At 37.6% G+C, this 54,315-nt stretch overlaps 1 protein-coding gene across 3 annotated transcripts; it reads right to left on the reverse strand.

The window, feature by feature from the left end:
* Positions 1-278: 278 nt before the first annotated feature.
* On the reverse strand, positions 279-31,790 carry BZW2 (basic leucine zipper and W2 domains 2). Of its 3 annotated transcripts, none has more exons than XM_026077110.1 (10): positions 31,718-31,788; positions 25,290-25,340; positions 23,896-23,999; positions 22,664-22,729; positions 15,997-16,132; positions 12,101-12,210; positions 9,932-10,102; positions 9,310-9,456; positions 4,746-4,884; positions 279-930 (listed from the first exon to the last, which is right to left on the reverse strand). In XM_026077110.1, exons 1-10 carry the CDS (start codon positions 31,773-31,775, stop codon positions 911-913), a joined length of 1,002 nt encoding a protein of 333 aa, XP_025932895.1. In that variant the 5' UTR covers positions 31,776-31,788; the 3' UTR covers positions 279-910. The 3 variants fall into 3 exon arrangements, with proteins under 3 accessions (XP_025932895.1, XP_025932893.1, XP_025932894.1); XM_026077108.1 differs by having other exon boundaries at positions 281-930; positions 25,164-25,340; positions 31,718-31,790; XM_026077109.1 differs by lacking the exon at positions 279-930 and adding an exon at positions 937-4,134 and having other exon boundaries at positions 25,164-25,340; positions 31,718-31,790.
* Positions 31,791-54,315: the final 22,525 nt, after the last annotated feature.

Raw genomic sequence — 54,315 nt, forward strand, 5'->3', positions numbered from 1 at the left:
GGTCGAGAGGATGGGACCAGACTCTTTTCAGTGGTGCCCAGCGACAGGACGCGAGGCAATGGGCACAAACTGAAACACAGACAGTTCCATCTGAACATGAGGAAAAACTTCTTCACTGTGAGGGTGACAGAGCACTGGACCAGGTTGCCCAGAGAGGTTGTGGAGTCTCCTTCTCTGGAGATATTCAAAACCTGCCTGGACAAAATTCCTGGAAACGTGCTCTAGGTGACCCTGCTTGAGCAGGGGGGTTGGACTAGATGATCTCCTGAGGTCCCTTCCAACCTCAGCGATTCTGTGATTCTGTTGCTTTTAACTCGAACTGCATAGCTATCAGTGGTAAAGGGCAAAGCATACCCTAGTTGCTAGTGCAATCAATCAATCAGCATGATTCAGCTCAACTCTACTGCATCTAACTCTGCTGGGAGGACACAGCCTTAGGCAAGGGCTCTCTCAATACAAGGAATGCTACCCACAGTATAGTTATGGCAGAATGAGTCTTTATGGTACACAATTTTCTGCTGGGAAAAGTTTGCATCCTGTATCAAAAGAAGGTAACTGAATAATGAAAGTTTAGAGAAAGTTGTGTTCCATCAAAAAAACAAAACCTGTTTGTCAAGTGGAGCTTGAAGACTTGCTTCTTGTAAGTGCAGGATTCATAGCACATTTCTTTGAGAAGATAGTTTGCATCTTCTGGTTACGAGAAGACTGCAGATTAGTTTCTCTGAGGCCTAATTATGCTGCAGCAAATTTGGGTGCTTCTGATTCTTTCAGTATTTCATAAATGTTGACTTGAATTCTAATGCAATGGTACAGACGATATTGTGCCTGTTAAGGGTGTTTTCAGTCCAAAGGGTGAAAAATTCTGATCTTCATGAAAGAAATGGCTATTAACTTCAATAGCGCCAAGATTTCACACTTGAAACCTCTGTGCTGGACACAAACAAAAAGAAAGGAGGCTTTGCAAGTGAATATGGTATACAGCACGTAATCCAATAATAACCATGCTTATTTTACACACATTGCACATTGTGTGCAATTAAGAGATGCAGGGCAACGTGAATGCACTGAAAACCAACATATCTTACAGCTCATGTACAGCCAGCAAAGAAGCTGGCAACTCAGCAGATGTCACTCAGGAAAATGCTGTAATTTTCTTATTCTACAGTTATTGTTAAGAGTGTATGGTCAACATGAAATTGGCAGGTTTTTTTTAAATGATGAAATATAGTTCTAGCAGTTTGTAAGACAATATCAAGGACTAGTGCTCTTCTACATAGTTACAAATATATTGAATAAAAATAGAATATTTTAGGCAAAAAAGAAAATAGAAAGCTTCCACTGATTTTAGTTTGGTATTGGGTCAGGCTTTGTAGATCCAGTATAGTCTATTTCTTCTCATTAGACATTAAAGTTCTAGGTCTTTTATTATTGGTACTTTTGTTTAAAACATCTAAGAGCTAGATGCAAGTAAAAGCCCCACCACCACCTCATCCAATAAAATTACGACCAAACAGTAAGTTCTAGACACTTAGAAAAAGCTAGGTAGCTTTGACAATCAACTCAAACAGAATCTACATACAGGTTCTCATGAAAAGTTAAAAAAAAGACAGAGAACATATTGCACAGATCATGGGTTATTTTGTAGAAGTGATCTACAACTTGTTGCCATACATTTCTGATCCTGTTGCTGTGCTCTAAGACTGGCTTAAATGTTGATTACAATTTTACTGGCTTTTAGTGGTAACCAGAGAGCAATGACATACCCACGGCTCAGTGTAGAACTGGCCAGCTTTTTCCTCTACTGTAGCAGGAGCACAAAGATATAATAAAGCCAACAAGCTTTAAACAGCTATAGAACTACTTTTGCAGATTATACCTATATGTGTAAAAAGCTGCTACCATGTATGAAAAAAAGGGCTTGGGTTTTGGCTGGAGGAAGAAGGGATATTCCTGCTTGTTTACAGACGGGACAGATTTCAGAAGAAAAACCCAGACTTTCAGGCCTTTCAGATGCTAATGAGCTCAACCATTTCTGCTGATACGTTCAGGTATTTCCAGGTAATTTTCAGGAAAGTAATCCAAGGGCTATTTTATGATGGAAATAGGGAGCATTTAAATGCAAGATGCTGGATACATCCATGAGAGAGTAGTCATACAACTAAATTTATCAAAGCACAGGTGGCACTTGGTGCCCATCACTGATGACTATCTTCATGCCGAGGAAATACTCCTTCATAATGAGTAATAAGCAATAAAGTGTCCACATGCCTGCTGGTGGAAAGCTACATTAATGATTTGGTCATCCACAGATACTCCAATTTGTCACTAGAAAAAGTTCATCGGGTACTCTGAAACCTTTCCAAATCCTATGGAGCTTACAGTTGAAACATAACAAAAAAGGGGAAGAGGGGCTTCTGTTCCCTCACCACCAACCATACCATAGCCAGTAATAGGGTTGTTGTCCTTGACTGTTAGGAAACAGAAGATAGGCTCTCATAAGCAATGAAACTGTAATAAAGCATAAGAGCCCAAAAGGACCTGGTGGCTCATTTCTAGTGGTAGGTGTGAACTGGAAAGAAGGGTAGGGAAGATCCATGAGCATTGAAATGAAGCAGATGCAGGCCCAGGCAGTGCTCAGGCCCCAGTTCAGGCTCGTATCCTTCTCACAACTCTGGACAAGCCAAAGCCATAAGCAGTTAAAGCATGATAATATTATGTAGGAGAAATAGGAGGACTAATGCTCCCAAAGCCTTTCCTGGTTAATCCAGTAGTATGTCCTTGGCCAACGGACGCTGTCAGACTCCAAAGCTGCTTTAAACAAATGGAGTTGATGACTTCCTGAGTCCAGCACTCAGAAGGGCCCTATGCCTGGTGGCTGTAAAGCCAGGCTAGCAATTGCTAGCAGGCAGCAGTATATCTGCTAAACAGGACAGATGCAGCTTCAGTCTAAATGGACTAACGAATGGGTGGCAGCTGTGCTGCTGCACGACTGCATCATATGCTAGAGAAGCAGATGCTTCAGCATGCCTATTTCTGCCCAAGATATCCTAGACAGAAATATAGGCACATGCACTGTGAATATTTTACATTCTGGACACACTGAACTCACTGTAGAACAATTCCAGGATGTACCATACAGTTGATCCAAACACTCTTCTAGACACTATGGGAATCCTAAATAATGTCATGGCACCTGTAGTGCTAAGGCTAAAATCTTCTCATCCTTCCTAACAAGTCTTCCCGCAAGTATATCTTCAGAGTCATAACAAGGGCATGTAGGGTGAGTGGAGTAGGTGGGAACTGGGTTTTTGGAGCAGCTGATTAATTTTAATGTACACCTTAGTGATTTTTTTTTTTTTTAAATACTTCAGAATGTCAAGGTTGCTCTTGCAGACTAATGCAGTAATGACTTCACAAAAACTTTGAAAGGAATCCTATACAAAACTATTCCTGTTTTAACCATAGTTTATGGTTTGAATGCACAGCCGTTACAGTGCTCATTCAGCATGCCCAAAGTGAATTTTCTTTTCTAAAGAAAATTGAATAAAGTGCTTGCTGCAGGTTGCAGTTTCAAGTTTTTCCTTAGTCATTAACAGTCTTTACAAATTTTAGAATTTGAGGGCAGATGGACAAAAAGGTTTATTGTTTTTTCATTTAATCATTGAGGCCCCATATTGACCCAGTGAGGATGGAAATAAATTCATCTGATTCATCTAGTTTTACCTTCTGAAGCCATGCAACTGTTCTAACAATCTGAACCCGTTTGCTTTGAAAGCGTACCTGGACACAACTGTGTGAAACAAGGATCAATACTGGCTTTCTACTCCTGCTGCTTTTTCTCCTTCAACTATTTATAGCAAGAACGTCAGAACAAACCGGTTGGCACCCACACATCACAAACAGAACAAACTATTCGTTTCTATGACAACCCGATCTGAATAAACTTGCTAAGAAGTCAGCTTCACAATAAAAATGAAATCCCTCAAATTATGGCATCTGCAGGAAACTGACAGGAAAAAGAAAAGCGGAAGTGAAAAACTGGCCTGGTCTTTCTTCCATCAAGGGCAAAGCAAAAAGTACCATCCACTTTAACAGAGAAAGAACAGCATCTTTTGAGAAGGAAAAAGCTTCATTCTGCCAGGGGAGAATAACAAGAAAACCATGAACAATCTCCCCCACAAGAAGGTTTCCACTTTTAATGTTCATTAAAATCAAGTTCTTCTCCCTCTGCCCCATCAGGACATCAGGAATTTATAGAAAAATTTTGCTAGTCCTGGTTTTATACTGGGGCTAAACTGTACTTGAACAGACAGTGGATGTTGCTGCGATTCTGCTCACGCTTCTTGACTACAAGATAAATGTGACAAAAAGAAGGGCTTGTTTTGACTTTTCCTGGTGGCACATGGAACATGAAGTACCTTTGTAAGGCACTTCAGAGTTCAGTTTCACCATAGCCTTTCCCATATGCAACACCCAGAGAACTTCTGTTTCCTATTATAGCAGAGGTAGGTGGTTGGCACAGAGAGTAACTATGCCACTGGAGAATCATGTGTATTCAAAACAGTTCTTCCTACAAGGGGGCCATTCAAGGAATCTCTTGCTAGTTAACCATTCTAGCAGATCAAGAGTTTAGCCCTGTCTGCAATATAGGCTAATACATGCTTAATAACTTAGTAAAACATGTGCAAGTTAATGCTAGGTACAATGTTCATGTACAGCATACAACACTGGATATAGAGTCTTACCTTTATAAAAGAGTACCACTATCTTCTGAAAGGCTTTCATGAAGTGGATGTTGTCATAACAGTACTCCTGAACCTTCTGGAGAAGGATTAACTCCGACTGGCCTTGAGTGCTGAAGACAGCAAGCAGGGGGGCATATTGCTGAAAGAGGGACAGGGTAAAAAGCAAAATGCATGTCAATATACTGGAAATAAAATAATAATAAAAACTTTTCTAATGTATGGTAGCATGAATTTCATCCCTGAAAAACAGTTTCACTGAAACCTAGAATTTACTTGCCAGCAGCATTTACCTAAATACATGCAATGCACATGCATAAAGATCCATGAGATTTTGTAAGATGTGCAGCACGCTGTGAATTAAATTTCAGCGCTATGTTTAGATAGAGCATTTTGTAAAATGAACTTATAAAGCTTATATGTTGAAGTACTGCTGCTTGTACATTTTACAAGATAGCATGCTACTGACTCAGGAATAATGTTTTTTCCATGTTCACAATGTAAGAAATTCAAGGATGAAGCTCCTGAAAATACAAATCTCCAGTCTCACAAGGATTTCAGAAGTCTTAAAGTAACAGAATAAAATTCAATTATTCCAGGTTAACTGTGATCAAATGTCATTAGTTTTTCTCATTATCACTGTGAGACTTTCACGATGACCTTTCCTTCGACAGAGAACCGTATTTTCAAAGCATGGTATTAAATGCTAATGATACTCTGAGAAGACAGTAGCAGTACACTTCATTGTCTTTTCCAGGATGTTAGCATAAGTTTTAATTTTAAGAGTTTTCAATATGAGAAAAAATGCTTAACAAAAAGAAGCTTTTATTTATTTATTTATTTTTAGGAGCAGCTACCTTTTTATCTTTTATTATATTATTAAAGTCCCTCAAAAGAAAATGAGAGACCTTAATTCATGCACTCTTTTCTGAAAAGCTACCATGTTTTATTCATCTTTCCTATTTCCTTTGCTCTTATTAGTAGCTTTAGCCTGTAATGAGTCCAGCTAAGACTGCAATCTTAAAATTAAGCTAATATTAAAGGTTTTTTTCAGAGTCGAAGAGAAGACAAATTACCATTGGTCTTCAGAGCCACTGGATAGATATACTTTAATGTTACTATTTACATTGTTCTTGCATTGATCAGTTCAACCTTCTTCATAATATTCAGTGACATTGTCAGTTTGGTGTTTTTCAGCTGCATTTGTAGTGCCTTTATATAACGGAGTTCCAGTCTGTGACTAGGGCTCCTAACTGATGCAATCATAATGAAATACTAACCAGCAGCATTGATGCACCCATTCTTAAAATGTTAGGACTTTTTTTTATGAGGAACTAATTCCTGAAGTTTTTACTTAACATGTCCACTGGAAAAACTATTAATATGGATGAAAATAAAATAAAACTTGAAAGGTTCCTCCAGAATATCTTTTGCAAAATAATTATCAGCTACTAATTTACAGAAAGGGAGAGCAAGAAATCACATAGTAACTGTCCTAACAGCCAGCTAGGAAGGCAGAATACATCATTAGTTTTGGAAGAAACTCTTTTGCATAATTAACTATGAAAAATGACTAGAAAGTAGCTAACATTAGCAATTAGTTTTTCATTTCCCTCATGTATTGACAGGCGCCACACAGGCAGGCGTGGGACTCCAGATGGTGCAGCCCATAGAAGAGGGGTTTGCTCTGGGAGCTCCCCAAGAGTTAACATACCCCAGGTGCACCACGGCTGGCACCACCACACTGTGGGGTTGCTGTAGCCTGGGGGCACACCCTCCACCGACTCCATCATTGACAAGACTAGATAAAGGAGAAGTGACACCACAGACCCACACCGTAAACATCTAGGTGCTGTGGAGCCATTCCCCACCCAGAATGACCAGTTCATGGGCTCATTATTACCAACTGAGCAGTGCCATGGGCTGAGCACTGGGTCACCTGCTGATGTGCACGCTGGTATTGGTATAGCTGTGGGCTGGCATTGCTCTAACCGGGCATAAAAGAGAGTCAACCACATATGCTTATGGGGACTCGGACCCACGGTCAGCTGGCCTGTGGACCCAAGGACCCACCCATCAGTGGGGATGCCCCCGATGTCAACAGCATGGTGAGGAGAAACCAGGGAAAACTATACCAGAGGGGTGGCCCATAAGGGGCGAGAGCAGTCACTATACTGTGCGCCCGTTGCTTGAGAATCTGGGGAAAACTATACCAGAGGGGTGGCCCTCGAGGAAAGGGCAAGAGCAGTCACTGTACCTGCACCTGTGATTGAACTGTAGAGCTCTGATATGTATCTATATTTTCAGTATTGTTATATTTCTAGCTCTGCTACACTGTTAGCTTTGTTATAACCTCTTAGCTCTAATAAATTCTCACACTTGACAAATGATGATCTCTCAAGTTCAGTGCAACTAACCCCAGAATCCGAAAGAATCCCCTAGGCCCCTCTAGTGGTGTGTCACAAGGTATAAACACATCTTTAGAAACAATGTTATTTTTTTGACACAGCACTGCAACACTTAGACTATCAAGATTCTCTCTTACCTTCAGCCCTTTAAACTAATATTTCGTGCCTTGGTACTTCTTTTCTTTTCACCGAGTTCCTAACAATGCAAGTTATTAAAAGGAGTCTAATGACTTCAAGAGACTGGCGCCTAGATGTCACAGTGCTGAAAATTATGCTTTGTCAAAGTTATCTGTTAGATCCAGTCATACAAGAATAAATCACATCACCTGTCATGTTCCACTTTAAGTATGTGATTATATGCATACTGACTTGCATCATCAAGGCAAAAAAACTCCAGATTGTTTCAGGACATGTCCACACACAGGAGGACACAGGGACTAGGCTTTGTGCCATGCTAATACAGTTACATGACTTCTGGAATCAGGTCACACACCTGGTCAGCTTGGAGTCCAGAGGAAGCCAAGATCTGTCTATACCTATCCATAGAGATAGGATATGAATTGGAAAGACTGTTCATTTTTGAACACTGAAATGTAAAGAAGAGGCTGGAGAATTCTACATTTCTATTTCTGTTGCTTCTGTTAAAATCTTACCTGTAAGTGCAAATACTAAATACCCCATACAAATTTGTCATCTGTTTTTAAGCAGTGGACGTAAATATAAAGACGTGTATCTTATTTAGGCAAGATGACTTGCTTGATTCAGTGGGGTTACACACATGGCTATGGACTATTCAGTAAGTGAGATCTGTAGGACAAGGCATCAAGTCAACAGTACTAGACAATAAACCTAAAGGGATACAACACAAGTGATATGATCAATTACCATATTGAAAGAACAAGAAAACAATGTTCCTTTTCGTTTTGTAAACTATCCCATCTTTCTACTGCTATTTGGGTCCCTACAGCTGGAGAAGATTTCAAGGTCTGCATTCCCTTTTATCATTAAGGACTATACAAGATCCCAAACAACTATGTTTTTAGTGTGACACATGTCTCTCTTGGGAAACCAAATTCAGATGAAAGGATCAGCAACAGTAGGAGCTAAACCAACATGGGAACTTCAAGTATGGAGAGGCATCCAATATGAAGAGGAAAGGAATTCTGACCATGCTCAAAATCCATTCATCATAAAGAATAAGGTACAGAATGTCTTTGGGCAATCTTTGCAGTGCAAGCTGTGAGGAAGAATTCTCTTGCTCACGGTTTACCAGAGGACTAATTTGTAGAGTCTCTCTGCCTCTGTTCTCAGTTCAAATGTCTTACACTGTACAATTCTTCCAAACTTTGCTGATGAATACCAACCATAACAATGACTTCTGATGTCTCAGCATCATTCCTTTTCCAAGGTTATGAGAGCTTTTGTACCACTATTAACTGTGATCCAGCAATTTGTCATCACTTAGCAAACTACGACCTGAACTTCTACGCATTCAGTTCTCTTATCGACGAATATCCACCAGGAGAGTATTCTGGACTGGAGAATAACCATGCTTACAGCGCACAAGCTCTCAGCCAGCTCTATGCAGAACCAGCTCTTGACTCGTTAGTTGAGAAGTACCTGCCCAGCTCTCACAGTCAGCTTAGGCAGGAAACATTTTCACACAGATTGAGCTAAGCAGCCATGCAAGATCTATGCAAAGCCAGCACAGGTGCCGCCTCACCATGCCCTCAAAACTTCTTTGCCTCTGGCAAAGACATTGCAAAAACAGTTCCAGCAGGGTTACTAGTCAGGTATGAGCAGAGCTGGTTCTCAACATTTGCTTAGCATTGTGGCCAAGGCAGGAAGCCTCTCAGAGTCCACAGTACTGGAAAGCATAATGCAGAGATGCTTAAGCTATGACCACCTCACTTTGACCTAGTTCTCTGCATTGCATGCCTCAGGGGATCCTATAGTACTCAATAATCTGAACTTTTCACTTTTGCATTACCTTGTCTAAAGGGGAACAGTCTATACACAATATATTCCAATACTTTGGTATCAGTGTTAGCCCTCAAGACCCTATATCTTCTGGATTTAAAGGTGTAAAAACTTGACAGCTATAGAATGTATTCTGTTAAATTGACAGCAGCCCTTCCCCTCTTCACCCACGCACACACCTTCAGATGTTTAAGAGCTTGCTCTGCAACCAGCTCTTCCTTCTTGTTCCACTCCACAGCATTCATTACACAGGTCCAGAGGAGACCAATCACTGCTGGCTCTGGCAGCTCATTTCTTTTCATTTCTTCTTTTACATAAAGCACTACCTGGAGCAGGAAATAAACTGCTGTCTTACACAATATTTCCAGTCAACTCTGACTTATCAAATATTTGCAGTCATTTACAAGTACAAGTACCACCACAATATAGAGATAATAAGAAACAAAATTAGAATAATAATAATAAAAAGGAAGCATTTAGCATGTTTTTATTCAGCAACACTACTGTTACTTGGCTACAAGTTTTATCCCTCCCATCCACCCTAGCAGTTAACAGTTAACTAAAATGCATTCTCATCGAGGACACCGGGACACAAAAATAATCAACTGCACTTGAAAATCCAGAGGGCGTTTTGTTGTTTTAGTCTTTTGAAAGCAGAGTGAACTGATGAATAAATTAAGATAACTTAAAGAAAATCGGAAGAAACCTATAAGGCACCTACATCTGATCCTCTCTACCTACTGTTTATTTAAGTCTTTGACTATGATTATATAAACAAACATTTTTAAAAACAGTCTTTACCTCTTTAATTGGGCATTCCTGAGAGAGACGTTCTTGTAGTTCTTTCTGAAGTTCTTTACGAGTCCCCAGTGACTGCTGAACTCTAAGGAAATCCGAGAGCTCTTTTAGACCTGCATCAGTAAAATACTTGGCAAAATGATCCACATTCTGCCGGTTGGCTGGAAATAGTTCCTAAAAGACAGAAATGCTCTCTGTTAAATAAACAGCTAATTATTCTTTCTTGATAGAGCAGAACGTATATTTTTTAAGAATGAACTCCATTAGCCACCTGTTATTGCACTTTAAAAAAAAAAAAAAAAAAAGCTCAGTGATTGTATTAACACTGGAAAAGTCAACACTTCATTCACGTTGCTGTGTTTCATTGAAGGAGGGGGGGAAAATGAATATTCAGTTATGCAAAAAACTTAACACCCTCTCTACATTAAGTGCATATACTCATTAATAGTTGTGAATTTAAGATGTCACTCAAAACAACAACTCTTAGAGGCATTATACCTTTTCCAAATTCCAAGAATATTCTAGAAGATGGTAAAGCCATTACATGTTCACCACATTCACTATGCCCTCCAAGTGTTTCTACATTTACCTTTCAAAATATTAGCAATATATAACTGGTTCAGGCACCCCAGCCTAATATCACTACTCTGTTAAATCTGGTCTAATGAACCATTTCAAAATTTTTGTGATAAAAGATCAAAATTTGTTATGTAAACTGTTAGCATTACCTCATCTAGGCATGTGAGACTGCTTATGACTTCTAATTCAAAGACACTGTAAATCTATGACTTATGAAAAATCTAGCTACTGAGAAAAGTTAAAATGATTCTTAAAAATTGCTACAACTAATACCCCAGCTTGGCAAGGATTCAATGGTATTTGCTTACAAGCCAAGTCTTGGTGTCTAAAAGAATGATTTGTGGTCTGGATAGTCATATATATATATACACACACACACACATATATGTGTATACATATATGTATGTGTATATATATACACATATATGTACACACACATATATATAAAAAACAAAGAAACTGCAGTCCTTCAATCTGTTTACTTTCTGAAAAGCAGATTAAGAAGAAACTTTCATCAAGGCATCTGTGCTAGGCAACATCATCTGATACTTGATGGCTTTTTAATATAGCAGCATAATGAGAGTAAAACAGCTGAAGGCTTTAGTCAGTAAAGTTTGAAACAGAAATAAGATACAGTTAGCTTTATTTTTCCTCTCTAATAAACAGTTTAATTAGCCAGTTTCCCAGCTATGTGGCAAATTCTTTATCATTTGGATTCTTAAAATCATACGAATTGAAGAGATGAAGGGGTGCAGAAGGATGTTTTGTTTTTGAAAGATTCTTCTCTAAATATAAATTGAGGCAGAAACAGGAAATACCGGTGAAACTCTCTGGGTGGTGCTACACAGGATGTAGCATGTTGCATTGGATTACCACAGCAATCTTTTTAAGAATTAAAAAAAAAGATATATTGATCTTCAGACCTTCAGAAAGACAGTAGGAGTGAAAGGCACCCAACATATTGCTGCATATTCAAATATACTCTAAACACCTCAGGCCATTGCTATAAACACAGGACACAAGCTTGAGTAAAAAGGCTGAAAGCTTTCCTGCATTGCTCCTAGTAGCTCTGCTGTCATCACCATAAGACCATTTAACTTACTCAAGTGGCCATACTGTGGGAAAATTAGCTTATTGCACTATCTCTATACTATTTAAACACTTGCATCAGAAAGCTACATTCTGATCATTTGTGATAACACACACCCTTTATATTGAATTATATACAAAGGTAAAATATATTTCAAAAAAATAAAAGCCTTCACACACAGTTGCTGGTGATGTGTGGTTTATTAGCACCTGTTAGAGAAAAAACATTTAATTAATTTCTGAGCCCCTTATATATAAATGCCTTTCAGAAGGCATTTAACTACAGAAAAACAGAGACAGAATGGAAAAACATGTGATATTTAATTCTCCTGAACCTGTATCAGTGCCACAGCCATAACAATATTGCCATGATTCAAAATATTTAAAAAATGCTAAAGGAGTCTAAGAGGGAGTTAACATGCCTACAGGAAACTATCATTTGAATTTTATTTTCTTCCTTTCCTCAATGACAAACAAGAATATCTGAAAATATATAGTACTTACTAGCAATCTTTTATCTAGGTTGGCTTTTCTTAAAGCAGAGGTAACAGAATTGGCATCTTTCTCTGCCATCCATGCTTTAAAAAGCTTTACAGCAAAAGAAGCTGCAATCCCTGTTTGAGAAAAACAGAAAACATGCTTCAGCAATTTTCAACATGGTTACAAGAATTTAATATGGAACAAGAATACATTTTATGACCACAGGAACAAACACGTAGAGCTGAAGTGTACATTTTTTTCCTTAATGCAGTATTAACTTTTTCAAGTACGTTACATTGTTTGAAAATCTTCTCATTCTGTTTTACCCCTCTACATTCAACTTTTCAAAGACCTTCCTTTCTGCTTTTCCTTCAATTGTTTTTTCCTTCCTCTGTAATTTACAGTCCAGGCCAAATGCAAAACAAAAAATTCTGAATTAAATCAGTTAGGAAATGAAGGCAGGAAATAGAGACTAGTCAGGAATAAGAACTGAAAGACTTACTAAAAACCCCTTTGAATTAGGTAAGTCCTGGACTTACTAAACTTTAAGGTTACTGATTGTACCACATCCTTCTAGGAGGTATTTAGTAGCTGGTAGGACCATGCAAATACTATTTAAAGGGGAAGAAGCTCCTTCCGAGACACAACATAGTGTTCTGCATTGTTAGAGCTCTACTTCAGTTAGTCATAGCTTTACCAACGGAGGTATAAGCCCTGAGCTCCATATCTCTTTCCCTCCAACACGCTTCCCTAGAGTGGCGCCACCGCATCTCTTCTGCTACTCAGCCACAAGTGGCAAGTGCAGGGCCCGGGAAGGAAGCTGCAGAGCTGTTCTGCAGCTGGACACACATCTCTTCCTGGCTGAAAAGTTCTTCTATAGGCCAGTTAATGCTTCTCCATACTACATTAACATCAATATTTACAGTAATATTGAGGATGGTGATAATGACAATGGCATCCTATGCTACAGCCAATTGCCACAGTTTTCTGTTTCACCTCCAAACAGTCCTAAAGCTCTAAGAGCTTGGTGGGACTGACCGGTAGGAACTAGCTAAGTCATTCTTAGCTACTTTACAGGGATCCATTCTTTCTATTTCTAGGATACATTGATTAAGTGAGTCACTAAACAAAGAAGGGAAGAGATCATTCCCCAAGCAGTATAAACTTTAATAATGTTCATTACAAATCCTGACTATTATGAGAGTTTTGCCAACCTTATTTCAAGAACTTAGCTGTAAGACATGATTCTTAGAGAAGTACTATATGAAACTATGAATGCACAACGCCATAAAAGAGAGGCTGAAAAATACTACTTTGGGCTTGTTTTACGTATTGTACATCAGGTTCCAAATAAAATCAGCATGATGCCGAGATCGTAAATAAACATGAGCTGACTACTCAATAGTGACAAACATTTTTCAGCTAACAGGGGACCTAATAATAATGTACACCTACAATTCTGAATATGAAAACGCAGTTCAGCATATGAAAGATGTTCATATGCATTCCAGAGCTTTGGCTGAACTTGTATAAAGATGTCAGAGACATTTATAGCTAGCTATCCACAGTCCACATGTTCTATATAATAACTGAGAATAGCTGTGACAATATTAAACCATTCATATGGGAGGGCAGGGGAAATGCAAACAAAATCTTTCCACTGTGTCACCATCATAACCCCTCTTTCAGCAGTGTCTGCTAGCACATATATCAGAGTTTGGCTTGAAACACATCTTTTATTAGACAACAGTAAAATCCACACAGCAGCTTGTTAGGCCACATGCTACTTCTTTATGAAAGCAAACATAAAATAGCAAAAAGGCTGACCAGCTGCAAAAAAGCACACCAGCAACAAAAAATACTTTCTTTCAGATCACTGGAATAGCTACCAAAATTAAATGGAACTGTCTGTCACCAAGCACTGTCCGAACAATCCTGTCCCTAAATCTTTTCTCAAGTTTTATCTTTAAATGAGATAGACTATGTGCCACTACAATTATTAGAGAAAGGTTGTTCCAGGGCTTCACCACTCTTCACCATATGTTTTCAAACTTCCTTATAATTTACAGTTCAAATACATGATTGGCCAGTTCCTATATTCTATTTGGGTATTGCCACTGTCCTTTCCTGTAAATAGCTTTTCTTTTCTTCTGGTTTTCCCTTTCAGCCCTATTTGCAGAAAGCAATTTCAACCACTCATTTTATTGATTATCCTCGTTAGCTGTTCTTTGCTTTTGCTCTAGTTTTTGAACATGGGTGACAATAAGGGTATACTTAACCCCGAAGAGGTCTCAACAGTGCCTTGACACTTCTCTGTCTCTGCTAGAAATATATTAGACATCCCCCAAAGGCATTTTTTTCCCATACACACTTGACACTAAAAGTAAGGACAACAGTGAAAAAAGGCAACCCTAAAATGAGTTCAGTTATTGGTAACATCCCTCAAACTTGACAGATCTCGCGTCAGCACAATCTACCCTAACCTCCCTTTCAGCCAATTCTTTGCCAACATTACAATTCTCATTCTGATCAACAACTCCCTCAGCTCACCTAATTGTTTCTCCCTGTGTTTTACATTTAACCTCACCTGCTCACACTTTTTTTTTTTTAAATAAATCAAAGGAATGCATCACATTTATTCTTGTACAATTTAGTTTTTTTAAGCCTTGATCTTTTCTCTATTTTTCATTTATCATCATGTCTTTAATTACTTTCCCCTTAAAAAGTCTATTCAAAACCATTCATTGAACAACCTTTTTCTCAAATGCTGACACAAGTACATTTTTGGTAAATATAAACCGACAACCAAAGGTGTAAGTGAGCTTCTGACAAACATTTAGAGCTCCTAGAAACACAAGTTCATAACACAAATGGCATTTTTTCAAGGATTTTAACCTAACAATTGTATTCTTAAAATGTTTAATTTAAAATATAACAAGTTACTTCAGTTTTAAAAAACAGTTTTCAGATGCTTCTTGTGCTCCCATAACTAAAAACAGGCTTTCATTTAAAAACATTACAGGCCATTATCCTAAGACACGGATTAGTGCTTTTGTTTGGATTTTCTCCTAGTTTAATTCTGATTGTGAAAGCTGTGGGTGATGACAGAACAAGGCTGCAGCTGTGGCTTTTCTTTCTGCAGCATTTAGAAAACAAATGTAATAGCATGCTGCAAATGAGAATGTTCTGTTTCTGAAAGTAGAAGAATTTATGAAAGAGAAATGTTTCATAAAAACTCTACAGTATTGGCAGTGAATTCACAATTATTCCAGGTAATCAGTAACTGGCAGAGAAAAGACACTGTCAAGCAAGCATTTGGAAAATCAAGACTCCCAGGTGGATGATTATAAATCAAAAACAAAACCTCATCGCAAAAAGGCACCGTGCCCTAAGATTGGAAGACCGATGGTAGATGCGAGTCCATGGCATCAGTGATTAACAGTGATCATTACTGGTATGAAGGCAAAACAGAGGGTTTGGGGTTTTTTTGTTTTTCTTTTGAAATATCCACTTGGGCTGTATGTGCTCTCTGTCCCACTTCACACTCACAGGCACAAAACGCTGGCAGCTCTTGAAAAATGGTAGCAAGTATATCTCAGCAATAGATGTTATACTTCTCACCTTTATAACATCATAATAATTCAGACAGATACTAAGTTATATGTAAGTGTGTTTACACAAACGTATAACTTCTACAAAACCTACACCCTTTTTTTGTGTGCTTTTTTGTTGCTATTTTCTGACTTTTGACTGCCTTCTTGTCAGATTTTGTCAAGTATGTTGGTTTTTGCTGTCAGTATATACTTTAAAATACTGCTTTATGTTGAACAGTTACAGTCTTCCAACATTTAAAAGATGTTGTATAAAATACACCTCCTATTAAAGCTAAAATAAGGAAGAAAGACCATATGGAAAATTACCTTCTTTGACTATATTGTCAGTGAAGAGGCTTGTTAAAATTGTAGCAGGAAGAGTCCCATTGGCTAACAGGATCCCACTAAGCATTGCCAACTTTGTCTGTTCTGTTTCAGAAAAGGCTTTAAGAAACAGCAGAAGCTGTGGGTCAGAGAAGAGAAGAAGAAGAAAAAAAACCCAAACAGATATAATTGAACCACAGACAATAATAACAGGTAGAGAAGAATATTAATGAACAGTTTATACCCCCCCCAAAGTCCCACTGTAATTAACAGTAATGTCAAAATCTGTCCTGAAGCATGCAGTGCTATTTCACTTGTTACTTATGACTTCGCTTTCCAAAACGATACAAACCTGTGGAGTACTGCCTTACTCTTACTGCCTTACAGACAAGGTCTGTCTTATCCAAATATAGACACATACACAAACAAACAAAGGTGCTTGTTAAAGGCCTAAGAGTGTGGAAATTAAGGGGAGTTACTGAGGAACACAGACTTCCTGATTTCAGCAGGCTCATAGGAGCCTGCCCACTCACGTCTTCAGGATTTGGATCAAGCACTACAGCCGCAGTTCATTTTCTAACTTACAAAATCCATTATTCATGCAAACAACCCATTATTCATGCAAACAATAATGATGCATTATCGGATTGGATTAAAGATGAAAAAGTTTCCTGTTTTCCTTTTGAGAAAGGGAACACAGAGATTTTCTATTGGCCAAAATCAGAAATAATTTTCAAATTCAGACATTCTTCAGAAAGCTGACAGGAAAGGAAAGACAGGAATACCTCATCATTCCCATTACTAATTACAACAGAAAATGATTAGCTTGTGGAAAAGTGATGTGCTAGAAGATCTGGACTAAGCATTTACCTTGTAAAGTCTAAAAATAACAACTAAATATATAGAGGATTCATTCATTTTATTTTAATGTATGAAATGAAAATATTTAAAGTCAATGACTTTCAAAAGTGCACTGATGCAGTACAGTAAATCTCCTTTCCTTTATACCAGGAACAAAAYTGTACAAAATAAGATTTTGTCAATAGCATTTCTGTTAACAAAAACGTGTTCTTAACATGTTAACAATCGGAATGTGGGTGCTGGGAAAAAGGATGCTAGATGGCAAAGGGCAGCTTCATTCATTGCAAAAAGTCACTGAATCTACCACAAGCTAATGCACAAATTAACCAACAAGAAAAAAAAAAGAACACACACACAAGAACGTAGGAATATATTTCTGAACCACTGTGAATTCACTGTGAACACAGTGACATTTTACAAATCCAAGTAACGAATAAAGTATGTTATTAAAACATACAAAATGTTTTATGAATACCTCTCTATCTGTGAACATAAAAAGAGGGGAAAAAATCTTTTCATTCATACTGCAGTGCTTATATAACTTCAACTTTAAGTTACAGTTTACAAAAACCTCAGTGATTCAACCACAAAAATCATTTGGCTTTTATTGGGCTTCTGCCAAATACTTGCAAAACATAGTTTTAGCTTAAAAGAATAAATATGAAAGTATAAAATATCAAGGTGTAATTTTATTTCAACAAACTGACACACAACCAGAAAATGTAAGAAAATTTGGGATGCAAATGAATGGAATTAATATTTCTAAATACATGGATGAGAAACAACTGATATGCTGTATTTCAAATGCAGCAATTAATTGGCACATAATGGTGCAGGATAAAGAAACTGAAGGGCCTCCTTTAATGGAAAGACTGAAATTATTTTTTTACAGAATTTCAATATAAATCTAGTGTAAAATATTTGACTGAAGGCCTGGGTATTTCAAGTTTTCTTTATGCAAGCTTTATCAAGAATATTCTACCAAAATGCAATCTGCGGGAGAAAACAGCTAAATTATAACTTCTGCTCTTTAGTGCAAGTACTGAGGCTGAAACTGTTAGCAAAGACGAAACAGCTTTAGTTTCACAGCATAAATTTGCGTGTAGCCTACTTAACACCTATTTTTCTGCTCTTATATAAGCAAGAAATAAAGATTTTGATTAGAAGGTGGTCACACTGACTATTTCAACACATTAGACCAGCTTTTCAATTAATTTCTGAGGTGTAACCCACACTGGCTTTTGTCAGCAATGTCTAGACCATGAACAGTGTTGGATCCATCCATGTCATACTGGAGTCATGAAAGCAACAATACCAGTAATTCCAGCTGTAACATGAGTTATGCAGTCCAAGGTGGAAAAGAATTCAAAGAGAAAAAAATATCTTTACCTATCAAAGGACAACAGCAGTAACATGTTACTATTATTCAGAAATGCTCTGTGTGCACATGAAGATGATGCAAGAAAAACTTTCTTTCTACACAATATTAAATCTAACAGGGAAAAAAAAAAAAAAGATTGCACAACTTTAATACAATAGGAGAGAGGGGGAAGAACACCCAAACATTTATCAGTTCAGTTGAGAAATTTGTATTTGTTCAAATGTTTTGGAAGGCCTGAAATCACATATCTGTGAAGTTCACAGCCTCATCCTCTTCCCTTTTCTTTGCAACATGCTTCTTGCAAGTCTTTCAGAATGAATTCTAATTACGATGTTCTTGAACTGTACTCCACTGCAGCATCTTTGGAGCAGGGGCCTGCTCTTCTACATGTCTCCCACTGCCTACAGTACTGTGGGTGCTACTAGCATAATTTGTTTTATTAATATTTTGAAAAGTAGCTCTAACAACCTTCTATATTATGTGTCAATTTCTTCTGTTCAAAGATATTATTCTATACTTTCACGCAATTGCAAAACATGGCCTAATTTAGGGGGAGACTGGGTGATGGGAGGAATCAAAACCTTTAATTAACCCACTTAGGAACCATCAAAAAGAACAAGATGTTCAGTTCAAAGCTTTTCTTTTAGATTTTTATTGCCGATTTCTTTAAGAGCTCTTCTTTTGCCATCACTTATTACAAACCTCTACAGGAAGTCACGGAGTGTCCAAATTATTTCAGAATAGCACCAAACCAGCCACAAAGTTCTAACCTGATTCTCACCTGCTGTTAGACAAGCACTGGCCTTACTGCATTTGTTATGAATATAGACTGTTTCCGAGCATAAAGTGCGCAATTCTGGCTCACAGTGTTATATTTCTAGCATATCTAAAAACTCCCACCTATTTCAGTGGGAGTTTAGAATGCCTAATAAGCACAAAATCAGACCTAATGTGCTGTTACATGCTATTTTTGCCCTTAAAGACATTTTTTTTCTTTTAAAAAGTCACACAAGTTCTGAGCATAAAGGATATACATGACTATAAAAAAGGTGTATATATAACATTTAAAAGCATACAAAAATACCAGTATGTCTGTTCTCTTGCAATCTGGAAAACTTAACAGTGAAAACTAAGAAATTTTAACCACACAGTATGGTATCTTTTAATATCTTTATTATCTGAAGTGGTCTGTTGCTTTAGTATTTGACAGTTTGTCACATCTGTAGACAGTGCTGAATTGTCAACAATGGAGAAGGCAGCTAACGTAACAGATACCTGATGACTGATTCTTACCTTTTATTTAGCCAATTTAGAGCATCTCTGTTTCCTCCATGTTTGATTTCAGAATGTTAGTACCCTCACACCTCAGAATTCCCAGCCTGATTTAGGGTTCTTTCATTAGGGAAACAGGAACACGACCAAAGGACATCTCCCAGTACTTCAGATACTCTCATATAACTCAGTAATTTATATAAATTTAAGACCAAAAATATAATTATCTGTATTTTATCACAATTAAGATGATAACAAACTATACAGAATGCTTTACTAGTTAAACAAGTCAGCTGGAACAGTGAGCACATAAAGTCTCTTACATAGACTACTAAAAAACACCTACTTAAACATGCAAATACACTACATAGCTCATTTTGCATGCTTCATCCACTGATCTGAACAGAAAAAACATACGTAAGAAAGATGAACACAAATTTGGAACCAAGAACTTCACTTAAATCATTGCAAAAACTGAACACAGGTCTATGCAGTTACACTGGGCAGCACTGATATAAACTTGAACTGACTATATCAAAAACTAGCAGGTGAGAAAAACACTTAAACACTTTCTATTGAAATCCCTTGCACAAAATTAAAAATTCAGATGTAAAAATTTAGATGTACAGTTTGCTTACATCATTAGAGGAAAAAAAACTTTGCAATTTTGGGAAGCGAGAGTTAAGATAAAAAAAAATCTGAAAGCCAGAAGCAGGTACAAAAGGAAAAGGTGCCCAGAAATAATAATGTCCTTAAAGACAAAATTTTGAACTGGAAGACATAAAGCAAATACTTGCATGAACACTGCCATCTGAGACAATCTCTTCTTAAAGAGAAGTCCCACTAACACCATCTGTTTCCTAAGATTGAAACTGCTGGTCTTGCTTTGCTTTTTAGCATGACTCTTTCTGTGAGAAGAGCTAATTTCCCCCCAGTGCTCTAAACTGCCTAATGAATCTGCTAGAAAAATCTCTTCCATTGCTGGGATAGCAACCAATGAAATACCACGCCAGAGTCACTTTCTTGCTTTTCTAACTGCAGTCTAGGTTTGCTGCCATTTGAACTACTAAACCTTGCAGGAACACATACTAGAAATGCTAATGTACCTGTCCTGTACCAGCAGCTACTCTCACACACATTACTGCACATATTGATAAAAGCATTAAATAGTCAAAACCCAGTAGCCTTACTGGTCAGAAGACAGCCACTTGAAGTGTAGATTCACAAAAAAAGAGGGAGGAGAAAGGGAAGGAGAACGCCAACTAAAAGCAGTCTAAGAGTTTTAAGGTAATCACAGTGCTGCTGCAACACACAGGCCCGAATCTTCACAGCCACCTTCTTGGTTTCTAAATCTCTGACATGGGGTAGTGAAGGACTCTCCTCACTCCCCTCTCAGCACTGGCAGACAACTACACTAATTAAAGAAGAGAATGTGCACAGGGTCCATGCCCAAAGGCCAGGTCTTCAGGAGCCACACCAAGATTCTCACAGGAGCACAGAGCTACAGTGGTGATGGACGGGCAAAAGTAAAAATTAACTCCCACTCTAGGACCAATATGCAGGCGTAATCGTGTGATCTCTCCCGCAAGCTGTGATCTGACTCAGAAGAACACTAGTTCTTCATAGGGCCTCAAAAAAAAAAAAAAAAAAAAATTTTTTAAAAAGACCAAAAAAAAAAAAAAAAAAAAAAAAAAAAAAAAAAATCATAGCTAGAAAAAAAAATCATAGCACTGCTGAATACTATATAAAAATTATCTACATAAAGTTGAATCTTGCAGTCTCTGCAAGGTGAACAAACCCACTCTGAGCTCCATGCTGCCATGGCTAGGATGCTTTCAAAAGCTTTAAGTAAGATTTCAGATATCATGACTCCAGTCTCCAGTTAAACTGTACTTCAGATTTATGCTTTGTCTGAAGCTAATGTATGGTTAATCTTCAAATCAGAGGCATTTGTTCCTCAGCTCAAGAGTCAAATTATTCTGTATTGACCACGGTCTCATCTTGTTACTAGTGTGCAAAGTGAATTCTTATAAACTTAAAGGATTCAAAACCAGGCAAGTTACAGAAGAGAGGAGGCAGTTTGAATTGACAAGGCATTTGCTTAATATGCTGAATGCTCTCTGCAACTTGACTGCTATGAGTCAGCACTTCTCATGTCACTGATTATAGTAATTAACAGCAAGAACATTAGATCTGTGTGGGGACAGAGGTAAATTTAGGTCTTTAGAGTGATGTATTGCACAATCAGCCTCAGTTAATAGGCATTCTGGTCACAAGTGCAAAAATAATTTTCTATATGAGCAAGAATGTATAAATAAGAGCCAAATTCATTCAGCTACAGAAGAAGGTGGTGAGCCATCACTCCAGACTTCCCCTCACTTGACCCGTGTACTCATCTTTCTAACGTTTAAATAATATGTAAATATACTTTTAACTTATGGCACAGCACCATGTTATTACTTATTTAGGCTGTTAAAAACAAGAAAGAAAAAGATGATGTTCACAGCTGTTACTAGGAATTTAAAAGAGTTGAAATAAATAAATATTTGCTCTTCTCAAAAATTTCTACTCAGATTTCTCCTGTTTCCTTTGAATTCAGTCTCACAAGACAAAAAAAAAAAAAAAAAAATCTACAAATATCCACAACAGTTTAACAGACAAATCCTCTGAAAACTCTGCTAGCGTGATAATGACTCTCTTCTTGCATCTATCTATGGCCTTAAATTCAAAACTTGTCATTGGAAATCATTCCATATCATAAAAGCGGTTTAGTACTCATGCATCGAGTGCCATTTTGCAAGGCAGATCTGCATTTATTGCATGGAAGAAAACCACAGAAACCTGCTTTATTGGCAGGATAGTAACACCTCATCACAGTATGAGCCATACCCCCAAGCACATGGAAGTCCTGCACAGAAAAGTGCAGAGAAGGTGAGTTTGGTCAAAGTAACCAAAGGAAGCATTATTTCAGAATTACTCTAGATAAAGTGCTACTAGAAGTATTCTCATGGAGCTAAAGTTTCAGATTAAAGCTGCCACCTCTGCAAACTGTAGATTCTACCCTCTTTTCCGGCAGAGCTAAATAAGAACATCACATTACATTAGATACAGGGTAAAAAATATTAACCTGCAAGAGGAGATTGCTACCAACATTACCTTTTTGATTTCCTCTTCAAATGCCTTCTCCAAATACTTGTATCTCCTGATAAGTTTATTGAAGACCTAAACACAGATTAATGTTAAATATGTAAACATCGTAGCCACTCTCTTTTACAAAATAGGCAAAGGGAAACAAGACTGCCACTAGAAAATCTTTTAAAGAATGTCTTTGGCTAATCCATGATGACATTTTTTTTTTTTTTTAAACTATCGCCACAACTCCACAATAGGAAAGAAAAAAAATAGGTAGCATTGGTGCCTTCTCCTGATTTCATATTTTGCTTTACAGTTGTCTTTTAGACATTAATAAAGACATTGTTTTCAGGAAATAAGCAGTCAGCAGTGTAATATTTGTGCAATCATCTGTTGCATTGTCTGGTGAGTTACCACGAAACACCCTCCTCTGTTAGGCTGTTCAAAAAAAAATTAGAAAACAAGCTTTGCAATTCTTGCTTTATATCAGCAATGTCTGAATCAAAGAGCATTTACTACTGTGTGAGAATTTTCTTGTCCCAATTCTCAAAATTTTGTTCTACTCTCCTTTTTAGCCTACCCATGGATTCAACGGTGGTGCAGGAGGGGGAGAAGGGGTAGGAGGAGGTTAACAAATATAGGAAATTTCCCCTCTGCACCCCTCCTCTGATAATGTAGCTTTCTGGGGAAGCTGTCAGGTGTGATTGAATACAGTGAGGCAGTCAGGCAGCATTGTTGAGTATCTTCACTCAATACAGAATCTTTATCAAATACACTAACACAAATGCTTGCAAAACATGCTACAGCCATGGAAAGAGGAAGAACGTTTTACAGAGCTACTTTTACAAAAAGTATGCTCCTGAAAACGCTTATTGTTTTTTTTACTTTTTTTTTTTTTACCCCATCATGTGACCAAAAGATCATGAAAGCAGGAGAAGCATAGGTGCAGGGTGCACTCAGATGGGAGGAGAGATAAGAAAGCAAATAAACAAATCACTATCCTCACAGCAGACTGAAATAAGTAAGACAGCTTTCTGTAATAGAAATGGTTGCCAACCATGACAAGATCCTAGACATCCTTTTTTTCTTACTAAAAATTATAGGTTAGATGGAAACAGGGCAGATTACTGCTTAACTGAATTTTCAATTACCCTATAACTAGTTATTGCAGGCTAGTCAGTCTGTCCCACTATAATCCCTTTTCATACATAAACAGAAAACAGTAATCAACCACAGGGCCCCTTAACAATCCTGACCTGAGCATAGTTTCGGATGGCATCATGATCTTCATCTGCAAAAAATACACAGTGGTTGGTCATCTTGGTCTTGTCATTGTCATCTATGCGTGTGCCTCCAGGAGCTAAAAGAAAGAAAGAAAAAAAAAAACCAAAACCACAAAAACACAGGAAAAAATTCTCTATTTAGAGAACATTCCAGAATTATAAGATTTAACAATTCTTATATTAGTATCACTGGAGTGAGAACTGGCAGGGAAGAGAAAAGAGTAGAGGGCAAAAAGACAAAGCCAGAGCTTAATTAAAACGTAGTGGCACCTGACAAAGATCAGCTGGCCAATATGCTACATATTAGATCACACAGACCTCTAAGAACAGAAAAATTTAGGTCACACTAAGAAATCTTAGCAGCTTTTGAGAGTACTGGGTGTGATCAAATAAGAATTGGTTGGAGCATAACTGATACCCTTGCACTTATTTTAACTACTATTTTAAACACTACAATAATGTAAATCTTTTCCAAAGGGAAAAGTAGTAGCGCTCTGTTACTAATTTGAGGGTGCGGAATGTCCTCCTGACCTCTCTAATTCTTAATGGCCCCATGTAAACACTCAAAAAAACTGCTACAAAAACATTTCTGAATTATTCTGTTGAGAACTTTTTTTTTTTTTTTTAAAGATACTTCCACTGGCTCTCCTTCTCCCTTTCTGCATTCCATCAAATCTTAGGAAATAAAAATCTTTACTTCTTAAATATCAAATAACAGGAAGTAGGAATCAAACTGACATGATCAGTAAAAAATGCCAACTTATTCTAAATATAGAAGAAGGCAAAAGGTGTGTTTTCTCCCATGCTGCCACTGTTACCTGGAATTCCCAATAAGCATCCACAAAGCCTCCTCATTATCCTTCAGTTCTCTTCTTAACTTGCCTTTGTTGTAATGTGTACAAAGAAATCTCTGCAATAGCTAGTAACCTGGAGTGCTTTCTAATGCTAATAAATTCTCTCATTTCCTCTCCTCAGTCTCTCTCTCATCTTCTTTTCTGTTGCATTTATATGCTGTTTCAGCTTAGACTGAAGGGTTGCACAGCAGTATCCACTTTCTATTTGCAGAATGTGTCGCACAACCGAGTCCCTAGGTATTACTGCACTACAAACAATAACTCTATGACATTTCTAAATAAGTGAATTGTAATACAGTTTATAATTTCCACTTTGTACAGAAAAATAGTATCTTAAGCAAAGCAAGGCTGATCCTCAAAATTCTGCACTGATACACCGCATTTTACCTAGCATGCTGCCAGCTACCAAAATATCAAACAGCGTATCAGCATAGCGGCGATAATCAAGCCGTGAGCCTGCTGCATCCAGAAACTTGGCTATAGCCTCCAGGTCACTCCCAGCTTCATTGAGACCTTGGACAATGGTATCCCTGAAGACTGTGGGTTCAAATTTCTCCTTTTCATCTGAAACAGAGATTAAGGAGAAGAAAAAGGAGAGGCAGTCACTTTTTTAAGTTTTCTGTTAAACTTCCATACGACTAGCAATTGAAATGACTGTGGCACACAAACATAATTCTTCCCATTCTGGTCAACATACCATGTAGAAGTTTGTTCAGTTGGCTTTTATCAGCTCTGGAAATTTTGCAGTGTTTCGGCCTTGCTTCCCTCTCCTCCTTACCCTCAAAAAAATACCCAAACACATATAATCGAACAGGGATAAATAAAAGGGGGGATGGAGGAATGCAGCTATTGGAATTATTTTTGAATTTCATACTCTTACTGCTCTTGTTGAAGATTTTATTCTATGTGCATACTTTTATACATTGTTAAATTTGATAGCAGAATAAAAGATATATTAATTTTGTCTAAATAATCTCACTGTAGGAACACCCCATTTTTCATTTCTTGATATTTTTCTTTAAATAACTACAGTTGCATAGCTAAAAGGTTTTCAAAAAGAAAAGTCTTCAAGAAGAGAGGAGATCAAAGCATTCATCAAAACAGTATTTCTGTAAATGCTTAGGACACTGTAACATGGTATAACCAAGAATTTATTTTTCATATTCATAGACATGAGCAGAACTAGGAATACAGAAAGGCACCGCTATTTCTACAGCTGTCCCTGGTTGAACTCAATTAATGTAAAGTGACCAGACAACAACATCCCTAAGTCAAAGCCATTAGTCACAACAGACATAACTGCAAACTCCTGATAAAGCTAGGTAGATTTATGCATACCTCCTGCTGCTTTTTCCTGCAGACTGTTAATAGCTTACCATATACATTTGAAGCTTCTTAGCAAAGCAAGTTCTGACCTTAGACATATGCACATACAGAATGTTTGTTACCATCGAAATAACTTTGGATTTCAATCACATAACTGCAAGGTGTTTTGTGACATTCTAAATAATTTTAGATTGTTATCACTTGCTAACAGAAGTGTTGATACAAGTTTCTAAGAAACCTAAATATATTACACCCTGAACATAAATCCAGAGGTTTTAGTCACTGAGATGAATGAGAATTGGATACAAAAAAAAAACAACAAAAAAACAAAAAATGTCTAAACATGTGCTAATGCAGTCTGAAACTTGACAGATGTAACTCAACATTTTCTTTATTGGAGAATAAATTCTAGACATCACACATCCTCTGGCTGCAGGTTTCCTTTCTCTGCAACTCATGGTGCAGCTTTTTTATCCCAAGTATTAACTCAAACCAACCCACAAAATACCTTGACTTCTGATAGTCCTTCTTCCCCCTATATCCTTCCTACTACCACCACAGCCTTCAGGCAATTAAATAACTTACAATGCCTACTTTTACCAGCTTTAATATTTTTAACATAGAAACATTCATCTGTTTTTGTTTCTCTGTATCTGCTTGCAGTGCAAACACTCCTTCCACCATCTTGAGTGCATCACTTGCACATTCTCTCCCTCTTTCAATGCCTCCTTTCTCCCCTGTAATACTCATATTTGGAAAGCACAAAGCAGTGCTTTCCCCACTTAGTCACAGACCATTTGGAAGCTCAGGGAAATAATCAACGTATCATTCCAAGGAACCTGGCAGTATATTGCCAACAGCAGCTCCAGCGCTGTCTGTCAAGTGCTCATAAGCATTTCCTGCACTGAAAAAACAACACATCACCTTATTCTCCAGAAATTTACAGCTATGCCTAGCTTTAAGTGACTTGTTGCTTTCATCACCTCTCCCCATGAGGTTTTGTCCTGTATTCCCCTGACGCAATAGTCAGGATTACTCTGCTCCATGGAGAGCTGTATACATGCTCATGAAACCACCTGTTCCCAGAGCCAGTTCTTCCTAAAGGGATACACACAATCACAGTGCCAACATCAGCTTCTCTTCTACCATCCAATAAATCACTCAATAAGTCCCTTTTCTGGACTACCAGTGACTTCTTCCCAGGCTTTTACTTCACCCCCGACCTTGGAGATAGTCAGGCTCTCAGTCTTGCTTTTTTGACCCTCAGCCTTGATCAAGATCTAGAGTCTGTCATTTGAGTAACCATCTTAGAGATCTGTAGGGCATGCGCACGGTGGACAAGCCCCAGAGGGCTGGGTGGGAAGCTGAAGAACGTGTCTTTGCTCTGGGAAAATGCCTACAGAAAAACACACTACTGAAATACCATAGGAGCCATCAGACTGCTCAGTTACCAACTACTCAAGTCCATCTCTCTTCTAACTTGACCTATTAAAACAACCCAAAACAAGCAACAAACCAATCAACCCACAAACAAACAAGGCTTTTACTTGAAGTATAAGTACTTCAGTATGTGTACTCCCTGCAGTTTTATTTGCACACAAGAAACACAGCTCCACCCATAAACAAGTATCTGAGTATAATTATTCTCTTTTGGGTTACCACATAAGTATGTATTATTTACATGGTAAAAAAAGCATGCTTGATGATTCATTAACCAGCAGAAAGACAGTCTTCTGTCTTAAGAGATGAGAGGAAAAAAAAACCAAACTATTTTACTTTTTCAATTTTATTTTTTGTCAGAAAGTTTAAGATGTTCTGGTGTTTAAGCTGAAAGATACTACTATACTCTTGGTACCATGGCTACATGGACCTCAGTACAAACACAAACACCATGACTAGTATTTGCTTAGCTATTCTTCTTCTGCCTCAGAAGTCTTCCTCTCATCTTAAGTACCCTATTATTTTATTTTCTATTATAACCTAAAAGCTTACACAGGAAAAGCAGGTGTATTCTTCTTACTGCATGAAGAGTGATTTATAACATTACCAAAACTTTTTCCTACCAAACTAATATACTGAAGAGCAATGTGCTGATCTAGTACAACAGGCTGAGGAAGAAGCCATCATCAAGAAGTGGAGATGGTATGTTGAGCTGTCAAGTACATAATTACTAAACAAGCACAGTTTCAATCATGGGCTAGCAGAGGCAGGTGTAGCTTGCAGATGCCATGCAATAACCAAAGCAGCAGTCTTATACAAGCTTTTCATTTTCATCATATTCCCAGATCCGTCTTTCCTTTTCTAAGGAAATCACAAAATACATTATATTTCTCTCCTTAATCTTAACTCTTCAAGAAAAGATCCACAGATTTCTGTGGAAGAAAGAAATGAGATGCCCTTTTTGATCCCCCTTCTGACCTCCTCTTACTGTAAAAGTGTTAATATTGGCTTTTTACTAGATAATTTTCTTCCTGAAAGAAAGTAATCAGCATTGTTTTACTCAGGTTCTTTTTACACTGCAATTTACCTTTCTCCACCCTCTTCTTAGTCAGTATTAACTCTATGTGATCTATATTACGGGAACAAATTTAGGTCTCAGTTGGTACCTCAGTCAGCTCATTTTAAACAATATGCGCTGCTGGCTCCTGTTAACACTTCAGCAGACTTTTTGTCCTGTAGGTATCTGTCAGCTTTCTGGATATGTAATAATTCCTTATTACCTACTGGTACTTTTGCTATTCGTATTTCCTCCAGACTAAAAGAAAGAAATTTGCATGTGTGTAAGTACATGGAGTGCTCCAATACAATTCATATCTCATGCATCTGTGCCATAAACACAAATCCTGGTCAGATGCCAGCTACTACCAAAAATGCAGTATTCAAGAGATACAGAAATTATACTAAGAATTAACCAAACAATTCTTTATCCAGATTGATAAAAATTTAATATGGAACTGTGACATGTCTCCTTGCCTCAGAAGGTTCTTCCACTTAAAATACCAGTTTTCTTCCCTCACGTCTTTTAAAGTGATTTTAATGCCTGCCACTACATATGCCAGAGAGGCAAGGTTGATACCTGTTATTAGGTCAACTGACAGAGCTGGAAAGAATGGGATATACAAGTTCCTCCTTCAGGTCATAGTCCTCTTTTAAAGATATTTTAGTCACTAAGAACACTTTCAAACTCAAAAAAAAAAAAAAAAAAATCACTACCTTCCTTTCTGCTGGCTGAAAGCTCAGAAATTGTTCACATTCGGAGATCAGCTGCAGCTAGCAGATCAGCAATGGAGCCTGCAGGGCCAATTCTTTTTATTAGATGCCCAACTGCAGTGTCACACCTCATCATGCTCTGAGTCAAGTATATAGCTCATTTGGGGGATAAGAAAAGCATTCACCTCATACTGGTACTGCCTTTGGGAGCAGCAGAGGTGCAAAAGTATCCTGAGACACAAATAAACTGCTAAGAACAAGCAGTCACCTCTCACTCAACCAACTCCCTCCAGCATTTGTGCATTTCAGACCCTCCTAACTGCCTGCAACACACAGCAGATGAGTCTGAGGACTGAAATGCTATAGCCAAACCAGTCACTGAGCTCAGTCACATCTGGGTAAAAATTAATGACCCCGAAAACACTGGAAGTTAGAATAAAAACAAAATAAAACTAATATTATCTTCCATTATAAGTCTTAATCTGTGAATTAATCCTACAGGGCTAGTATTATCTGTGCCACTGCTATGATATTTAAAAAAAAAAAAAAAAGTATGTATACACACCCTGAAGGGCTAGGAAGGCATTTCTCTTCCTCAAGCCCTCTGCCCCTAGAAAAATGAAACAGGCATCCACAATTTTTATAAGCAGGATGCTCAAACATTAGGGCAACCAGCATACCACCATTTTTGAAGAAGAGATATTTATCCTCTAAACACATAAAGAAGTGTTTGCATGTTAAGATTTCTATATTAAAGCTATTTAATATCCCAGATCCCATTTTAAATAACTTGGTATAAAGGGGGGRAAAAAAAAAAGAAAAGAAAACTTCAGCCCTCCCCCAACGAAGTCTTTTCCTTCTTCCACATAGTCATCCAGTATCCAGTGCCACTTCTAATCACTTTAACAAAAATTTAGCAGATAGACATAGAATTACATACACAACTTTATATGATATATGCATCAAAGCATGGGCATTTGTAGTATAAGAAATTCCACCTGTATGAACCCTGCAAGTCAAAATAATAGAGGAAATGATGTGTGTAAAGGAGGAAAGATGAGACAAAGTTGAAATCACATTTTAATAGGACTGCAGTTAAACTATTTCACAACTCTCACCCAAGCTTCATAACCTTCCTAGATCTTAAGACATTCACTCAGCTCCTCAGATTCACAATAGATTTAGTAATTTTTTGACAAAGGCTACAAACTCTTTTTGTTTCTCTCATTTACACTGAGAAAATACTTTTATTTACATCATCCATCATGAGAAGCTAAGGCCAGGTATCAGCTTTTAATCAGAAACAGGAAAGCCAAGATGGGAAAAGTCTGTTATATGACAGACAGAAATTCCAACTGTGCGTGCTAAAATAATCTGCCACTGCAACAGAAAACTCTAGGCTATCTTTTCACAAACAAGGCATTTTCCTGAAAATATTTAATTTCTTAAATACATATTTGCTCTCTGCTTCAAAGTGTTGGGCATTCATTTATTATTTCAGACGCTTAAACCATGACAAATGGCTTCTTAGCTAGGTATGCTCTACCATGCTCACAAGCATGGTAGAATGAGACAGACCATAAGAATACTTTGATAAACAGTATAATTAGCACTACGTAGCTTTCTTTAAAAAATTGTGAAATACTGTATATAAAAAAAGGAAAGATCATGTTTATAAAAACTCAATATTAAAATTATTAAAACATGGCCTTATCTAATTGTAATTAGGTATGTGAATAATAAGAAACAAGCTACGCTCACATATGGAGCAGAAATAAATATTGGGTTTTTTTTAATTATTATTTATTTATTCATTTATTTTAAGTTTTCTAACCTCTGTTGTCGAAGAAAGCTGGCCCAATGAGATCATCTGACCATCTCATGGGAGAGGGAAGTGTAGGAAGGTAAGCAAATTCCTTTTTGATAGAAGCAAAAGCTTCATTTACAAAGATGCCATTAGTTTGACTCAAAGAAATAAAAACAAAAATCAACTACAAAAAATCCAGATCCAATCCTCCAAAAAAAGGGTACATTTTGTTTCCTTAATTAAAAGCAACATTTCAAGAAACAGCTGAAACAAGCATTTAATAAGCATTTTTCCCCAATATGTAAATATGCTAGAAACCCAATTAAAATTCAATTCCTTATCCAAAACTTCACACTAATAGCATTTAAACTCAAGCTTGAAGTTTTTATAGAAAGTCCTAAAATACATAGAGAAAAGAAATAAAAAATCTCATAACTTTGTTAAAAATAATTGTATTCTTAATACAGCTGAAGGAGAAAAAAACCTTAATCCTATTAAACTATCAGATAAGTCACCTGGATTGTTTTTAGTCATTTTCACATAGAGGAAAATAAAACAAAACAAACAAGCAAACAAATATATATATAACTTAACCTACCCCTCTTCCTAGTTTTGAACCGCTGGCCTGTTAGCACTGGCTTCTGATTCTTATTCATAAAATTTCTGGAGGGGGGGGGGAGGGAAAGAAAAAAGAAAAAGGTATTTTTATTATAAAGTTTACAAACAACAGTATAACCTAAAAGCAAAACAAACACCCAGTGTAGTAAAATCCTGCCATGTAAAAGGGAAAGAAAGTTCCTGATGTACATTCAAGGAATAATCGCACCATTTTAAAGATGAAGAGTACTACAACAGAAGTATAACTTCAATGAGATGTGCTTCTCTCAAAGCCTGGCTCTCAAAACTTGGCTCTTAGTATTTCTATTGAGGAAGAAAACAACAACAAAGCAGCTTTGTGTTCTTTGTGGAGACACTCTCACTTTGCACACCTGGGCAAATGTACAATGTAGAAAGCTGGAAAGTAAGCGAGAGTGGAACTACTGCTGCTGTCCCTCCGTCACCTCGGCATCCCTTTGCTCATCGTCCATAAATACAAGAAATAGACCGAAAAGCCAGTTCTCCCCACACAACCCGAGTTCAAGTTCAAAACCGAGCAGGAACGTAAAGGAGCCTCTGCTCCCCCTTACAGCCAGGGAAGGGGCACAACAGTGTAGCCCATACAGCAAATGCAGAACCTACAGTATGCACAGAAAATGCTACAAAACATGTTTGAGAATTAACTCTGTGGGGCTCAACACGGCACAAGCCTCGCTCTCCGTGATGCTCCTCACAGGGAGCCTTTCTGCTGTCAACAGCCTTGGGCAGACAGACTCTCAGGGCTACACACGGTTCCTGCTGATCTAACCACATAGACAATTTTTTAAGCATCGAAACCCTCTCAAATACTTTTTTCCAAACACCAATACATTTCAGAAACTTTTAGCTCCTAACACCCTGTATATGTTCCAAACATAATAAAAGATAGCAAACTTTTCCTCCCTCATCAATTTTGTGTACAAATGCATAGTTAAGGATGTATATGGCACAACATACAACAACAACAATTAGGCTTATATTACTACAGATCTTACCTGCAAGTCTTGGCAGGCAATTTAAAAAAAAACTGAAAGTGTATATATTAATGCCTTTTTAATCTAAGGATATAGTTAGTTAAATCACATGAGATGCAGCTTGTGCAACAAGTAGCTAAACTGACAGATGAATACCAACAACCTTGAATACAATCAAGTCTTGTTGCACCTAGTAGTTGTTGCAGTCTCCCAGCCTTTCAGTCCTCCTCTTGCCCTGCCAACAGTGCTAGTGCTAAGACTAACAGCCTATTTCACATCCTGCCGATCATTCAGTCAGTGTTATATATGATTTCCTCACCCAGAATTAAGCCTTAGCATGCAAGAGACTTTGTCCTTCGGGTATGTTCTAAGAAGTTTGATTTTACGTAAATTTATATTATTTGTATTTCTTCATCATGGACTCATTAAATTAAAAATTTAATATGAGACTAATGCTACTGCAGGCTTAATTTAAAAGCACATACCTTTGCCAGCACTTCTTCCTACCATGCATAAAGAGAAACTCGAGCACTATGGCTAGAAGACTCTGTATCAATCACACACTACTATACAAGTAATGGTCTCTCTACCCCTAAGAATTCATTTAATGACTCTGTTAAGATTGCTCTAACTATATAATATTCTCCCATTCACCAGACTATCTTTCCATTCACCATGTCACTAGCTGGCCACTTCAGCAGTGTTTCAAATGTGTAACTCAACAAATCAGTGCTTTCTAGCCTAAGTTTATGATTTATCTAGGGTCAGAATATGCCAGCATGCATGGGAAAGAGCCAGTAAATTTCAAATTCAAGGTTAGCTTTGCTTCCTGCAAGTCTTAAAAAAAAATAAAAAAGGTGCAACTAGAAGTTAAACTGAGGGGTTCACATTCATAACTGAGATTGTTATTATATATTTTTTTTTCAACGGAGTGAAAAGAGCTACAGTTTTAACAGACTAAGTTAATTTCAAAAAAGCTGCAACACTAAATAGCCTTCTGGAAATGATTTTGCCCATCTGCAAAGAGAGTTGAAAATGTCAAACCACGATATCATGGGAGCTCTCAAAGTGCTGTAGGATCCAAGCTTCTCCTCACAACAGAGGTCAAAAGTTTCTTTTCCTCTGTGATCAGGAGCCTCACAAGATAAAGAGAAAGCCAACCTATCCCTCCACTTACCTGTCTCAGTGACAGAGAAACAGGAGTTGCTTTTTGAGTTAATTAGGCAGATAATCTACTAGTCAACAGTGATAAGCAAGGACACAGCTTCTAACTAGTGACCAGCTAGATCTGGCAAATTTATCTGCTTTGTCTCTGTGATCATCAATTACTTGTAAAAGACTGATCTGTAAAGTAAAATATTCTCCCAGATATTTTTGATTGTTCATATGCTTTGCTAGTGCCCACAACACCTTTTCCCTTGTTCTGAGAATAAAAATGTTAGTTTCAGTCGATTACAGGAGGTGCCCATGATGTTTGGAAAGGAAGCAGCAAGCAAGCCACACAACACACATGAATTAATTCTACTGTCACTGCTCTTTCAGAGCATAAACATGCCATCAGACTATTATCAACACTGCTTAATGTCTTAATGAAAAAACAGAAGCCTTGGGGGCAATAAAATGAATAAAGACATCTGACCTCCAAACCAGTGATATCAGTATGGTTTTCCAGTTGCTATAAAGATAGAAACATGTATGTTAAGCTTCTAGCACTGGACTTTTTTTTCCTTTGGTGCAATGTCTTTTTCCACTGCTAGAAGGGCTGCATACACCTGCAGCTCAACTATGGATTTTAAAACTGTTTTCTGTAGGTATAAAATATGCCTTTTAAGACAGCTGGGAACAGCAACAACAACAAAGTAAAACTCACCACTTGTGGCAGATTTAACGACTAGAGGTTCAGTGCAACAGAAGTCTCTTGAACAGTTAATTACTAGGCAGACAGGATCTGCCTTCATCTATATTTAGCTTTAAAAGCATTGTGCTATAATCTGCTCCAGCAAGTGACAGGCTTTATAAGTCACTCCCTAAAGCACTGGCCCAGGAAGAGAAAAGGCACTTTCATCAAGAAACTGCAGAAGACTGAGCCTGAGCAAAACTGAACCAGCAGTCTGTAAGACAAGCCTAGCACATATCTGTACCACAAATGATGCTAAATACTGCAAACAAGATTTTATAGCTGTTGACACCCTATCAGGTGCCTGAATGAGTGTTAAAAATTATGAAAGTGAATCCAATGCAAAAACTATTTATTTTATTTTAAATAAAGAATATGCACCCTCCAGCAATCACTTCTGTCCTGCTCTAAATTCAGCATGGCGGCATTCAAACTTGCATGGAACATTTGATTGCACTGTAATGCAGCCTGTCTATCAAGTGACATGAAGCCCAATAAACCATAAAAACCTTGAACACACATTCTCCATTCTGAAAGTTCCAAGGTCTGGGTAGCTCAAAGCCAAAGAGAAATGTGAAATGACAGCTAGATAAGTACTAATGGTTTCAGAGGCCTAAAAGAATAAGCGGTGGGTAAAGGCAGACATGAAATACCTTCTAAGACTTGCCAGCAGAAAACAGGGCAAAAGATGTGGAAATAATAGCTTCTTAGCACACCTTTTTCACAAACACCACTGCTCTACCAAAGATGCGAGAAGTTCAGCAATAGCTGCTTTGCTCTTCATTCTCTCATTAGGAGCTAGAAAACTCGTGATTTCAAATCCCATACCCAGATATCTGGTATTTCACAAGTAGGCATCTCGCAAGCAAAGCTGGGCTGACTCAAGTGGGAGATGTCCAACAGCATTACAGAAGAACATATCACCCACTGCAGAATGGATTCATATGAACCTCACAATGTCTAAGCCTGCTGGTAACTAACCTGCAGCTACAAAATTCATCAGATAATCAAAAACTATGACTTCAACAGTTTCCCAAATTCCACTTCCACTCTTGTTAAGAGGCTTCTACAAACTAGATTCATATTTAAGAATTATACAAGTTGTTGAGTTGCTACTCCTGAAACTGCTTGAGGTTAACAAGTTCAGCTTTTTCTGCAGTTGTTTCTCATTTATATAACAGAGCCTGAACAGTTAAAATAAGACTGAGGAACATCTACAATTACAGCTATTTAGCAGTTTCTATAATTGACCAACCCTCTTCACACAAGTCTTGAATTAATAAAAACAGCAAAAGATTAAAAAAAAAGTTACTTCAGAGCTTCACCAAACTGGAACCAAAAATGCAGCCTTTTTTCCATACCACAGGGAAATTCTTATGATGATTAACTCCTGAATTATTTAAATCCTTGACAAGGCTGATGTTTCTGCCAAGCTGAAATACTGAAGGTGTTTGTTCTTGGAAATATATAGCTCAAATTGAAATAAATAAATACTGAAAACCTATATCCAAAACAATTCTTTTTTTTGTATCACTTTACCTTACTTATTTTAACAAAAATCTCAGAATCATCTGAGATTTTCCAAATTTTAACATACTAACAATGAATTCAGAAACAGTTGTTCCACAGCAGCAAAACTTTGCTGCCCTAGTTGCAAAAAGAGGGAAATCAATGCCAGACATCAAAAAAGAACAACTATTTAATAAAACTTGCCACTGAGCTTTTATGTCTCTATGTATATTGGGCATTTTAGCAACAAAAAAAACCCTACAGCAGCAGGCTGTAACCCAAAGCATAGCTAGTCTTCAGGCTGCAGCTGTAGTGCTCTGCGCTATACTGCAGTGACTTGTGCTGACCATGTTTGATTGACACAGTGCTGAAAAGAGCCCTTAGAGCACCACCAACACAGCACCATGAGTTCTCAAAAGCACAGATGCTGGCAAAAATTATTTCCATCTCCTTCCCTTGCTCAGACATCATACAAGACATTAGCGCACATTACCGAAGACAGAAGCCAAATAAAATAGAAATATAGATGGTGAGAGTTTCTATTGAAAACATGTATCAAGGTCAATCTTCTTTCCCCAGAACTGGAATATCAAGGACATTAAGAAGTTTTACTGGGTCTTTTTCATTCACCGTTGCTATTAGGTGTTTTCATCCTCTCACCATTTCAGGCTCAGACTTAGGTTTGTTTTTTTTTCTTGTTTTTGTTTGTTTAGTGACAAGCCAAGGGGTTATGTTAAAAGCAGTCTGCAGAACACCAGTGACACAGAGGAAGAGCTGCCCTTACAATCTTACTAGAGAGGAAATATGTCAGCACACAGGGAGCAGCTGCCTGAAAGGCAGCAGACATTTAGATTATGAGCTAACAAAATCTGTAGGTGGAAAACTCGTAAATCATTTTCAGTACAGAAGAAGAAAGCATTTTAAGGGGATGACAGGATAGAGCGGATATGATGTAGCCACAGGTTCTTGCCAAATTCTTGTCAAGCTTCCCACTTTCCACTATGATATTTAGCCAGTGCTGGGATTCTCTTTTCCTCTTTTTCCGCAGACATTTCACAATGAATTAGTACAATGACAGCAGAGCAAAAGCAACGAACATCTGTTATGCAACCTGCACAGTTGTTAGAGAGTTCACCTCATAGCAATGATGATAGTTACAGATGTAAAACATTTTCTGTTAAAACACAGTTTTCACACACTCACAACGCTGAGAAATTCACCTTGGGTGATGACATTTCCCAGATTCGGCCTCTGTGAAGGAAAAGTTCTTTATTTACACTTTTGAGCCAGTATGTCTGCTAGCCTGTATTACAAAGTATAGCAGTGATAGTCCCTACAGCCTTCTAAGGTTACTTTGATAGTGTTAAAAAAAAAAAAAAAAAAAAAAGCAAATAAAAAGCCCTACTTATTTGCTGTTTCTGAGGATTCTGAGTGTTAAGGAAGGGAATGGAGCAGTTGTAAAAAAACATCTTCTCCATCTCCTTTCCCTCTGAATAACACTGTGCTTCAGGAGTGACTAAGGAAAACTGGGGAGACCAAACACCTTCACTTTGGGTTGAGCTGCAGTGAAACAACCCATATTTTCTTTATACAGATTTCACTATCTTCATCACCATTTTCCTACTCTTGCCTTCTGTCCCTAAAATGTAGTTCTTTCAAAGAGTGACTAATAACCTAAGGGTCTGTAACTTTAACCACGGTACAAACCAGCAGAAAGAACAACACTGGAAGCCATAAGGTTTATCTTGTTTTGCCCATAGAGGCCAACACTAGAGTTATGATGTTTATGAAACCTTTATCCCAAAGACCTCATTCATTACAAAGATCTACTAAAATAAGAGTCAGATTTTTACCATGTTAAAATTCACTCACACAAATTTATATCCCATAAACGATCTCAATGGCAATGACTAAATAGTTACATTACTATGTGTAGATTAAATATAATCAACCTTGCATTTCAATATTTACATGCAATTACACAATACTGTTAATCCCTGTGCTTACTGCTGAAACATATATCTTCTGTTATGGATTAATTTTGCTTATGACATTACAGTACATGAAGCAACTTGATACCGACCTTTAATTTCGTATTTGGAAGAGAGCCTTAGTTACCAGTGGTTATCATGTTTAAGAATATCTGAAGATAGTGTGGTAGCAGGTTTTTGACTAGCACTGAATACTCTGTCTTCCCCCAAAGAACTTCCCAGAAGCTCTGAAGGCAATTATTATTATTATTATTATTATTTTAATCACAGGACAGTGTTTTGCACACTAAAGAGTACCTGTCCACTGTAATAAAAGTACTTGTCATTTATTAATATGCCTGGTGGGAGAGAGAAAACAGCGACGAAACAACTAGAATTTGTTTCATACTGCAGCAAGTACTCAAGCACTAGGAAGCAAATACCAGAACAGAATGAAACTTGCCACACACTAAGCAAAAAAACAAAAAATTTTGCTCATGCAAGATTATCTAGCCAAGAATTCTGGGTAATCTGTAATTAGTTATCTAATTTAGAACTAAATAAACCCAGATATAAATGAGAAGACAGATGCATTATAATTTGTACTATAAATCACATTGCCTAACTGCATGGGTTGTACATGTCTCTTGAAAAACAGTCAAGAAATCACTACCACCAATTAACATACAATCACACACTGAACAAGAGATACAGCCTAATGGACTTATTGCAGGAGAGTGGGACATTTCTTAGGTCACTGACAAAGAATTTCTAAAGATGCTCCGCTGAATAACAAAGTAAAAACAAGCAACCTCCCACAACCAAGGCATTCCAGATGCACTTCACAAAGTCAAGASAACTGTAAATTGAACCACCAGTCAATGGATTTTTATGTCCTATATTCAGTGACAATATCAAATATGCATGAATTACAGCACAGTCAAAATGGAGAAAAAAATCTTAATTGTTAACAGGTGAAAATATAGGTCAAGAAAATCAAGTCAAACACATGGGTTAACACACACAAAAAGTTATCTTACAGTAATAAGGATTCTTTTAGCAACTATGAGGAGGAATGAGATATAATTTTTCAAGCGCAGTGTAGTACTAGGCACTTTTCAGTTACGAGTTCTTCTCTCAGACTGCTTTGCTCCTAACTGGTACCTTGACATAATGGACACTGTGCCGCAGATCAGTTCATACACAATTAATAATAATTTTAAGGCAACGGCTAGTCATCCAATTCAAAGCTTGCATGTCTTGCCAGCAGCAAAACCTCTTAGAAAAAGAAGGGGAAAAAAAGGATTGGCAGAGATCAGGGTCAGGTTAACTTAGAAAATAAGTAGAACATAGTACTCCTCCAAACTTAATTGCCAAGGTATTTCTTCTTATGCAAGACACCACTTGCAGTAGACTGTGCAGATGTTAAAACAGGATTCTTTAATTCGGACAGACATTAGCTGTACTACCTATCCTAAAAATGCAATCATCTCAGCAACCAGTGTAAGAAATGATCATGTTAAAGGAAAAACATTTTAGCTGAAATTCTGGAAAACATGAATATAAAGGTACTGGAACAACTTAGCTCAGTTCTTCACTAAAATAATGTTTAGCAGAGAAAGTGGTACTAGAGACTGTTCACAGTACACTGGGAAAAATCCCTTTATTGAAGTTACTTTAAAGGGTTCCCCCCCCGTCCGCCCAGTTCTCTGACAAACAAAAAAATCCAAGCATTAGGAAGAAAAAAATATTAAAAGAATTACCAGATAGGCTTCACTCCTAGCAATGAAGTTTGTCAGACACAAGACAATATAAGACCAGCTCAGTAACCACACCTGATACAGAGAAATAGGGTGAGGTTTTCATGTAATGCTGAATTGGATCTTTGACGACAGCCTTATATCTTCAACAGCAGCCTGTGGATGAGACTGATAATATTTTGAAATTCCTGATACCGGGCCTGCAGAACCTAGGAAGATCTCTTTTTTCCTCCTGTTTTCTCTATTAATTGTGACTGCATTAGAATCTGCAAGGCTGCTGGCTAGTATGAGAAGAGTGGATTTCTCATGTACAGTACCACTCTTTCTGCTCAAGTCCTCCCTTTTTCTCTTTTGCACTGTATCAGCACACTTAAAGTTTTATTTTTACAATGTCAGTTCTACTTACACAATTCAAATATCATAACAATAAAATCAAAAAAATGACAGTTCCATTTTTCTTGCTACCTTAAAGCTCTGAGCAGCAGCAGCAAAAGCACTGGAGATCACCAGGATACAGCAGTGCTGTATTTGACAACCCATACGTTGTCTTCAAAATTACACAGGTTATGTTTAAAAAAAAAAAAACAAATACAAAGTGTAGCGTCTCCAGAAAGCAATCCCTTCCAGTTACTAACAGTTTTTTGTTTTTTTTTCATGAGCTAAATACAGTAATTGGAGGAGGGACATATTAATAGTCAAAACCTTTTACAGGCTTGTATGCAGTGAAGGCCTCAGCTTTAATAAATGCCAACTGCCATAAGAAGTAAAGCAAGTTTTAGGTTAGAATTCCCTAATTATTTCTTCAAAGCCTGTACACAGGAAAGGAGCGCACCAAATTAATGAAGGGCTTTTTACCTTCAGAGCAATGAATCAGCTTTGAGATACCTGAGTTCTGATATTTCTGGCTAAAAAGAGACTGTGCAAAGAGCAAACAAGAGATATATGGAATGCTTTGCACAATGCCAGCTATTCCAAACATATTGACTAATGCTGATTATGCTGTTAGCAGCATTCACTTGGACAGAAAAAGAGTCCAACTGACTCTTTTTCACTCTTTTCTCACTCTTAGAGTGAGTCCACTTTATCTCAACAGCAATCTCAGGTTTCCTGTGTCTGCTTCCTCTTTCTCATGGCTGGCTACATATTTTGACAGACTGCAGTAATTTTGGTGAACAAATTCCTCAAATGGATGATAGAAGGAGTAAACACTACAATATCTTCAATCCACAGATAAGATGTGATTTTCTAGGCAGTGATTGATATAATTTCTCTCAGTCCAAGCTGTAATAATTCTACAGCAATAACTAACAGGTTGATATACAATTGCACAAAGAAACCACAACAGCGCAGGCCAAGAGTGCCTGCATAACCAACTAGTATCCTTGGCTAGCCAGAAAAATAGATGGTATAGAATGAAGAAGCACTAGAACAAGCAGCGGGGCACAGCACTTGCTATTCTACCCACCATTTGGCAGTTAACATACCAGGACTCCCAGTCTCATTTCAGAAAGTAATTCCTTCACCTCTACATGGAAGCCCAAAAACCTCTTAGATGAATTCACGGAAGAAAAGTCTGTCAAGGGCTATTAAACACTAGATTATACAATCTTCTAAACTGAATACTTCAGGAATGAGGACAAGTGATTGAGAGAAAGTAAATGTAGCTCTCCCACATATCTATACGACTCCCCCCACCCCCTTTTTTTTAAAAAAACTACCCATCTACCACAAGCCACTTTCAGAGACCAGCTTCTGAATCAAAGGCCAATTTGTCCCAGTAAGTCCAGCTTTGGTCTGAGGTTGGATAACTTGTAGGCATCATGTATTCCAAGTTCTTTCTCACTCTGTACTTCAAGAAAGGCTCTCAAAGCCACAAATGCCCAAGACAAGTATTAATCATCCGTGACAGTATATTCCACTTGAGAGTAGTATGACAAACACTGAGAGTTGTGTGGCAGTTCAGAAAGGAAAGGTAGTCAGGAAAGATAACAAAACAACAAGAGAACTGTCACAGGTCAGTATATTATATTACCAATTTTGTAAGAGGACTTTAGAGTTTGTGGGTTTTTTAGGATGAGGGAAAACATTCAAGTTAGTCTACTTAGTTCTAAAAACAAAAGGCTGAGCCATATCAATATTGTGAGAGACCTTCTCCACACCATCACTGAGCTAGTCTGTATAGAACACTGTGATCTCCATAACTGTATCTTCTGTATTTCATTTTAGCTACGCTTTTAATATTAAATACTTACATAAAGGCAAAGGCTTTATTCCAGTTACTCCCTTTCTACTGCATCTTCTTATATGAAGCCATCGGTCTTAGTATTATGACATCAGAATTTTCACAACTGATGTTAGCCAATGTTATAACTTCAGGTAAAGATTAAAAAGCGAAAAATAAATGACACAAAGGAAAACCAAACTAATGCATATACTTAGGCTTTTAAAATAGAGAGGAAAACACAGCATATATAGTGCTAGATACACTTTCTGTCCACGTTTCAGATTTTTCCAGAGGGCCTTCAATCTCAAGAGTTAAAACGAAGATGATCAATGGCACAAGCTCAGTTTTCTTCAGGAGAAAAAGAAAATGTATAATGAAAACATTCTAATAATTCAGTTATGTTCCCATCTGTGCTGTAACACAAACATGCATACAGACCCCTACTACCTCAAGTGTTAAATAATCACGTGTGGCAAAGTCTCTCTTTTGACATACCATGCATTGACAGTCACAGAAGTACTCCAAACACCACATCTTTGCTAAATTTCAACAGTTTAGCTTCCCCTTCTTAATCTTATTCCAAACTGTATCCGGACACAAATGGAATTAAATGCAACACTTGTCTGAAAAGATAAATGCATAAAACCAAGAAGGTAACAGTGTGATGGTAATCCAGACCCATCTTCCCCTCCCAGGCCCCCAAAACACGCAGGAGGCTTTAAAAATTCATCACACTATCCCAAAAAATTCACAGCCTATGTATAAACACAGCATGGTAAGTAATAGCAAGAAACAATGGGGACAAAGAAAAAAAAGGTAAAATGAGGGTGAAAATAATTTCATTTTGCACCTCTCTTTTGCTATACATGCATCTTGATAGCTTTGCTCCTCAAAAATATGCATTTACAAGCAATTGTGATAATTAAAGTCAGATAAAAACCCAGTTCTCAAAAATGCATTTATATTTACAGATGACTGGAATTTCAGAATTAATAAATATTTTCACATAATGAAGTCAAAGACAGTAGCAATATAAACCACCAGAGCTATAAGCCAGAGTAATTAGGTTGTTGCTTCACCAATTTGTGTCCGTTTTTCACTATTAGTGTCATGCATTAACAGCATAATGACATTACAAAAAGCTAGAAGTTACAGATTGATATATATATATATATATATTTTTTTTAGGCCATCTGGAGTTCCCCAAATTCCTGATTGTACTACCATTATGTAGCACAAGGGATGACCTAGGTCACTGAAACTGGTCCCCTCAAAGTTACAAGCCATCATACAGGAGCTAAGTCCAGATTCACAAGGCAAAATTAGAAACTGATTGCTTTATTCTGCAGCAGTCTTGTATTACTCGAACTTTCTGAATTATCCCATCAATGTTAGGACCATGACTACACACATCCCTGCCTGAGGAGACGGGTCTGCATCTGTGGAAGTGAGGTAGTCAGTGAAGGAAGAGGAACAGGAGAAAGACCAGCCCTTTCTACAGGGCAGTTAACTGGTACAGTTTTATTCAGTGGATAGCCAGTTATTATAGCTACCAAAATACCAGGCTCTGGGGGGACAGAGAGAGGAGAACAGCAGTGGTGACCAAGGAAGATCAAAAGTAACAGCAGAAATTCAGGATGACAATGCCCAAGAAATCCCTTGAACAGGGGCTGTGGCAGATGAGCCATATTAAAGTCCCTTTAAGCAAGGAGAGACATGCTGCCATCCTCCTGTGGAAGTTCAAAATCTTTGGTACCGCTCAGTAGTAAATTTGATGTCAGTAAATCAATTGTCATGATTGTCCTTATGGAGGTTTACAATACTGTGAAGCAGTGGCTGCTGTATACATTAGAAATCATGACAATGCACAGGAGGTTGAGGGCTCTGACAATGGATTGGCTTCCCAAACAGAGCCCAAAATGTAGGGAAGAAACAAACCAATTACTCCTACTAAATCAAATCCTACTCTGCAAATCAATCCTGCTCTACTTCGAATGGGATCAGACAAATACCATGTCAAAATACTCCTAACCAAGTCCATCTACCAGCAAGCTGCTGAGGAAAGGGACATTCCTGCCCCCTCCCATTCATTCCCAGMCATGTATTTCCACACCAGTGCTGGCATACTCCTGGATCATTCAACTGCTCACTCCATGGGCCAACTCGCTTCCCTTGCTAGCTTTTTGCTCTTGAGTTTCCTGAACTAACTTAACATCAGGTCAGATGAGGACCTGTGCCAGTGCAAAGAAAGCCAAAAAAATGCAAAGCCACTGAGCACAGCTAACCTTTAGACTGTCTTAACCAACAGCATGAAACGACACCCTATGTTTAAACTGCCAAGCTAAAAAGACTACTTCAGTTGAACCAATTACTTCCTCCTGAAGTAGACAGGAACGTGTACATAATATTTTACCCCACTCAACCATAGAGACAGAAAATTCCACTTGCGGGCAATAACATTTACTACAAACTACAGCTGTTTCTGAAGCACTTATGTGTCTATACACTGAAACTGTGAAGTGAGAATAGCTGCAAGTCAGCTCAGTTTTATGCAAAACCCGACAATTTAATTGATGCTATTAGTTGGCAGGACCACTACGTATTTCACTGTTGATCATTTTAGCCCACAATCAGCTAAGCCAAAACTACATATCCACTTTTTCTGACTGAACAGACGACTGACAGAACCCAAAGATGGCATTCATTTGACCTAACTTTAAAAGTGACTGACAAGATGTGTAATTCTGACCTTGTGATCCTTGGCTCTCTTTAGAGTCAACAGAGAAACGTAAGCATTTCCAGAAAACAGTTTATCAAAAATATTTTATTTGCCCACCTTAGGATAGGATCTTAAAGGAGTCTCTGGTGAACAGCTTCAGCTTTAGACACTTTTTAAATATTTGAACTAGATCAAACATACCCTATCATAAATCTCCAACCTCCTTCAACAGTTTCTACCATGTCACAAGGGAAATTCACAACAGTAAATTTACAATCTGCTTGAATAGCTCAGTGACAGCTAAAAACATTTCAGGCAGAGTAAGAGTTTAATTATACAGTCAAAATTAACAATACTACAATCACTAATGGTATATTATTCAATTCTATAGTTAATCCAGCAGACTTCATTGTTTATCTTTCTTAAATCATTCACAGAATTTCCATTGTTCACTGAGAAGTTTCAAAATCCAGTTTACCACAAATATATTTACAGAATAGGCTCAGCGTGAGACCACAAGAACCCACCCTCACCCAACCCAGTTTCTGAAGTTATGAGTTAGTGCAAAAGTTACTCATTTCTAACTCTTGCAGCACAATCATTAAAGCAGGTATAATATCTTTTTAAATGGGCATAAAACATCACTATCCTAGCCAGCCTTGCTTCCTTTAACCGAAAAAACATACATCCAGTTTGCAGTTGTTTGGCCTGTATCAATGTCAACTCGATACAATGATATTTGACACTATTAATCAGGAAATTCATTTTATTGTTTAGAGTATCATTGTTCATGCAATGAAAAGATCACTGCCAGCAACCTGTTGCTGTAGATAACATAATAAAGTTTCCACAGGATGTATGTGCAGGTATATATACACATATAAAGAAAATAAGAATGCAAATAAAAGCTACCTCAGATTTTTACAACTCATTTCCTACAAAAAAGCAGGATATTAAGAAATTAAAAGGTTTATTAATGAGACAGCTAATAGGAGATTTTCTTTCCCCTTAATTGAGAAAACACAATGAAAGGCTTAGTTGACTTCTTTGAAATTTCAGAAAGATATCTCTGTTAACCCAGGGCTCTTGAATGTGAGTTTCTAGAAATGGATTTTATGGAACAATATTTACCTTCAGTGAAAAAGGGACATAAACCTTTCAGTGCTACATCTCCTGTGTTTTTGAAAGAAACAGAAGCTTTTCAAAAGCCAAATACTAGAAGTGTTATCAGTTACTGTATCTATCATACTACAACAAGAAAAATAACGAGGAATTGTTTCTAATTTAGAAAAGTTAACAGACGCTAAAATCCTAAAACACAGATGTGTTTAGTCAAACCCCCAAAGTCAATGAACTGACTGTTAAAGTCCATGCAATCCAACTCCAATGAGTTTGCTTCCCATCTTGAGCTGCTCTGCCTGGCTTGATACACTTTGTAGGGCTGAGAAAATGAAAAAGCTGGCACATGTTCTTTGCTAATGGAGGGTAAATTGCAAAGGTGGCAGCAGTGTTAACTAAATATATTTTCAAGATCTAAAATGAAAGAAAACAGATACTCAACATGATTCCCAATTAGGGGCTTTGTAATAGTTTTTCCCCTCTATTCTTGACAATACTGCAAGGCTATTCCTCTTTTTTAAAAATCGAGAGAAAAAGAAGAGAGTTGATATTTCACATTATATGTTGCTATGAACCTTTATTAATCAACTGTTGAGAACATTGATTAAGATAGTTATTCAATAATCTACCAGCCTAGTCATAACAGGAACTGAGTAATTTATATCAGGATTATAAAAAAAAAATTAAGGCAACAAAGATGTTGAAAAGAATAAATAGACTAACATCCTGGTCTGCACTAGGGAGACAATGTCCTCTCTCCCACCAACAACTTTTTGCTCTCCCTCAACTTCAAAAGATTTTTTTTGTCTTGTCTCCTCATACCATAAATACTGCTTTTGTACCAGATCAAACTGAAAAAATATTTTGATCAAAGGAACACTAGTCAACAACTGTTTAAACTGACAGCACAAGACAAAGGCAAATGGGAAAGAATCAGACCTTCCCACATCCAAGAAACAAAAACTACTGGGGGGCAGGGGGGAAGCATTATGCTATTAAACTAATCCTAGCATCAAACAGGCTATCCCTGAAATGTTTTGCAACATTTGGCTTCAGGAAGGCGTGGACCACTAGTGATCATTGTCAATGCCTCAGAGGGGAAAAAAGATTTGTAGGTTATGAGTCTCACTTAGTTATGCTGCACTGATCACCAAGGAGTCGTAAGAGACTGCTATATAGATCAAAGTTCAAGAATTACATAGCTTCATCACAGGAGAGCTGTGATAGTCTGATACCTTGACTATTTAGAAGGGTAGGTCACGTAGCAACCAGTCCATTCTCATAACTAAGGATCTTGGAGGCACAACAGCAATGCAAATAAATTAAGTGACACACTATGGCAATGCACATTGGGAAGAAGGAATCATGACTTTCCAACACACACCAGTAGCACTGTAGACATTGTAACAGAAATAAACAAATATGAAAAATATAAAGCCCTGCCTTGGTTCCTTTGGAAAAGTAAATTATGAGTATCTTTTCCTTTCTCTAACTCAAGGAAGAGTCAGCTGATGAAGTTAAGCAAAACAAGATAGCCAAACTCAAAACCTCACAAAAAACCTCATCTACTTATCTCAGGACAGGAGAAGCTAGTGCGTTCCCACGCTGGAAATGGAGCTGAGACTGATGCGCAGAACAATGGATCTCATGGGCAGAGCCAAGGATTCAGGAGGCCCTGGGGACATGCAGACTGGGGCCTCTTTTTGCCTTCATCTTCCCCTGCTCAGATTCTTTATAAAGGATTGACTCGTCCTTGAGTATCTAAAACAAAGGGCATGGCTTGTTTATCTAATTTTTTCACTCTCTTGAGGTATAAAATGGTAGTCAAAACAAGGGACAAGCTTTCCATCTGCTAATGCTCAGAAACATGTTGCTACGATTTCACACCTGTGCCTTACTGCAAAAAATGATTAATGTACAACTTGAATGGACTGAATGAATTTTCTCTCTACAAACATTTCTAGAAAAGAAGGGATTTATGGAAATAAAACTTCAAACGAAAGGATGACAAACTTGCACACTGCAAACTGTTCAACTGTTTAAACTTCCTTTTCTGCATGATTTAAAAAAAAATGTATTTAAATAGTGGTTGTTACAGTGAAGCACAACCCCAAAGCCATATTTAATTTTTCTGTCTGCAGTAGCTAAAAGAGTTGTAGAAGAGTATAACTTGTTGGGATTCAAGACACCACAGGAGATGCTTCCTTCCTGTTTCCTTGGCTGACCCTTCTGTCCCAGACTATGTCTAGCATTTTCCTTGCATGACCTGTCTGTCCTCAATCCTAATTCTCACCAGGGATAATCCCTCCTTTTTACAGACTGACTGAAACCAACAACCTTTGTCTGCTATTATGAATCTGCAATAGCTGCAAACAATCTCCACACAAAACTCCCACATCTGACACAGGATTCAGTGCAAAAAAGCATGGCTTATAGAGGCCTCCAAAACACGTCTACGTATGAAGTACTCAATGAATTTTACAAGTCTTACATAACATTTTAGGTGAAAGTTTCTGCTAAACCACACTTCTAATTTCAAAAGCTCTATGAAGCACAGAAACAAACATCTACTTAAAGACAAAGTCTCTATTGTGGTAATAATTACTATTGATTTACCTCCTGGCAATATTTTCCTGCCTTCTAGGAATTTATTTTGAAAAAGAAAAACACATAAGTTAATTGAAGATTAATTATTCATTCTATATGTAACACTTTAGGGATTTTTTTGTACTATATTAAAATATACTTGTTGATAAAAGCATATCTGAAGTCAGAGTGGGAACAAGACTGAGCAACAGAAAAAACCTGCTACCACACGTATCAACAAACACCCAGGTTTCAGCTTCTGTATTTATTTGGGGCTGACTAGCTCACCTCTGAACTACTTTCCCTTTGCTTAGAAAGTATACACCAAAAAAGCCCTATTCTCACAATCTGATCCACGTGAATTGCCACTTGCAGCTACCCAACCTTACTGCAAAACTGTGGTCCAAGTCACACTGTCCTTTATGAGCAGTATGTTATAAATACATGATTTCCCTTCATCGTGCTTGCTCAGTAACATGATACCTTATAAAAGACCAAAGCTAGTAAAATCACTTAAGGTGAATGAATATTTTTACTTTGAAATGCAAGTGTTTCATTCTGCTCTCAACTTTACAGTAAATAAGAGAATTTTGAGGTGCACTATGGTGACTTAAGTACAACTGCCTTACTCCTGTACTTACCAAGATCACTGGACTCTTTTTATCTTGCTCTTTGTTTGTATGGGCTTTTTATTTTTACTTTTGTGGTCTCTTACATAATCCACAATTAGATTTAACAAGTATGGTACACCAAATTCAAAAGGGTTTTCAGACATCGCAGAATGTTATTGCACTCCACATGTTCTCTCTCTAGAGAGAAGCAATAGATTCTTCCATTTGTCAATTTTCCTCTCATGTAACATTGTTACCTCTTAATGATCCTTGAGTATTTTAGTTATTTCAAATTAAGAAAAAAGTTAATTTACTGTGATGAATTGCTACAGTTGAGGGGAGAACTAATATTTAATCAATGATTGGTGACATGGAAAAAGAAATAGTACCAGTAACCAAGTCCACAGTTCAATGGGAAACCATGGCAGTTTATTGTGTATGACATCCAGAAATATTTTTATTTGTAGGCTCAGGCAGTGAGATGGACATAGATGAAAGTTTCTTGCCTTATGTGCAACACAAATGTAAGAATTCTTAAATTTGAACAAGAGGAATGAAGACAGTAAATAAGCTGAGAACCATAAAAAAAAAAAAGAAGACCCACTCAAATCAATCTGAACTTGATAACACAGAATCATTCAATGCATAATCGTATTCATTTGTCCTAAACAAGATGCTTAGGCCTGCAAACAGGTACATATATGTGTAGATGACTACACTATGTAAGCAGTTTACTTCTCTTAAACTAAAAATTTACTCACAGATTAGGTCTAATTAGATATGTTTACACCCAACTGCCTCCACCACTCCTCATCTGAAAAAAAGTTTGACAGTCACAGGCGGAAACCGTCTCAAGAGTCTCCCACCGGCATCACTGAGTTACAGCTACCGAAACAAAGGTCCGAGGGATGTTTTTTTCAATGTTGCACTCACAATTCCAAAAAGGTGGAGTGTGGCCTAAATATAGCAGTTTTGTACCAATAGATGGATTATTAATGGATTATCATAGCAGTTTGCTCTATAGATGGCTGCTGTGCTGGCATTGCCATATTCTGAGTGCAAAAACATTGAAGCTAGGTCCACTCACCCAGATCAGGCCTAGGAGCAAACCAGCACCATTCTTGCTAAATCAGACTAATAAACCCTGTCAAGAGGACTGTACTGTTATATGAATCTTTGAGTCTAAACTGGTACTTCCACATTGTGTTGCTATGTTGTATTTCCAGCTGGGGAACACAGCAAACTCTGAGATCCTAATTTCATTTTTAAAGCATTTGACTAATCAGATTAATTTCTCCAAAAGGTAACAACATCATATTTGAACAAAAAACATTTGTGTATTTGCTTTACTTATTACAGTCCATATTACCCCAGAAAAATTAAGAATTAACTATATCTTCTCTCCCATATATCTATTCTCTCCCATATGCTTAAGAATCCTTCCCATGTAAGTCAGGATTGAAGAGAGGATGAAGCAAGCTCAGGTCTCACCTTGTCAGACTTTGGATACAGCCAAAGTCAAGCAATGGGATTTGCCCCTAAATTTCAAAGCGTGGGGGAAGCCTAATTCATGCAAGGTTGCACAGGGAATCTGTAGGAGACAGACATCTATATTCATGTTTTCCAGGTCTCAGATAGACACCCCGGCTACAAGAATACCCTGTCACTCAAGGATATACCCATCGTGTTCAAACATGTAACAGGCACTTCTGTCTCTCGCTGTCTTCAGTTATTCTTTTGAGGTATTTTAATAATCCATCTATTGGTACAAAACAAGACTTAGCAACATTGACAAATCATATCACGGACCCAGTAAGTGTTCTGAGATCCAAATAAAAATGAAACCTTAAAATAAAATTACAGTAAAATAACAATACTTAAGGAAGTCAATGATTTAATATGATGCAAATCAACTAAAAAAATCATCTATCCACAAATAATAAAAAGAAAAATCAGGTAACATACAAGGATGTTTCTACCAATAAAAAACCCTTGAGCTTGCATGAACTTGAATTGATCCAAATGAACAATCGTATTAAATGCTTTCTCTTTTCACCAGGAAATAGCTATCAGGAGTGGAGTTAGTAGGACCAAAAACCAACAGAGGGTCTGTCTGAAAGGTTCAGCTCCACTTCAAGGAGGTTTTCCATAGCCCAGGTCCTGCAGAAAACAGAACTATCTTACAGAAATGCACTTGAGAGCTGTATGGAATAGCTCTTATACAGGAATGACCAAAAGGATTTAAGATTTCAGTTTGGCAAAGAGACAATGGGGGAATAATATAGCTCTATCATACCATGAACTGCATGTCAAAGGTGAATAGGGAACAATTTTTCATTGTCTCCAAAAACAGGAACTAGAAAGAATTAAATGAAACCACGAAGTAGCAGGTTCAAAAACAAATAAAAGGACGCAGTTCTTCACGCAGCTGTGGAACCTAAAACCACAGGAAGCTGCAGATGCAAAGCATACATAAGTTCAAAAAACCCCTTTCAGACTATCAAATACAAAGTTAAATGCAAGGATACCACTCTTGGTTCAGCAAGTGCTTAGCAGTGAACCACTAGGAGCTGGAAGAATAAGCCATGGAGGTATCACTACTTGTTTGACCTGTTCTTATATCCTTCCCTAGACAAAGTGTACAGGGTCAGACCTGGTTTCTGATCATGTGAAGCCCTGGCATATAAACAGGTTATAGGAACTTTGACCCATGCTACCGCTGGCAGAGCAACACAGTACATTGCCATAATTCAAGCAAGCCTCCAAGACACAAGCTAAGATTAGTCATTTAACTGTATTGGGAAGGGGGCAGCTTGAAGCCATTGAAACCTGTTCAGCATTTCCTTTCCCTCTCTTCCACAACCAGAGATTGAGAGTTTTGTGGCACGCTCTTCAAGGCATAACACCAACCCTTGTCCCTTAGCTTGAATCTACAAAGCTTATGGTACACCGAAAGTAAATGTTACTAATAGCCAGTGAAAGAATTCTTGCAAGGATCTTGCTCTCCACAGCTGCAAAAAACAGCAAGTGTTTAGAATTACACTGAATACAATAGCCATTATACATTCTCACTACCAGTATCCTACAAATTAGAACCAGTGAATGGGAGGGGAAAAAATGTTGCCACTTGTACCTGCTTCACCAATAAGAAGCATCGCATATATAAATAAGCTGAGGATGAAATAGGAAATTCCCTATATGTAATACTTATCATTTGAAATCTAAACAATACTGAGTTGTGGCAAAGCTAACATTTCCTTCTCCCTCTGTAATACCCAAGACTTAAATTATTAATTACCTACAATAATACCCACAACTTAAATATATGTAAAAAATAGAGACAGCAGATAAAAGAAAATACTGTAAGAGCTAAGACAAAATGTTTGGAACCTACATTTTTCAGATTCCAATTCCCTGCCCTGACAATGACTTACTACATAGTCCTGGAAAATCATTTACTGTCTCCATGTTTCAAATCTTATACATAAAATGGAGACAATAGGACTTCATTACTTCATAAGGATCTTGCAAGGATAAACAAAAGATTGTGAAATGTCCACATACTATGGGACTGCAGGGCAGACAGATAGGTAAAGGCAAGAAATATTTTAAAACAGCATTAATGTATTTTATTAATCATATAGATGGAGTACTGCTTTAGCCTTATTCACCAGTTAGCACCAGTGAGACTGCCAACAATGTTGTTTGCCTGTTTACTCTGTGAACTAGGGTGCAATGAGAGCACTTATTACATTATTTTATTTTACTGTGAGAATGCCATATGCATACTTTTGTACAGTCCATAACAGTTTTTTTTAGAGTATGAAAGGAAGCTTGTAGGCCTTTTTTTTTTTTTAAGCTAATGGTGTTACAGAGATTATCAGCAAACCATAATATCACAAAATTTGTTCTCAGAGAGTAAAATTCACATCCTGCAGTGAACCAACAAAAGACCACTTACACCCTAATTTCAGTCTTCACGATAGACTGCGACAGACTTCTGCTAGCATAACACGGAAATACCTTTCTGGACTAAAGTATAGAAAGCATTTTTCTGTCTTGAGAGAATTACCTTTAAGGTACTTCAGGTATGCCATGAAGAACAGTCAAGGGAATCTGCTATAATCTTAAGTCTCAATTTAAGCACATGGCTCACACCAATCCCTCTTATTTATACTTGTTGATTCAAAGAAGTGTACATTCATGTACTTCCATGCTTTTTTAAAAACTAGGAAATCAGAATTCATCTGTTTTGTTAAAATAAAATCGTAGTGTGTCTGTATATTCTGGTTTTGTACCCAAACAGTTATGGAGATTATGCTGGATTCAGAAAGTGTGCTCTTCTGTGAATCAGAAAACAAACAATGGGACTTCACTATTTCTGAAAGCCAAGCAATTAACACAAGTGAAAATACAGAACAAGACTAGTATTTAAGAAATACTTTCCAATAAATAACTATGAGATGAACTGCAAGTACCAAGGGAAGAACAATAGTTTGCTGATAAGGTTATGCTTTCAACAATTAACTACAGAAAAAGAAATAGTTAGCTGTCTTTTCTAAGGGTGCAAAAGTTAAATTGTGAAGAGTAGGACAAGGGAGAAAGAAAGTCACCACTGTACGTTAGGGTTCCGCTTTTCTCTCTCTCTCTCACAAACACACTCACTCAGAAATGAGTGACACTAAATCTCAGAGCCCCTGTTTCTTGCCTGAGATCTGCAGGAACACTATGCCTACCGAGCTTCAACCGGAGGAATGGAAAGTTGGATCTGTAACAAAGATCATTTTTCCACCGACGGTTTAATTTTAGAAAGGTGCTAACAAAAGGCACAATTTTAAACACTCCAAACACGTTATTTCCCTTCCCCATTCATCAAATTCTGCTTCCTTTTGGATACATGATATCATGATACAATTAATTCTTTATTCAGCGACTTTAGCTGAATAAACAGCTTTTTCCTGTGTACAGAAAAGCACAAATTGATGTCATAAAAAGGACAGCAAGAACCTGCCCCCCCAGAAGGCTTCCCCATGTGTCAAAGGCAACCGGCAGCGGGCACGACCCCCTCCACAGCCCCCTGCTCACGCAAGCCGCGCACCGCCTGCCTCGGGGACCCTCGCGCTCAGACGGGCTTCCCTCGCCGCCCCGGCGCCGCGATCCTGCCCCGGCGCCCTGCCCCTCACGAAGGGGG

The sequence above is a fragment of the Apteryx rowi genome, unplaced genomic scaffold, assembly GCF_003343035.1.
Source record: "Apteryx rowi isolate R43461 unplaced genomic scaffold, aptRow1 scaffold_449, whole genome shotgun sequence".
Lineage (NCBI taxonomy): Eukaryota > Metazoa > Chordata > Aves > Apterygiformes > Apterygidae > Apteryx > Apteryx rowi.

What these genes read in the sequence shown, in the direction of transcription:
- BZW2 (XM_026077108.1), bottom strand. Translation starts at nt 31,775, where the DNA reads ATGAATAAGAATCAGAAGCCAGTGCTAACAGGCCAGCGGTTCAAAACT. An exon ending in GTTCAAAACTAGGAAGAGGG is followed by an intron (nt 25,341 to 31,717) that starts GTAGGTTAAGTT and finishes TCTCTGTTTCAG; the next exon opens with ATGAAAAGGAGAAATTTGAA. An exon ending in TGACAATATAGTCAAAGAAG is followed by an intron (nt 12,211 to 15,996) that starts GTAATTTTCCAT and finishes TTTCTCAAACAG; the next exon opens with GGATTGCAGCTTCTTTTGCT.